The sequence below is a fragment of the Arachis stenosperma genome, chromosome 10 (genome assembly GCF_014773155.1).
Source record: "Arachis stenosperma cultivar V10309 chromosome 10, arast.V10309.gnm1.PFL2, whole genome shotgun sequence".
Classification (NCBI taxonomy): Eukaryota; Viridiplantae; Streptophyta; class Magnoliopsida; order Fabales; family Fabaceae; genus Arachis; species Arachis stenosperma.
The window spans coordinates 125,104,752-125,166,914 of record NC_080386.1 but is presented as its reverse complement, the minus strand read 5'-3'; the positions used below and the strand labels follow the sequence as shown (position 1 = coordinate 125,166,914).

At 33.3% G+C, this 62,163-nt stretch overlaps 3 protein-coding genes across 4 annotated transcripts; all 3 read right to left on the bottom strand.

The window, feature by feature from the left end:
• Positions 1 to 11,664: 11,664 nt before the first annotated feature.
• Positions 11,665 to 17,602, bottom strand: LOC130954867 (protease Do-like 8, chloroplastic). Its single transcript, XM_057881650.1, has 14 exons — positions 17,520 to 17,602; positions 17,205 to 17,405; positions 16,882 to 17,009; positions 16,298 to 16,380; positions 16,092 to 16,190; positions 15,811 to 15,877; positions 15,374 to 15,449; positions 15,228 to 15,294; positions 14,413 to 14,630; positions 14,180 to 14,247; positions 13,851 to 13,930; positions 13,650 to 13,736; positions 13,463 to 13,570; positions 11,665 to 11,969 (listed from the first exon to the last, which is right to left on the bottom strand). The coding sequence occupies exons 2-14, from the start codon at positions 17,390 to 17,392 to the stop codon at positions 11,841 to 11,843; spliced, it is 1,398 nt and encodes a 465-aa protein (XP_057737633.1). The 5' UTR covers positions 17,393 to 17,405; positions 17,520 to 17,602; the 3' UTR covers positions 11,665 to 11,840.
• A 3,379-nt stretch (positions 17,603 to 20,981) lies between these two features.
• On the bottom strand, positions 20,982 to 29,400 carry LOC130955563 (uncharacterized). 2 transcript variants are annotated; one of them, XM_057882452.1, is made up of 5 exons: positions 28,199 to 28,377; positions 25,972 to 28,085; positions 25,436 to 25,695; positions 24,294 to 24,884; positions 20,982 to 23,702 (listed from the first exon to the last, which is right to left on the bottom strand). In XM_057882452.1, the coding sequence occupies exons 1-5, from the start codon at positions 28,278 to 28,280 to the stop codon at positions 21,278 to 21,280; spliced, it is 5,472 nt and encodes a 1,823-aa protein (XP_057738435.1). In that variant the 5' UTR covers positions 28,281 to 28,377; the 3' UTR covers positions 20,982 to 21,277. The 2 variants fall into 2 exon arrangements, with proteins under 2 accessions (XP_057738435.1, XP_057738434.1); XM_057882451.1 differs by having other exon boundaries at positions 25,972 to 29,400.
• Positions 29,401 to 48,158: 18,758 nt separating this feature from the next.
• Positions 48,159 to 52,158, bottom strand: LOC130955475 (cullin-3B-like). The gene is made up of 3 exons (XM_057882326.1): positions 51,915 to 52,158; positions 51,608 to 51,800; positions 48,159 to 50,357 (listed from the first exon to the last, which is right to left on the bottom strand). Exons 2-3 carry the CDS (start codon positions 51,766 to 51,768, stop codon positions 48,320 to 48,322), a joined length of 2,199 nt encoding a protein of 732 aa, XP_057738309.1. The 5' UTR covers positions 51,769 to 51,800; positions 51,915 to 52,158; the 3' UTR covers positions 48,159 to 48,319.
• Positions 52,159 to 62,163: the final 10,005 nt, after the last annotated feature.

Here is a 62,163-nt window from a genome sequence, read left to right as displayed (position 1 = left end):
TTAGAAAATTTTAAATTAAATTGATAATGATTAAATATTATTAAAATAATTAATTATAAAATTATTAATTTGAATTTTAATTTATATTTATTAATTAATAATTTTGTTGTTTGTAAATTTGTTTTTGGCTGAAAGAAAAAAAATTAACAAGCCCAATGTGAAGTTAAAATTTAGGTTTGGTACAAAAGTGTTTTAATTATTATGGTTGAATCAATGCTTGGTTAGTTGGGCCAGTATATTGTTGAAACAAGCTTATTTAAAATCCTTGTTATAAAGACTAAAGTTTGGTCCGAAACCAATTTTGGGAGAAAGCAAAGTTTTATGCTTCTACGGATACTACTCCCTCTTTTGATGGATTTCAAAATTTAATTAACTTGCATTAATAGCATTGGAAACATGAAAGAGAAAGTAGAATTGATTTGATTGCCTTTAATGAGCTACACGCTACTAGGCATGGGGAGTGTAAATTTAATTCATTTCTATTCACTTTCTTAATTCATTTGAAATCTTTTTTGCATTCTCTCTCTTCTCTTTCTTCTCTGTTCGGTTGTCACTTCATAGAAAAAATGGAAGCAAAAACAAGTTATCAGAAGGAAGAAGAAGAAGCTAGTTGCAAGGAAGAGGCCAAAGTGATGATGGCGTTAGGAAAAATGAGATTCATAGTAGAGTGTGGCTGAGATCTTTGCCACTTAAGGTAAGAAGTGGTGAGAAAGTCTCAAGCACTCCATACCCAAAAATAGAAGAAGATCCAATTCGGTCAGAGGAAGAAGATCCCTTGGAAGCATGGCTCGTCTCTATTTTTGATCAACCACCACAGGAGGTAGCTACTGTAGCTACGTGGAGGAAGAGGTAGAAGATCAGAGCATGATGAGCTGTCAAGCACCAAGAAATCATCAAGGGTCAGGAATCCTTCTTGGAGAGCAAGTCAAGATAGAAGGCCCGGATTGATGAAGATTGGTGAGAAGGGATGACATAGAGGTAATTGCATGTTGGTTTAGCGTTCAGTTTCCTCTCCTCTCTCTCTCTCTCTCTCTGGCCGAACCAGTTTTGGTTTGAAGAAGAAAAAGATTAGATCGGTTCAACAGTTTCAACCTTGGAGGCTTCCCCTTCTATAAATAAGGGAGAATAGCCAGGGCTTGAAGCAAGGAGAAAAGAGTGAAAGCACAGAGTTCTCATAGCTACCCAAGCTAATAGAAGTTCTTCTCCTTTAATGTTCTTCATTTTGTATTTTTCTGTTTAGTTTTGTTTGTCTTGAGTCTCATGGAAAAAGGCAAACAGTGAGGTTTGTAAGAAAAAGTCATAGAGCAGAAAAAGACAGAGTATACAAAATTAAAAAAAAAATCATAGATGTCCTAGAGGTCCTTTGTACATCTGTGTTGTGTTTCATGATTCTGTGGGAATCCCCTTGCAAGTTAGGTTAGCACTTAGCAGTTGAAAACTTGGTAGGTGACTAAGTCAGGTTCAGGATTGGGGATAGAATCTGGACTTGTCCCGGATAGGAAGGGTAGTTCCTAAGGAGAATTGGTGTATGTAATCATGATGATTATAGTGAAGTTCCATCATTGTTGTGATGGAGACTGGATGTAGGCTGCATTGCACTTAGCAATTGAACCAAGATACATCTTGATGTGATTCTTTCTCTCTTCTACTCCATTTCTGATTCTACTGCGTAGGAGACAAAAATGAAAAATATCTCTGGCTGGTTACGAGACAAAATAAAAAGTCTCTTGACTATGCACGAGACAAAAACAAGAAATATCTCCTCAAGTGTTCTAAAAGACAATAAGTGTTACTAAGCAAAAAAAGGGGCTAAAATTCAACCCTCCCTCCTTCTCTTAGCCATTGATAAGCATCAATTGGTATCAGAGCTTGGTCTCAAAGAGATCAAGCTTCGCAACTTGGAGAAAAGATCCAGATGGCAGAGAACAGTGGCTCAAACCTGGTGTCCTACAATCTGATAAAAGGACAATCAAGAAACAGACCTCCTCTTTTCAATGGGAAGAACTACACCTATTGGAAGGAGAGAATGAAGATTTTTGTGCAAGCAGTAGATTATAGACTCTAGAAGATCATCCTGGAGGGTCCTCAATTTTCAACCACCACAAGTGCTGAAGGAGTAGTCTCTCTTAAAGCAGAAGCCAATTGGACCGAAGAAGAATGAAAGAAGGTAGAGCTCAATGCCAAGGCTATCAACTTGCTCAACTGTGCAATTAGCTTCGAGGAATACCGACGGGTATCACAATGTACAACGGCAAAAAAAATCTGTAACAAACTTCAAGTCACTCATGAAGGAACCACCATAGTGAAGAAGAACATGATAGATATGCTGAACAGAGAATATGAAATGTTCTCAATGAAGGAAGGAGAATCAATAGATGAAATATTTGAAAGATTCAACATCATCATTGTTGGCTTGGATGTTATGGGGATCAAGTATCCTGAATTTGTGCTTGTGAGAAGAGTTTTGAGAAGTCTCACAAAAGAGTGAGAAACCAAGACATTATATAGAGGAATGATAGGTTCACTCATGTATCTTACCTCCTCTAGACCGGACATTGTTCAAAGTGTGGGTGTATGTTCAATGTTTCAATCACACCCAAAAGAGTCCTACCTTTCAGCCGTCAAAAGAATTATTAGATATATTAAGGAAACATGTGATTATGGCTTATGGTATCCAAAATCTGATGACTTTTGTGCAGTAGGTTTCTGTGATGCAGATTATGCGAGAGATCGGGTGAATAGAAGGAGCACATCCGGATTGTGTTGCTTCCTTGGAAGCTCACTAAATATGTGGTCAAGCAAGAAACAAGCCACAGTAGCTCTATCTACAGTCGAAGCTGAATATATATCTGCCTCTACTTGTTGTTCACAATTAATTTGGTTGAAAACTCAGTTGGAGGATTATAAATTGAAAATCAATAATATTCCTTTGTTTTGTGATAATATGATTGCAATAAACATATCTAAAAATCCTGTGTTGCACTCTAGAACTAAACACATTGAAATTAGGTATCATTTTATTAGAGAACATGTGCAAAAGGGTACTATTGACATTCAATTTGTGAAATCCAAAGAACAACTTGCTGATATTTTCACTAAACCTCTGTGTGAGGATAGATTCTGTTCATTAAGGAACAGCTTGGGAATGATAGATTTAAATTCTGTAGAAAAATTGTGATTTTTTTTCTAATTCTGTTTGTTTTTGTCTCGTAGAAAACCAGGAGACAAAATTGAGGACGTGATGAACTGGCATTGATACAGGGGGAGACTCATTTTGATACTAACGATCATGGGTCCAACCAAATCTTCTTTGACCTTATCCTTGACTCTAGCCCATTTTGAAGTCCCTCAATTTTTTAATCATACTTTTTGGGAAGTTGTCATATCATATCTTGTAGGAGGGAGTTGTTGTCAAATCATAATCTTTTCTTTCCACCTTTTTCCTTGATTCTAGGAGCTAACCTCTCAGTTTTAATTTTAAAAATCATTCCTTATTGATAACCGCGCCACTTAATGGTCTATTACTCACTTAACCCTCTCTCCAATCAGCATTAAATGCTCTTATAACCTCCCACCTCTCCCCAGTCTCTTCGACCACTCTTTCATCTTCCTTCTTCCTTCTCCATTTTCATAACATGAAAAAAAAAGTTGCACCAAAAAGAAGTAGCCAAACTCCTCTCCTAAAAAATCCTCCATTTTCTTCTACCCCTCAAACACATACTCACATTCACATACACTCTACGTCCTCCTCATCCCCATCCTCCTACTCAACCGAAACCATGAGGAAAAAGGTTATTCAACAAAGGTTTTCAACTCGCAAGAAATCTGGAAAGAAAAAGGAACCAGTGATCGAAGAAGAAGATGAGTCACAATCCTCTCTAACTCATTCACCACCAAGGAAAGCAACTCCACATGCTTCTGGCCGCAGCTCTCAGCGTGCAAAAGGTTACGTGCTTCGTAACACCAGGGAACCACCGAATTTAGAATCACTTGATTTCAAAAATAAGTACAACAAAGGCCACTCACACTTTGATCCAGGAAGATTTAACTCATGTGCTTCATATGAGTTTCATAATGAAGTCCTGTAGAAGCATCACTTATGTGCATCCCACATAGTGAACTTGGAATCCCTTGCTGCAAAAGGCATCAACTTTGTCACTCTCTTTGAAAATCTGAAATGGACCCCTTTGTTCAGCATTCAGAAACCTGTGTATCCAGCTCTGGTTCGCGAGTTCTATGCGAACATGAGGTTTCTTGATGGTGCAATCCACTCATATGTCAAGCGGGTTCACTTGTCACTCTTTGGGATATGTTGATGAAGGAGCAACTGCCTATATGACGGGAAAGTGGAATTCGCAGGTTGGGATCTCATACCAGATTACTTTGAATCAGACTTGCGAGAATTTCTCTGCTTTGGATGGCACGATTCTAACTAACAAGACTCTTGGTCCTGTAAGAGCGCTTCTTCACAGAATCATCAATCACATTGTGATGCCTCAGAGTGGTTCATACCATAGAGTAACTATCTGTGATACTTTAGTACTTTTTGCAATCCTTACTTCTTCTCCCATCTCTTTTGCATATTTAATGGTGCGACACATGTGGGAGTGTGTTCGCAGTGACAAAAAGGCTAATCTTCCTTATAAAATCTTTCTTACATGCATCTTGGAATATTTCAATGTTGATTTAACTAATGAGAATGTAGAAAATAAGGTTTCCAGTATCAAAGGAGGAGGAGTCACTGGATCCGTAAAAAGTACCAAAGAAAAACGCTCCATACCCTCTGAACCATCAGAAAGTGATCTTGAGAGTCGTCCTAACGAGCCAGCAAAGGTTGCCGAATCCATCAAAGATGTTCTCACTGAATTCTCCAATATGTCAAAATTGATGATACAATCCTACAAAGCTGCTCAAAAGCAAGCATATGAGAATGAAAAAGTCTGGACCAAATACAAAGAAAGAGTGAATCTAATGCTTTAGAGTCTTGAAAAAGAAATGGGGCCTGCAGATGAGGATGATGAATCTCACGGCTCTGAGTTTAACCTTTTTGATGATTGATCTATTTGTCACTTGTTGAACTCTGGTTCTGTTTTATTATTTTGGTATTGTGTATGCTCTTGGATACTCTGGACCATTGTGTTTTGATAAAAAAAAATAATATTTTGTTTGTTTGTATACCATTGTCATTTGTTTTGCAGGTTTCCTATTGATGACAAAAGAAAGAGAAAAAGTTGGAAAATTAAAAAAAAACGGGGGTTAAAATTATTTTGATTCATGATCACCCTTGTGCATAAGTTCTATGTTCCAATGGTCATGCTTTATTATTTATGATCTGATATGTTAAACTGTTTACTGCATTAGAACTTAGTTATGTTTTGATAATTTCCTTGTACTCTGATATGTTGAATGAATGCTAGATAATTCTGTTTGATTGAAATTTTTTTGCTATAATCTGATAATTTTTGCTCTAATATGATTGCTTGAAAATTTTGTCTATTTGATCAAATGATTTGGCAGCAAAATTTTTGAAAATTATCTTATAAGTTTTTGGTTGAAATGTACTTTGAACTCAGGATTGTATGTTTATTTTGAGTAGAAAATCATTTATATGATAACAAATTAGTTTTGTTTATCACTTTACTTCTGCTAATAAATCAAGTTGTTCAACATTTCAAAAATTTCATATGTTGAATACATGGTGGCTTTAGGATTGATAAGAATGTTACAGATAAAAATTTCCTTAATAGAATGGTACATATTAAGGGGAGCTATGTAACAGTTGAAAAAGGGGAGGAATCCTAATCTTCAAAGGGAGTACTTTTAATCCTTACGCTTTCCATTTCAATTTTTAATAATGTTTGTCATCAAGAGAGAGATTGATGAGTTTGAAAAATTCCAAATTAAATTGATGATGATCAAACATTATTAAAATAATTAATTACAAAATTATTAATTTGAATTTTAATTCATATTTGCTAATTAATAATTTTGTTGCTTGCAGATTTTGTTTTGGGTCGAAAGAAAAAAATTAACAAGCCCAATGTAAAGTTAAAATTCAGCTTTGGTACAAAAGTGTTTTAATTATTATGGCTGAATCAATGCTTGGTTAGTTCGGCCAGTGGCGGAACCAGAAATTTCATAAGAGGGGGGCCAATTAAATATAAAATATAACAAAAAATTAACAAAATATGATCTGTAGCATATATATCAAAAGAGTAATTATATTATATAAAAGTCAATGTTCAACTACATACTTTAAGATTTTGATATTTTTAAACTTGCTCGACGATGCTTCATGGAACTAAAATCATCAATTATCATCTCTGAAGTGAACAAGTTGTGTCACATGTTGTTCAATAATATTTTGAACATTACTCAAAGAATCTGAAGCTGAATTTTGTTCATCATATATTCTCTCTTTTCTCTTGAAAAATGAGTGAATTGTTTTCATCTTTGACATTTTTAACTTAATTTGAACTATCTAATAAAAAAAATAAAAATAATTGCATATATGTTATTTTCTTAAAAAAAATATTAAACATATTGAGCAATAACAAATAACTTTAGAAACACAAATATATAATAACCAAAAATAAAGTTATTGATTTACCTTATTATTTTTTTGTTCCAAGTCTCACCCAAAAATAATTCTATTGAGTTTTGCCCTCACTTCAATCTTTGAAAACTGTCTATTATAAAAAAAAAATTAATTAATTATTTTAAATAAATAATGTAAATAATACTTGACATTATTATTAATTTAAAAAAATGAAATATACCTCTTTGAATCTTTGTTGTGCATTCAATGGTTAATATTTTGCTGTTTACTTCTCTTCAATGGTTTTTCTTCATATATCTTGTTTTGGTATGGAAAGAAAATTAGAATGAGAAGAGTAGAAGACCAAAAGTCTGGGAGCCACTAAAAGAGAGAGAAAAGTGGCGCTGATGCCTCTGATGGTTTGAAAAAAATGTTTGAAAAATGTACTAGTGTTACTTTAATTAATAATATGGGCTTAGACTAGTATAATAGAACCATTTTTATTAATTATTAGAATGGGCTATTTATTAACAAGAGCAACAATAATTCAAATATCCAATACATAGTGTAGTTTTTAGTTATTTTAATTTATAAAATTTTGTAACTTATATTTTTTTCTAATATTATATATAAAAAAATTTAATATTATTAATTATTACTATTTACTATTTTTTTAAAAAAATTTTGGGGGGGACCATGGCCACCTTAGGCCCCTGGATCCGCCATTGAGTTCGGCAGTATATTGTTGAAACAAGCCCATTTAAAATTCTTGCTACAAAGACCAAAGTTTGGTCCGAAACCAATTTTGGAAGAAAGCAAAGTTTCATGCTTCCACGGATACTACCCCATCTTTTGATGGATTTCAAAATTTAATTAACTTGCATTAATAGCATTGGAAGCATGAAAGAGAAAGTAGAATTGATTTGATTGCCTTTAATGAGCTACACGCTACTAGGCATAGAGAGTGTAAACTTAATTCATTTTTATTCACTTTCTTAATTCATTTGAAATTTTTTTTGCTTTCTCTCTCTTCTCTTTCTTCTCTGTTCGACTGCTACTTCACAGAAAAAATGAAAGCAAAAACAAGTTATCAAAAGAAAGAAGAAGAAGCTAGTTGCAAGGAAGAGGCCATAGTGATGATGGCGTTAGGAAAAATGAAATCCACAGTAGGGTGTGGCTGAGATCTTTGCCACTTAAGGTAAGAAGTGGTGAGGAAGTCTCAAGCACTCCATAACCAAAAATGGAAGAAGATCCAATTTGGTAAGAGGAAGAAGATCCCTTGAAAGCATGGCTCGTCTCTCCTTTTGATCAACCACCACAAGAGGTAGCTACTGTAGCTACGTGGAGGAAGAGGCAAAAGATTAGAACAGGAGGAGCTGTCAAGCATCAAGAAATCATCAAGGGTCAAGAATCCTTCTTATAGAGCAAGTCAAGATGGAAGGCCCGGATTGATGAAGATTGGTGAGAAGGGATGACACAGAGGTAATTGCATGTTGGTTTAGCGTTCAGTTTCCTCTTCTCTCTCTCTGGTCGAACCGGTTTTGGTTTGAAGAAAAAGAAAATTAGCTCGGTTCAACAGTTTCAACCTTGGAAGCTTCCCTTTCTATAAATAAGGGAGAATATCCAGGGCTTGAAACAAGGAGAAAAGAGTGAAAGCATAGAGTTCTCATAGCTACCCAAGCTAACAGAAGTTCTTCTCCTTCAATATTTTTTATTTTGTATTTTTTTGTTTAGTGTTGTCTGTCTTGAGTCTTATGAAAAAAGGCAAACAATGAGGTTTGTAAGAAAAAGCCATAGAGCGAAAAAAGGCAGAGTATACAAAATTAAAAGAAAAAGTCATAGATGTCCTAGAGGTCATTTGTACATCTGTGTTGTGTTTCATAATTATGTGGGAATCCCCTTCTAAGTTGGGTTAGCACTTAGCAGTTGAAAGCTTGGTAGGTGACCAAGTCAAGTTCAGGATTGGGGATAGATTCTCGACTTGTCCTAGATAGGAAGGGTAGTTCCTATGAAGAATTGGTGTATGTAATCATGATGATTATAGTGAAATTCCATCATTATTGTGATGGAGACTGAATATAGGCTGCATTGCACTTAACAGCTGAACTAGGATACATCTTGGTGTGATTCTTTCTCTTTTCTACTCCATTGCTGATTCTACTGCGTAGGAGACAAAACTGAAAAATATCTCGTGGCTAGTTACGAGACAAAAAGAAAAATTTTTTTGACTAAGCACAAGACAAAAACAAGAAATATCTCCTCAAGTGTTTTAAAAGACAGCAAATGTTACTAAGCGAAAAAATGGGCTAAAATTCAACTCCTCTTCTCTTAGCTACTGATAAGCATCAATTTATTATATAATATCTATATAAAAAAAACATTATTGTAACATTTATCTCATTTAATTTAATCATTTTAAAGTTAATAATTTTAAAATTAATTAACATCATTGTATTTGAAAATTAACATGCATAATATTTTTCTCAATTTGGTGTAGTCTCTGGTGGCTATGTCCATCTGGTGGCTAGGATGACTACGGGCGTGAGATATATGATATTTTGAGTGTTGATCGTGATTATGATCTGTCTATGTTGCGATAAATTCATTAATCAAACTGGATAAAGTTTATGCTTTTATTAAACATTGACAAAGAAAGAAAAAAATATACTAATGAAACATTAATTTGAACAAAATTAAAATTTGAGAAAATTTCACTCTTCTCCTATGAGATGTTAAAATGATACTCCCATTTCTTTTATTTTATAAATAAATGTATATTCTTCTCCCTTCTAACTTTTAAAAAACCTCCTCTTTAATCTATTTTAAATTTTAAGAAAATTTCACTCCCCTCCCCTGCGAGATGCTAAAATGACATTCTCCTCCCCTCTATTTTATAAATGTACATTCTCCTCTCTTCTAACTTTTAAAAAGCCTCCTCTTTAATCCATTTTAAACTTTTTGTGTTAACTAATGTTAACTTTATCCATTTTTTTTAAAAATTATTTTTTAAAAATATACCCATTAACAAAAATTTTATTTTTTATCATTAAATTTTGCTTACCAAAATATCTTTTAATAAATTATTTTTTATTGATTAAATTATATCTTAAAAATTAATAATTATATTATTTTTTCTAAAATAACCTTCAATAATTTTTTAATTATTAAATTATAATTTTACCGAAATTTTCATTAACAAATTTTTTTATATTTTACTATTAATGTTTTAATATCTATATATATATATATATATATATATTATTTTAACGTTAAATAAAAAATTTTAGTAAGATTATTTTTCAATATCAATATATATTAATTGTTATATATATTAATAGTAGTAAATTTTTTTTATTTAATGTTAAAATAATATATATTGATATCAAAAAATTAATAGTAAATATAAAAATAATTATTAACAAAAATTTTAGTAAAATCACAATTTAATAATTAAAAAAATTATTGAAGGGTAGGTATCTTAGAAAAAAGTAATTTAATTATTATTTTTTTGAAAATATTTTGGTAAAAATACAATTTAATCAATAAAAGAATAATTTATTAAAAGATATTTTAGTAAGAAAAATTTAATGATAAAAAATAAAATTTTTGTTAATGGTGTTTTTTTTTAAAATAATTTTTTTTCTTAAAAAAATAGATAAAGTTAACATTAATTAACACAAAAAGTTTAAAATAGACTAAAGAAAAAATTTTTTAAAAGTTAGAAGAAAAGAAAATGTACGTTTATAAAATAGAGGGAAGAGAAGTGTCATCTTAACATCTCCCAAAGAAAGAGAGTAAAATTTTTTCTTAAATTTTTTGTGTTAACTAATATTAATTTTATCCATTTTAAAAAAAAAATAAATTTCTTTCTTCATTGTTCATTGTTTATTGTGTTGCTGGATTTTGGGAACGGAACCTTTATATTAGACGATCTGATTATATCTTATCATCTATAATAACCACAATACTAAATAACACCATGTGTCATCTCTTCATTGATTGATCAATTTCTAACCACCAATAAGTATAAAAAACATAGTCACCACAGACGTGACCTCTCAATTTTACCGTTTCTGATTTGACTAAATTGATATTATAGGGGAAAAGTATTATTAGTTTAGCTTTAAAAAAATGACATATATTATTAGTATAAAACTTCTTTATAATCATTTGGACACACTTGAATTGAAATTGTAATATATATATTTTCAATTTTAACTCTATTTCTCTTTTAGATTTGGAATTTGACTTGCTTTAGAATTTTAAATTATTGGATTTAATTTTGACTCAACACATACAAATTAAATCAATTTTAAAACCATTTAATTTTATATTATCATCCATTGTTTTGCCACAACAATTATTATAGGCGAATTTTTCGTTCACTAATTAATTAAATTTCCTTGCATTCGAAAAAAAATATCAGTTATTATTATTATTATTATTATTATTATTATTATTATTATTATTATTATTATTATTATTATTATATTGTTTCACAAGTTTTTCTAACAAAAATAGTAACCACAAAAATAATCAAACGTAGCAAAATAATAAAATTTTTTCGTAAACACTAAAATGTAAATACATATAGATTGATTAGTGCCTAAACTACATAGTGTATATGTAGCATAATTGAAAAATTAATTGGGTTGAATATATAAAACTTTTCTACTTTGTCATGATCGAACTATCGTCAGTCTAATTCTGTTTACATTTTAGTGGCTAGAAATTTTGGTAATTAGTATGAGGTTACAAGTTCGCACCTCACTATCACCATTGTGAAATTGAGTATTAATAAAAATGAGAACAATTACGTAGAGACTTGAATTAGGATCATGTTTGCATAAACCATAATTTCACGTTCACATTTCACATTGATTTTTTTTTCCCTTTCGTTTTCTTTTGTGGGAACAAACAATGATTCATATTCAAAAGATAAATTAGTCGTCAAATTAAATTATCAACTTCAACGATACTGTGGAAAGTGCGTGATGTAAATTTGTATATTACTCACCCTTCTTTTCTCTTTTTTTTTTCCTCTTTTTTTAAGCCATCTACTCCCAAAAAAAAAACACTCACCAATTTCTATTTACTATTATGTAATTCATGATATATAGCATCTTTCTAAATTTTGTCATGTAAACTCAAAATATAGAGCATTTTTGTTTTCAAAATTAGGCAAATTACAAAAAACTCATGCACAACTAACTATTTTTAATAATGTTTAGTACTGAATTAAAAGAAAAAAAAAAGTAAAGTTAATTAACTGGTGATGCAGCATGAATATAAAATTAATCTTTTAAGATCTTTGTTCCTCAAGTTCCAGAGACAACTCCAACTTTTGACTGTCCCTTTGAATGAGCAAGGTTACCTTATCTCCTACATTGTACTCATCCAATGCTTTCAGTAACTCTCCTTTGTTCTTCACCTGCCAAGGATTCACCAAAGTTACCAAATTCATGAGTCCCTTTTCTATGAAGGAATTTAGGTAGTGTTTGGTTACTAGGGATGGCAATGGAACAGGACGAGACGGGTATTTAAGTACCCATACCCGTCCTGAACACCCACACATTGCCCCATTTCCCGCCCCGTTACCCATGGGTATCTTAAGTTTTGGCCCATACCCAAACCCACAGGTATATACCTGCCCTGTCCTGTCCCGTCCGGCCTCGAACCTAATTGATTTATAGTTTTTCTTCTTAGAAAAATCTATAATATGAAGAAGATAAACAAATTGAACAAAACTAATAAATAAAGTTCCAAACATGATTAATTACTTCAAAACATAACTAAGTTCAAAGATAATCCTAAATTATTCACAACACATAGTATATAGAAATAACCAGGTCTTACAAATGAATAACACACATATATACACGGGGCAGAGCGGGGTGGATGATGGGGCAGGACGGCCATTACCCATACCGCCAATACCCAAACAAAAATAACCTGGTCTTACCCAAACCCATGCCATACCCAGTCAACCGTTGAAAATATGAACCAGGGGGAGGGCGAGTCGGTCCAAATTGTCATCCCAATTGGTTATTGACTTCAAGGCAAACAAAGTTACTTATTGGAGACAAAAACATGCTTATAGAAAAGGATAGAAACAACAAACTAAAATTGTTGATCAAGGAAAAATTTTTAAGATAAAACTTCAATTTCCAAACTACGTAGACTACGTTTTCATTCTGTTTTTTAGATAGAAAGAAAAAGATTAAGGGTGCGTTTGGTTTGGTTTGCATTCTTTTAGATAAAACAAACTGTTTTATCTTTTTCCTTCACAAAATTCTGAAAACAAAAAACACTACAAATGAAAAACAGATAATGAAAAATTGAAAATGCAAACCAAACACATATTTCTATTTTCACTTTTAAGAAGAACAAAAACACAAGAATTTTCTGTTTTGGGATGGAAAACTTGTTTATCTCTCTATCTCCACAACCAAATGACTTTGTGTCAATTGTCTTTGTATCTTTATTTAAGAGCCAAAATTACTGAGTTAGAAATACAAAAACAAGGCCAGATATTTTTCACTTTGGGAAAATATGGAAAATACAATAATATTTTGTCTCTACGACAAAAATATTGTGACCTTGTCGCTGCCTTCACAACTGAACGAGTTTTTGTGTCTAACTGTCTCTATTTTTCTAACTCAGAGGTTGCGTTTAGATTCTATCCTTGCGACAGAAATACAAAAGCAGAAGGATATTTTCTATTCCTACTTGCATGAAGTACAGAAAACACAAGAATTTATCAATTTACTGTCTGTGGAGATAAATTTTGTCTCTGACCCTATCTCTACAACCAAACGAGTTTTATATTTATTGTCTTTGTATAAAACAAGATGGATAAATATAAAATGAAAAGTTCGGCATTCAAAAGAGGATGATTTTAACAATCTGCAAAAGACGGCTCACCGGCTTATTGTCAACTGCAACAATGATGTCTCCAAGGACTATATTACCAGCAAATCCCCTTGTTGTCGGGTTTAGCCCGGCTTTTTCGGCGACACTATTTTTAGGAACCTGGAAATGTAAGTTCTACACCGTTAAAGCATGATTCAGAAGCAAATATGTATAAGAAAAACAACATATCATGGATTACCTGAAGAATAAGAGCGCCATTCCGGACATTAAGTTGATTTGCAATCAAGTCTGGTGCTATATCAACATTCAAACCAGCTCTGACAACCTTAGAAAGAGATAATAATAATCAACATCAAGAAGCAAGAAATATTTTCATAACGAAGGTAAAGATTTGCCAAGATTGTTTGTGTGCTTGTCTATGTTTCTGCAAACTACTTACTTTTCCAAATTTAATCAGTTGTGGAACAATTCGAAGAACGGTTGAAGATGGGATTGCAAATCCAACACCAGCTGATGTTCCTGCAACACCAACAAAAAAGGCTATAAAAAAAGCATTTAGAGAAGTGCAGAAACTGGAACTTAAGCAGCCACTTTTTTATGCAAAGGAATTAATAGACCAGCAATGTGATAGGAGAAAAGAAATTGAATGTTTTAGTCAACTGAACCAAAACACACATCCTTCTTATGTAGGTCAGTCTATTTTGTTCTTATTTTCATGGTAACAAAGAATGGAGGAAAAATGAAAAGAAAAAGACAATGACAACTTGCCCGTCTGAGTAAATATTGCCGTATTAATCCCAATTAAGCGTCCTTTTGAATCCAGAAGTGGACCCCCACTGCAACAGACACAGAAAAGGCAAGAAAATCAGGGTGTTATGTGGCAGCAACTAGGGAACGGAAAGCATACACTTTTGCTGGGTGAAATGAACCGGAAGGGACAGACTATGGAATCAGAAAATGATGCATTCCTAATTCAGATGTGGAAAGGATCCAAGTGTAACCTGTTCCCGGGATTTATGGCCGCATCGGTCTGAATACCACCACCAATTGTTACACCAGTTTGGCTGAAGATGTCTCGGTTAAGTCCACTAATAACCCCAACCGTGAGGGTGTGATCAAAACCAAATGGGTTTCCAATTGCCAAACATTGCTGCCCGACTTTCAGAGACGATGACTGCCCCGCCTTGATAGGCCTTAAAAGATCCACAGGGGCTTCTACCTGTATTTGTAAGGTTATGATTTATGAATCTACAGGTGATATATGCATGAAAATAATAGACATTTAGATGATGATATTATAGTATTCGAAAGTAAAGTATGATTACAATCATAAGGTTTAGGGAGTTGGATTGCTTCAAGAGGAACACAAGGGATTAATTACTAATAACCCCAGGTTGAGGGTTGTCTTATTTAATTTAGCTGAACATCAATCTTACATCACACCAACAAAATCGAAGTATATACAGACAAAATCTTCAATAGTATTTACTTTATCAACAAAAAAAGCAACTGTTATAAACTAATAACTTTTACTGAACACACAAGGAACATGAAAGAACTTGGGGAAAAAAAATGAGAGACAATTTTAAAGTTAAATTATGAGTTAGCAATTAAAAAGTAATACATTACAGTAGTGATAAAAACAAACAAATATAGGATCCGATATAACCCCAGCAACCATAACAGTAGCAAAACATAATCCAACATGGAAGCAAAATATTCTGATGGATAAGATATAGCATCCAACAAACCATAACTTTAACGGAAAACTGTATTGATTGGGAAATAAATACAGAAAGTGAAAAAGAAAGCATGCCTTCAAGACAGCAAGATCCTTCAACCGATCAGCTCCAACAAGTTTACCCTCAAAATTCTTTTGTACCCTTAAAGAAGTGTAAAAAACCATAATTATTTAGTTGGCAGAAAGAAGTACATGAAAAGAAATAAAGTCTCCATCCTCACCCTTCGGATGCTAGAATATTAACTCGTGCAACAACCTGACCAGAGCTTGGGTTTCTTGAAAGGGCATTACCAATTACTGAATATGATAAAATAACAGAAGAATCAGAAATCCATTCCAAACATGAAATGTGTCCCAGTGTGTGCATGCAGTATGTGTCTGGAGCATAGTCAACCAGCAGAACAAGGAGAAAAGAGAAAAATCATACAATACCCAAAAGCCGAAAATTTTCAATGAATCCATGCTATTGTGCTGAAAATTCATGTTCAAGTTAAGAAGAGCATTTAGTTGTGCTTAAACAAGAAAAAACTTTGATCCATGTAAAAGAAACTTTATGTTCATTCATATCTCACTAAACTCTTAGAGAAGAGAACTAATGCTGAATGCATATATATTACTAACGCTTAACATATATGATATTTTCTTCAGTAATTCTCACCATGATAATTTGTCACAATGTGGCCTTCCTCGTCCCACACAACTCCAGAACCATTTCCTTCAGGAATCTGGACGTATGAATAACAAAGAAATAAATAAATAAAGATTTTTTTTTAAAATAAAAAGGGATGAAGTACATGATTCAACTCCCATAAACATGTAGGCCAATAGAAAAGCTTATAATTCGTATAATCTAAAGATAATATAATGATGAATAAATGAGACAGTCCTTGATATCCTTAAATTTTGACATCAAATATTAGTACTAAAGTATGAAATTACCTCAACCGCGCCAGTTATATTAAGTTGAGGACGCAATGTCACATCAAAGATGTTAACAACGGAGTACGTGTTGCTTTCAAATAGTTGGACAATTCGATCCTGCCAATCACAACAAATTGGATTAAGTTACCTAGAATACCACTATTAAAGGGTAAAAAGCATGCACAATCACAATAGACAAAGGGCAGCTACAGCCGAAAGCTGACCTCAACCGGAAAGAGCGGGCCAGAAGAAACCACAGGAGGAGTCACTTGTTCAAGTGTCACTGATGGGTCTCCCAAAGCTAGGGCTGTACATTTACAATTTATGTCTAATGAGAAATTTTGTGGTAAATATCAAATACTAGTGAAGACTTCTACTAAAGAATTTAGCATATGAAAAAAATAGAACAAAGCTGATGTCTTATGAATTTGAGACAGTTGTTCCAGTATCTCTCATAGTCAGGGATGAAAGAAAGCAAGGAAAGAACGAAAAGAGAGGATGTGATTTGACTACTAAAAACTTCGTATATTGACAATGCCTTTCGAATGTGTATTCATGAGTTGAAGGGTAATTATTGATGGCATATTACAGATATTATTTTAATACTATTGTTTATTCATGGCTCCATGTAACAATCTAAGAATAAAAAAATTGAAATAAACTTCTATGATAAAAAGAAAATGATAAGCTTCTATGCATTGAACAAGCCATTTCAAATCCAAGTTCAAAAAGTTATAAAAGTTTCCAAATTCCCTTTCCAACATTCAATCAAACAGGTGGAATGCAAAAAAAGCAGAACCGTGCGAACCTGACAAATACCTTGAAGAATGGAAACATGAATACATTGTCAAACTCGCCATCAACACGCGCCGCGTCGGCGACAAATGAATTTTCCTCAGCATTCCATCAAAATCCTGAGCTTCATCTTCACCAATCCTGCATAAACACAAAAAAAAAAAATTACAATCTCACCCATATAAGAAAACCAACAAACCAACAACAAAAATGCAATCTAATAGCCAATAACAATGACAAAGATTCAAACTTTGAAACCAATGTAACAAGAAGAAACCACACACAAACACACCCAGTTGCAAATTTGTAATTTTGAAACCTTGCGCAGTAAGGTACCTTGAAATGGAGATAGGTTGGGACTGAACGGCGTCGTTTAGGAAGTGTTGTTGTTGGGAGTGAGAAGAACACACAGAGGACATTCCATCAAAGAAAAGCTCACGGCGACTGAGAACAGTGGTTCTTGTTTGTGATGTTGGCACCGCCATTCCCACACACCAAGAATTGCATGCCGAAACTATTTTCATGATGTTTCAAAATCTGAACAAAAAGAGAAGATTTTTGTGAGGGAAGTGAAGGAGATAAGGGATTATGAAGAGAAATGAGAGTGGGAGTGAAGTGAGTGAAGTAAAAGAGAAGAAAGTGTCAACTAACTTTCTACTGAGATGACAAATGCCTCATCGTTTAACTTCCGACATAGTCTTCAATTTACTGCTTTGCCAATTCCAGATTTTTTTGTGGCCCACCCATCCATCACACACAATCTTCAATTTACTACTCTTCAGTGTCCCATTCTTGAGATGAGATAGATACACGTAGGCATTTTATTTACGAATTACAAATTAAAAAGGATTGAATAACCTGGTCCTGATAATTTCTTCCAAATCTCCAAACAAAAAAAAATATCCTTTTTTATCTTTGATATTTAACTTCATAAAATTGGTTAATTTTTGTGTTAATAATCTCTCATTAAAATATATTTACATAAAATATTAATCATTAATATATTCTTTATTTATTTTTTATAAATAAAAATAATTTAAAAATCACTAATATTTCTTAGTTTTATACGATAAATTTAGTTGATGTATTTAAAAAAGGTAATATAAAAATAAATACTAAACAATCTCAATAATTTATCTATTCTTAATATATAAAAATAGATGCATAAGTTTATTTACATTACTTTTAAGATATATTTTTCTTCTTACTAATGTCATGTCAGCAACATCGCTTACTTGTCAAAATTTTAGAATTAACTACTCAAATTTTGTCAAATCAACTATTATTTTCAAATCAGTAAAAAAATAAAATATACAAAAAATATACAAGTAATAGAAATATATTCAAATTAGGCTGCAAAATTACCAATGACAATAATTAAAAATTAATAGTATCTAACTAAATTTGTAACCTATAAGAATCAATATCCCTATATTTATTATATTTTACCGTTATAAATATTACAATAAATTTATAACCCCAATAATTAATTTATTAATTTTTATAAATAATTCATTAAATGTAATAAACATCCATGTTACAAATATCATAATAATCTATTAATCATAATAAATTTAACGTTACAAATATTCAAATTCCATACTATTTGAACTACTTATATAAGTCTCTTATCACTATTTCTTAAAATAACATCAAATTTAGCACAAAAAATTTATTTTCACACTACACATCTCAAACTTACTCAATCATCATTCTTTGAGCAATATTACCGAACAAACAGACAATTAGTTTATCAAAGTTCGCGTGGTTCGTCTATGGAAAACATTAACACCCACAAATGAAGAAGAGTTTCTTTACTTAGAAATGATCATATTAGATGAAAAGGTACAAAACAAACATATTTATTGTATTTTTAAATTGAACATTTCCCAACACTATTTTGAATTTGCAATACTTGAGAAATTGTCTGACACAGTGTGTCAAAGAAAAATATTAACAGATAATTTTACTTTATACTATTTCAATTATTCTTATTAAAAATAACTTATTTAATAAAAAATTTCTATACATTTTTGTTTTTTTTTTATTATAGATGACATTGGAAAACTGCATGCGCATCAAGAGATTAAGAAAAAAGAAAATCATATAAATTCAATACACATCATCAGAAGAAGAACATACAAAGATGGAACAAACAACACAATAGAAAGTGTATACAACTCAATAATTCATAAAGAACATGCCTTTACAAGAATCTACAACAGAAAAAGGATGACTAGCGCCACATAAGGATACTAAATTCATCGACCAAAACAAATACAAAAATCAAACCACCAAATAAAAATGTCACTTTGTACAACTCTAACATTCAAATCTTTTGTACTACAAATTATTTTAAACAAAATACCTTTTTAAATTTAACTTTAGTTTACATATTTAATTTAACTCTACAAAACATAGTCATTTTTAATATTTATTATATACTATCATTAATTTACCGCCTGCGCATCGCGCAAGTCTCATTCTAGTTATCCTTAAAAGACAACAAAACTCCCAACAAAAAAGAATTTGTTAAACTTAGTTGATTTTAATGGATAAATCAACAGTTTAACATGTCATATAGACTTATTCCATTAATACCGATAAAAAATATTAACAGAAGGACTAATCAGTCTCATAAAAATATTGAGAGTCTCGTTGTCTTTCGAAATGATTGTCAGAGATAGTTTAGTTTTTTTTCATTAAAAATTATTAGCGTGTGTTTTTTTAGAGTGAAAACACATACACCCGTGTCTAAGTGAAGATAATAGTTGAGAGTTACTAAATAATAATTTAGGAGGAGTGTTAGAAGGCCAGTAACTTTTGTGATTTATAGCCATCAAGTAGCCATCAATGATGTTTTTAATGGTGTGAGATTTCATCCAATGGTGTGGAATTACTCATTTTTCTTTTGTTGATTACATGCTGATAAGAATTTAATAAAGTTGGTGCTCCTAAACTTTTCCATAATTTAGATATATATGTTATTAACGAATTATAATTCAAATTGCATCATCTCTTTATTTTTATTTAGAGATCTCGAATTTGAACCTCAATCTTAATTTTAGAAAAAAAATAGATAAATATATTAAATTATCTAATAATTTTTATTTAATAATTTCACATAAAAATAGTAGCACATGAGTTTCTATCTTTTTTAAATATAAAATATACGTTAACAATATATAAAATAATATATTAGATCTTTTATATTTTTTTCTATTTTAAAATAAGTGTGGTTTTTACTTTTTAAATTTATTAAAAAATTAATACATCGAGACAAATCCTTTACTCAAATATATTAATTTTTCAATAAATCAAAAAAATAAAAATAACACTTATTTTAAAACGAAAGGAATAACATCATAATTTTTAATTTAAATGATTAGTGATTAAGAAAATGAGATAATTTATTAGAAAAACCAAATCAACTTTGTAACTCATGAGAAGTTATGAGAAAAATTACGTGCTTTCAAAATAGTTATTAAGTAATAAAGTAAATTATATAAGAGATTAAATGTGTGTTTCAAATCAAACACTTTGGTATTTAACAAATGCGTGTATAGTTTGAGTGTTTTCTATTTTTATTTATAAATTCGTAAAATTCAAATAACGTTGTACATACAAATTTTTTTTGTAAACTTAATCCAACTAACTTGGTATAACATCATCAAAAATTATTTTCATTCTTCTCACCCGAATTTTATTATTTAATTTGATTGAACTTGATTCAAAAAAAATTATACATGTAGCATTTTTCTTTTAAATTTTGGGTGAGCTACCTTATTTTTGAATTATTTGAACCAGTAAAAAATTATTATCATTTTTTATAAGAGGTATTTATAGGCAACTTCTTTTTTCATTTTTAAATGTCATAATGAAAAACGAAGTATTAAAATTTTTAGTTGTCATGCTGCCATGTAATAATCCGTAATCTATATATCTAACTAATTAAACAATTATAAATTACCACTTAGCAATAATATGTAATCTATATCGTGTTTCCCAGAGTAACTATCGATCTTGTTGAAGAGTTATTTTATCAATAAATTTGTCTCTAGTTTAGAATATCAAAATGATAATATTAACCTATAAAAACTAACCCTAAAAGGAATGACAGTCCTCCCATGAAGCTGTCAAGAAGAATTACATTGAGTGGACATAAATTTGTCAATCATGAATCCATAAACCACAATACACACTGATTGTTACTAGCAGAGATTTTGATCAGCACCAAATCAGTACCTGAGAAAACAAAAGTGTGACTAGCCTACATTAAAATTGAGCTTCTCAAAAAACAAATAATCCCTTATCAATTATCATAAATAATACAAACTACTGAAAACTTCCTTGAGCCTTTCACAAACGGCTCAACTGTGAAATTTTAAATTACAACTAGATACAAAGTCCTAACCAAGAAGAAAATAAGCATTATAACTCTCCCAGTTAGAATCATATCCCATCTCAGGGAATAAGCTATCAGCAACATCAGTGATCATTTTCTCATGTGAATGTAGGACTAACATATATAAGTTAGAAATTAAAGGGTTTCTAAGGAATGGATTAATGGCTCTTCCAAGCATGTCCACATCAGATAACAGCTTTTTGGCATCATTATTTCCAGACACGAGGAAAATGCAGTTTGAGAGGGCATAGAAACCAAGTAAATTTGCATACAAGGGCAAAAATGCATCTTTATGGTTACCCAAGCCTCCTAACCAAACATTACTTTCCTCTTTCCCAAGATGTTCTTCAGCATACCACACCAGTTGATGGAAGAATCTCATCCTCCATCCATGTAAATAACTCCTGAATTCATCTTTGTGGGCCCAGGACTTCAAAGTAGGTAGGCTTTCCATGTTGGAGCAACAAATTTGGCTGATCAACAGCTTCTCTTCATAATGATTATCAATCTCCTTGTCGAAAACCTGCCTCACAAGATCTCCTTTAGGTGCTGCTACATAGCTTGCAGCATGTAATACCCATTGACAAAGGTAATCAAAGTAATCAATCCAGTGACCAAAGATGGAAGATAGGTGGTCAAAACAGAATCTTATGACCCTATCTACTTGGGTTGGAACTGATCCAGAGGGATAGCTCCTGCTTAATCCTTTTGAAGTGAAACACTTTTGAACATCTAAAGAAACTCTCAATCTAACAGAGTCATCTTCATCCTCCAGAAGCTTGATGCATGTGAACCATGCATCCAGTACTTGATGAGCATACAAATTTGCGGCTTCATTTTTCACAAAACCAGGAGATGAAGTGCCCGAGGGAACATGGTTATTGACAACATGCGAGCCAACAAGTGCAGCCTGCTCAAGCAAACCAGACGCTATCAAGGATTCAGCAGTTGCCTTGCGCATACTTGCTGGTTCAGATGATGAACTACATAGTTTAATCATGTTACAAAAGTAAACAATGGATTCAAACAACCAGACAAGCATTTCCTCATTATTTACAAGTTTCTCCATTCCTTCATTAAATAGAACAGAACTTGCAAATAGCATGGTAATTCTCTTGGTACATACTCCCAAACAGCAAACAAGGATTTCTCGAGTCTTCGCATGTCTTATTTGCTTGTACATAGAAACTAAATCATTCCAAAATTGAAAGAGAGTCTCAAAGTCCATTTCACCAATATAAGTTGTGCCGGTGCATTTGCCACCTCTTGCCTTTTCAAACTGCAGCAAATTCCATGTTACAAGGATCCTCAAGATGTAATATTTACATTTATGGTGTTTCTCTAATGTCAAGATCTTCACCAATGTTCCATGAAGGTTTGCTTCAGCCCAAAGCTGAAAATCCCTGATGTCCTTACTAGAAAGATCATAGACATTACCTCCAGAATCAGCTGCTTTTAGGAAATTCAGCAGCCATTTCAGTGTTGCAAGTCGGACTTCATATGCCAAGTCCGACAAGCAGTGAATCAACCTATCCAAAAGACTGGCAGAAACGTTCTCTGAGTCATGTTTATGCAACATTTTTGAACTGGGAAGAGAATGTTTCAGTGACGAATGGATTACTTCTTGCTCATCATTGGATGCTTGGAACAAACAGCTAAAATAGGAAATGGCTGCTTGTTCACGAAGTTCAGCAACTGTTGGGTCATAATATGGCAATCCATTGGCCTCTAAATCTAAGCATTCCGCAGATAATTCTAAAAGCAGGTTGCGAATGGGATAAAAATGTTTTGTTATTTGGCATGTTCTTGCGATGCTAAGCATTTGATCCAGAACCTTTAAGAATGTTTCATTAAGGATCGGGCAAGGGCAATGATTAGGTCTTGCAATAAATGACTTAGGTATAAGTACTCGGATCAATTCACCAATTATATGATCTTTCTTTGAGTTATCAGCAAGATTTTTACAGTTTATATCCAACAGAGAACTCAACTGCAAGAGAATTCCATGAATAGAGTTGAAAGAAATCTTATAGGAACCATTATTTGTACATGGTTCCTTTGCAGAAGTAGCAGATTCGTCTGGGTTCTCTATGCAGGGCAACACAGAAGCAATATTTAGAAGCACTGATCCCAATTTCTCATTTGACACCAGACTTGTTAGAGCTCTAGATGCAAGTACACGAACACGTAAGTTGCTTTGGGTTGAACATCTCCTAATCCAAGGCATGAACAGAAAAGGATCTAGATTATCTCCTGTTTCACCAGCTATTGATGAAGGCTTGAGCCTCGATAAAAGAATCAGAATAGGACACAAGCTTGGATGCAGATTGTTTCCCTGGTTCGATACCGAGTCTCCTGAAGATGCAGGGCCCAGAAACTCTGTTGCAACTTCCAGTTCATTGAACATAAATGAATGCAGTGATGGGTACCTTGGACCAAAAACAAGTTAAAAGTCAATAATTGTCAACTTTTACTGTTTGATAAAAGTAAACTATTCATACAATATCTGAAAATACATACTACTATACTAGTAATTAATGGAGCTACAACTATTGAATGTAAACCTGAACTTGAGAAAACGAACCCATAGGCCCGTGAACCCATGTTTTCATCAAAATATTTCCAGAACTAGTGTCAACATTATATTTATTGTCAAAAAAAAAATAAAAAATAAATGGCATTCCCTCTGTTTGTCTACCTTTTATTTCATAATACCAGATTCCTTTCACATAATAACACCAAGAAGTTGGTCCCAACTGCAGTAGTTGCCATATTTGTTGCTTTATGCTTTATCTAACATATTTTGCAAAATAGATATTTGAAAAGTAACAAATACACCATAAAGTTCTTGCGGACTAAATAATGAAAATTATTAACTCAAAAAGTAAAAGTCCCAAAAATCTGGGGAAAAAGTAGTGAAGAGCAATAAACCAATTTTCCTCCTGTAAAAACATTAACATGAAATGGATCGAGTTGTACAGAGGAAATAGAGTGATCAGATCCATAAGTCAAAGTCATACCTATGAAAAAACTCAAGCCCAGTTATTGCACGTCGAGCTGATTCTCGTTTATGAACATTGAGAAATCCAATCATGCGGCGAACCAAAGCGGTAAAAGCCAGGCAAGCACTATTTCTAATCTCCCAGTATTGTGAAGAGAAAGACCGAATAGACAAAATCAAAGCCTCAGCAGCAAAACCAGATGTATCAGTAGCCAAGTTAGTATCATTGAATGCAGCTCTTAGAGCATTAAATGCATGTACTGTAGGAATGACACCCTCATCTCTGATCTTTGATGACACCTGGCTCACATTTCTTTCAGCAGAGTGTGCAGATTCATTTTTGTTCATTGAACCATTTGACTTGCAAGGGTCACCACTTAAGCAATCAGTTTCTATCTGATTCAGCATAGACCCACTAGCTACATCAATAAGCCACCTTAATGCTCGTGGGAGAAGCTTCTTTGGAGTTCCTTCTGGCTCGGAAAGAAATAGAGCAATAAATGCAGCAGGTATTCCAGCACTTCTTCTTAGCAAATCATCCACCGTTTGTCCTTTGGCTACAGTTCTTTGCATAAGTTGTTCCATCCAGGACTCTGTCAATCTACAAAGTCTGAAAAGAAGAGATACATTTAAGAAGTAGCAAAGATATACTATCTATGAAAACATGATTTGGTCATAGTGATATAACCATCCTCAATTAAGACAAGCAAATGTAATCTATTCATGATACAGAATAAGGAACATGACAAAGCCAATAATCTTAATTTCTTGTACAAGGGTAAGACCTCTAACAAGATTGTAAACAACAATTTCACAACTGATCATCATACACAGTTTCTACATGTTAACCTACGATGTTATAAGTGAATAAAATAGAAATATGATTTGAAAACCTAACTGCATCAATATTTATCAATAGAGTAAGGTAATAAAGAATCACCATAAAGCCACCAACTTGAGGCATTTATTGTAACATGTTAGTTTTAATATTTTATCTTGATAGGCCAAGCATGCTAATGATTACTAAGGTTCTAACAAATTCATTCTAATATGTTGAGTTCTCGGTGTTCACTTGACATGAACGATAAGTAAGGAATATGGACCAAAAGAATGCAACATCATAAAGTATTTAATGGAATAAATAGAACAATAAGAGTATACCTTGGGTCATTAGAGCAAAGTAAGCGATTGCAAAGAGCTGTGAACCCAGCCCTTGTCTTGTCAATTGCACCATTGTGCTTCATTTTCAATAGGACTTCTAAAAAGTGATTCCCAATTTTTTCAAGTTGTTCCAAATCAAGCACAGAATCAGATGAAAAACCAGCAGCATTAACAGAAGGTTTGTCAGACTCGGATAACTCTGAAGAAGCACTACTTGGCAATGGTACCTTTCTTATGACAGTCCCCAAAAGAAGGCTCACCTGAGGAAGAAAACATAGTGAAACAACAATTGGGATCCAAAAAGAGAAATTTAAAGTTATGCATCATAGAATATACAATCCTCACTCAATTCTTGTCTGAAAAGAAACAGTATTAACAAGTAAATTTTGTGTTGTTGGTATCTTCCCAGAATACTTATTAATAAATAATTAGCAATAAAATTAGAAATATATTCATGTTGTGTTAGCTTTTTCAAGAACTCATAACTATTATAATAAAAGGAAAACAAAATTTCCCTTAAAGTTCATGTTATGTACCTCTTTCATAGCCAACCAGCAACCAACCATAACAATCTGTTCTGAAGATCTGGCAGCATGGGAGGGCTTTGAATTATTATCATTTTCAGATGAAGGCATGTGTTCATGCTCGTCATCTGGTATCTCTACCAAAAGATTATCATCATCACCCATATCATCCATGTCTTCAGGAAGATACCAAGCATCTGCAGACACCACCCATAGTGACAACGAAGTTATCCGCATTATAAGCTCCAACAGCCTTTCCAACAAATTTCTCATCTCTGCTATGCTAGACAATGCCACATCAGAATTCCATTCCAATTCCTCAAAAGTATAACGTAAAGCTAGTAATACACCATGAACAAAGCTGTTCTTGCATGCTTTAGAAAGATCTTGTTCTCCGTCTCTCACAACAGCATCCAACCAATCAACCATTGATTTCATATAAAGTATCACAGGGTTCCTGAATGTACCAGACTGATTAACCTCATTTACCAATTCAGATTTTGAACTTAAATGGATGACATTAAATGAATCTTCAATTGAACAACCTAGCTCCAGTACATACTTCCTAAATATAAGCCGTAAAGTTAGAGCTCCAGCATCACTTTCCCTTACACGTGGACTGCAAACTAATTTCATAGCCCAGTCAATTACCTGCTTCAGCATGGCTTCACATGAAATTCCAGGAAGTGGGTTTGGAAAATCAAGTAATATGCGAAATGAACTCTCACGCAGCCTGTCCCAACTATCAACAATTGAGCCAACTAACAATAGAGTTGAATCAGATGAAGTCACTCCCTTACAGTAAGGATAGAGATGATTTCCTGAGGAAGAACTGTTAAAGTTCTCACTAGCTGATGGCTTCATAGACCAAGTATTTATCATAGTCAAGATGAGATCCATTGCCATCATTTTTCTCTTGTAAGGGGCAGAAGGATAGCATGAAAAAAATAAGAAACCACTCAACCACCTCATAAAGTGAAAGAGATCATCTGCTCTTTTAATTGTCAATTCCTTGTTCCCATTTGAAGAAAGAACTTTGTTACAATGATTATGCTCAAGGGGGATCCAGTTTCCTTGCTTTAGTTGTCTCTCCAGGGCTGTTCGAACCCTAGAGAAGAACTTACGAAACAAGCTGTTCCATTTCATCTGAAAAGCAGTGGAGCAACACCTCATATTCAAAGGTACACCTTCCTTCATTAGAGTTAGCTCTAAATGAGAAAGAAGACTTGCTGTCTTCGGGTTTAAGAAAAGAGTCTCAGCAGCATCTACACGTAGTGACTCATCAACATGTGTCAAAGCATTTACTAGCCACTGAACAAGGATCTTAACATGTATACCCTTTATGCAAACAAAAGCATGTTTTTCTACTCCCATCTGTTCCTTTTCGTCAGGATTCTCACACCAATCAATATCTCCTTCAACCAAAGCAAGAGACCTAGATACCTTGAGCAATGAAACTAGAATTGCAATTCTCTGTTCAAGATTCAATTCTATATTTCCACAAACATGCTCGGGATATTGCAGTCCACTTTCATCCCCACTTGGCCCAACTGAGATGAATGAAAGCATAGGAAATATACTATCCACATCCACTTCTAGTAAAACTGGAAGTGCATAAGTATTTAGATTGGAGCGAAGTTTTGAGAATCCAGAAGCTAGTCCATAAAGAATTGGGCGAAGGCAAAGACCTCTATAGGTAGCATACCCACCTTCAATGCCATCAGTCTCCCAACATTCATCACGCAAATATTCAAGGAAACACTTGAGAAATGATGTGGCAGCACAGCAGACATCATCATCTACATATGCCTGTACGGTATCAAATAGCAGGTCAGGGCTCATATTCAACATTTTCTTTGCTCCCAACCTCTTGGTTAGCAATGCTAAGGGAACATATCTTCCCTTACATCGTGACCCCAGGGAAAGAAGATCTAATCCAATCTTCTGTAAGAACTTGTTAATTTTCTCACTACCCTCTGACTTACAAAGAGATGACTGAATGTCTAAGAATAGATCAAAAATGAGATGAACTTGTTTCACTGTTTGACTTAAAGGATCTTCTAAGTTGTTCCAAATAATTCTAAGTATTCGCATGCCCATTTCCTCAGGAATAGGATCATAGTCTCCTGAAAGATCAGTAAGATTTGACAATATTGATGTTTTTATTTGTTGCAAACATATTTGCATCACAGTCAAGGCATGAAAATTGAAATGGCTATCAACAGGATTCTCGCAATACCTGCAGAGCTCAGGCAAAATCCCATCATACAATATAGTCTTGATAGTTCTTTCCTCATCATTCTGAACCTCACAGCCACCATCCAGGGACACAAAATGAGTGTTAAGCAAGTCCCTAGAAACCGCGGTAAGAATCCCTCTTATGAGACAAAGCCTACTTAGCACAACAAGACTACACATTCCATTGTAGAAATCACCCTTACAAGGGATCTTTCCAGTGGCATTGCTAAACCCACTGCCGCAATCAACCCTGGAATTCAACACCTTTAAGTTAAAAACACCATGAATCAACACCAATCCAAGCTCCTGCGAGCTCAAGCACACCTGGAGGGCAGCACAGAGTGCCACCCCAGCAGCCACAAAGCAGTCCCGTGAGAATGCCGACGACCTCAAAACACTCAAAAGAACACTAACAACTCCCTCCATAACACCCTTACGATCACAATTCCCATCACCAGCACCATCACTGATTTCCCTAAACTTATGAGGAAACTTCTGCAGCAAGTAATACAAACAAGACAAACCCTCCTGACACTGCTCCATGACAATAGGGGAAGGCCTAGCCCACCCATCACTAGTCTCACAAAGCACACTCTCCAAGCCACACACCACATCCCAACCCACCAACACAGCACACTCCTTCACCACATCAACCAAGTACCCCAACTTGGGCATCCCCAGCACCGACAGCACCGCCCTTGAGGCCGCAAACCGACTCCCCTTGTTGCCGCCACCTGCAGCATAATCCTCGCAGAGCTTCTTGAAGCATCCAGCAATAAAAGGGCACCAAGTTTTCTCCTTGGCTAGCACAGAGACAAGAGTCCGGTGTAAAGGCGCGGAATTTTCTAGAAAGAGGAGCTCCAAGTAGAGTGTGGAAGCTTCTAGAAGAGCAGGGTAGTGGTGGTGGTGATCATCTTGAGGAAGGGATTGGAGGAGTTGGGAGAAAGAGGAAGCGAGGTGTTTGGAGTGGGAGAGTTGGGAGAAGGTGGAGGAGAGGGTGGTGAGTTGGAGGAGGGTGGAGTGGAAGTTGGAGAAGAGGGGGTTGGGGAGGACGGAGGAGAGTGCGGAGAGGAAAGAGGAGGGGAAGGTGACGGCGCTGTAGGTGTAGCGGTGGCGGTGCTGAAGAGCACGCCACTTCGCCGATGACATGTTCGATGAAATGCCTCAATGAACAAGAGAATTATAGGGACAAAAAGGTAATTATGTAAAGAGGGTTTTGTTTTGTGGGTGGTGGCGCCGCAGAGAGAGGGATTAGGGATACGAGAGAGACTCAGAGAGACTCCAATTGGCGCCTTCACTTGTTTAATTGTTTTCTACTTTTTTTTTTCTCTTTAGTTTTTGTTTTCTTTTTTTTCTAATAATAAAAAAAGATTCTGAAAATTTTCGTAATAGATTTATAAATTCTTAAAATAAAACCAAAAATCCTGGAAAAAAAATCTCAAAACTTATAAATTCGTTATAATTTTTTTTTAAAATGTTCTTGGTATTTTTGTTCGAAATATGTAAATCTATTGAAAATTTTCAAGTTTATTTATGATAATTAAATTGTATCAATTTTACGTTCAATATTTTAGAAACTAATTTGCAGTCAATATTTAATATAAAAAAATAAAACTCTTAAAAATAATAATATTCAAATTTTAATTAAAAATACTTCAAATTTAAATTTAACAAAAGTTCGTTTTTAATAAATTTTATATTAAATTTATTTGATAATTTACTATAATATTAACTGAAATTAATTGTCACTCTATAGCATTGCTGTCTAAGATATTATCAAATGCGTATACTATGACCAATATTTGACAACATTTAAAACAATTAGATGTAAAATCGATATTTATAAAGTTTGGGATAAAGTTGATAAAATTTAAACATTAGGAGTAAAAATGAAAAAGCTTTTAAAAGTTATAGATATAAGATTATTCAGATAGATAGTACCCGTATTTTAAGTAAAGTATATCTATATCTGTGTGTAGAGTATGTCTAATGTAACCTTAATAATTATGTGTTTATTGAATGAGCCATATTTATATAGATCATTAGATTTTATTAGATAAAAGTTAAAGGTTATTATAAAAAAAAGAATTGATAAACTCTAATAAATATAAAATATCCTAGTACATAAATAAATACTTTAAATAACAATACTTTAATATATAATATTTTAAATGATAACATAATTTTTTATTCTTAAATAATTAAATATAAAATATATAAATACAAAATATATAAGTATTTTTTATTTATTAGAACTAATTATTATGTAAAATTTTTTTATAATATTAAAAAATTATATTAAAATAATATTTTAAATTATAAAATAAAAATATAAAATAATTAAAACTTTATTTTATATTACTTGATAAATAATTAGATTATTATATTCAAAATTTATTAACTAACTACTTTAATAAAAGATATTATTATATAATATAATTTTTTATAAAAATATTTTAAAAATATAATTTATTTAAAATATTACATATAATACATGAAAATATTAATTATTTTATTTTTTCAATTAAAAAAACAAAATAAATAATAAAATTTTAAATACATACCTAAACAAAAAAAGTTAATATTTTCATGTATTATATATAATTTTTTAAATAAATTTAATTTTTACAAACATTTTGATAAAAAATTATATTATATAATAATATATTTAATAAAATAATTAGTTAATAAATTTTAAATATAATAATTTAATTATTTGTCAAATAACATAAAATAAATTTTAATAATTTTATATTTTTATATTGTAATTTAAAATATTATTTTAATATAATTTTTTAATATTATAAAAAAATTTGCATAATAATTAATTTTAATGAATAAAAAAACTTATATTTTTGTATTTATTTATTTTATATTTTTTAAAACAAAAAATTTTCACTTTTATATAATAAAATATGTGATAATTTTCTTAAAAAAAAATATATATATATATATATATATATTATCTACTAATTTTTTATATATTAAATAATTATAATCGTATAATAACATTGAAATTAGAAAAAATATTAAATATGTTAGGGTAAAATAATTTAAAATATCATTTTAATATAATTTTTTAATATTATAAAAAAATTTTGCATAATAATTAATTTTAATAAATAAAAAATATTCATATATTTTGTATTTATATATTTTATATTTAATTATTTAAAAATAAAAGATTTTGTTGCCGTTTAAAGTATTGTCATTTAAAGCATTTATTTATGTATTAGGATATTCTATATTTATTAGAGTCCATCAATGCTCTTCTTTTATATTAGTCTTTGATTTTCATCTAATAAAATCTAATAGTCTATATAAGTGTGACTCATTCAATAAACACATAATTGTTGAGCTTATTTTAAACATACCCTCTGTGTGTATATATTTTTTATAGGTTAGCATTTTATTGTTGATTTTTTTAATTTTATTTTAAATTTTAAAAAATAATTATGTAATATTCTATTTTTCTAAAATAAATCATTATTCTCATTTTTATTAATTTTTATTCTTTATTACTAAATATTCAAAAATTATTTTAGATATGAAAAAAAGAAAGGTTTTTTGTTTGAATATGGATGTTTGGGAGTGTTTTATAAAGTTGTGGAGGCGTCAAAAAAGCAGTCCAACACGCAAGTAACATGTTGACGTGTCAGCCATGCAGCAACACGTAGGTAACGTGCTGCCTGCTGTCTCCATCCAAGAGGCAACTTTGGTGTACATAAAAACGAAGGAGGAGTGGGGCTGGGCTCCATATCATCTTCGTTCCCTTCACTATCACCATACACCATACATTCTCAACTCATCAAGTCAAGGTGCATTGATCAGTGGCCCCAAAGACGCGAATGTCACGTGTCAACAATTAAGCAGCACGCAGGCTGCATGTAATCCTCGTTTTGCCACGTATCATCCATCTGTGCAGCACACAAGCTGCGTGTTGAGCTCACTGCGCCACGTGTCATCCATGCAGTAGCACGCAACATGCGTGTTGCCCCGGGTCTCCTAGCAAGTGGCAGGCCCCGCACTGGGAACAGCAGTCATTTACGGAGAGGGTTGAGGGTTGGTGGCGCGGGAGAGTGGTGGGGCTAGGGCTGATTTCATTATTTACTATTGAGAGTGGCAAAGGAGTGGTGGAGTTTGGGATTTTTCAATATTTTAAGTTAGTTTTAAGGTTGAGAGTGAAATTAGTATATTTATAATAATTCGCTATGTATTGTCGGAAGAAGAGACAACAACACTACAACAAATAAGGATTTTCGCAACGATAAAAAATCGTTGCCGTAGATTGAAAAACCGTTCCTAAAATTTTAGGCAACGCTTTGGCAACAGTTTTTTACCTATGGTATATGCGGTCGTTGCCAATAATCAAAGGCAACGATTTTTTACCTAAAATTATTGGCATAGACAATGGTTTTAAAAGAAAAATTTAAACAACGGTTTCGAACCGTTACTCGATAAGCAACGGTTTTAAAATGTTCTCTTTCATGATCCAACAGTTTCAAGGGTTTTAAACTGTTGTAGTTTTATTATTCGCAAAGCCAACGGTTTTAAAACGTTATCGTTGGTGTCATTTTTTGGCAACGATTTTAATACCATTGCCATTTTATAGTCTTCTAATACAATGGTTTTAAAGCGTTACCATTGATGTCGTTTTTTGCCAATGGTTTTAATTTCAATTTTTTTAATTATTTAGTGTTAATAAATCATCTAAACTATTTGAATAAAGTCACTAAAGAAAAATAATTAAACATTTCCATCAAATTTGACTTATAAAAATTATTGTAAGATCCACAATCACATATTATTTGCTAGTAAGAATAAAATATGTGTACATTTCCTTAAGTTTCTAAAAGAAACAAGACTAATATTCTCACTTGAACATATTCCCAAATAGCTTCTTTATCTTTAATCCCGGTCCCTTCCAGTTTGTGAAAATTAATGGACAAGCATCTGAATTCTTTGCCACTGTGTCCAATTTGCTCAAGTTGTTTACAGCTTCATCTCTAGGATCAATTCCCTCTCGTTCAATATCTAGAGTAATTTCTTCTCTATCTTCCAACTATCTTGCATGAATCTTCAACCATTGTGTAGGTCCTCATGTTTTCTTCACTGTTGTCTCTATACAAAGAGACTAATTAAAATTACCATAATATATTCAAAGAGACTAAAACATTAATATTTTTAGCATTATATACCATCCCTCTTATCGATTTATATATATTTAATTGAAAAAAAACAGCTTCATCTATTTAGCCAGATAAATAAAATTCCATAATTTTACTATTGCTAATGATTTATTCTAACTGTGTAGAGAGAGAATTATTTATAGAAAAATCATAGCAATTACAACACAATGACATAGAGAGAGTTATTTATAGCCTAGTGCACCAAGTAAAAGTCACAGACTCTCACAACTGCTATAAGAAAACTAACTATTTAACACTTGAGTCTTGATTTTTTTGTTCGGATTTTGCTATTTAACTTGAGTCTTGATTTTATTGAAAGCCTAGTTCAAATTAATCAATTCAAATAAATTAATCGTGCTTATTAATGAAAATAACAAAAAGCTATGTCTTCACATACAACCATTTTCATAATCATGCTCACCGAACACTCTTTTTAAAACCCCGCCCTGCCACCCCCACCAATTAATAGATCCAATAAATTATTTATTAAAATATATCCCTATTATACAAAGAAGTCACCATATATAAATTTTTTCACAGCAGTAAATTTAAAGAAAAATGATATCATAAAATATTTTTAAGGAAACCAAAAATTTACTTTTCACAATATTGTCTATGACCTCAGCCTCAGTTGGATTAATATAATTCTCTTCTATATTATTTCCTTCATTCTCATTCAATTGTTCTTTACTTGTAGTGTAACTCAATTGTAGAAGATTTAAATTTTGGATTCATTGTGATTCAATATAATTAAAAAAAAGTTCAAATAGTAAAGACTATGATAGAGAATATAAACAAATAAATAAATACGTTAAAATTTATAATATAAATGCTAGAAGAAGCTACGAAAGTATTAGTTTTTGAAGAAGATAAAAAGTATATACCAAGTCAATTTATGACTATTAAAGTCAAGACTTATTACGTACTCATCTTTTCATATATTCCTGAGTGTGGTATCTATATCCTTCTCACAGTAAATAATTCAAAAGAAAAAAGATACCGTTTGATTTTTCTGCAATACTCATCAAGAACTAGGAGTTAGTTATAGCATTTTTCAAGGTATCTCTTGCACACTGCTACCTCTGATATCAAGGTAAGGCAAGCTTATCAAATCACATGTGAATCTGGTAGTGTCTGCAATGGAGTGTTAGAAAGGTTAAGAAAACACAAATAACTCAGTTTTTCAATACTCATATCCTATTCTGACCAAAATCAGAATATCACTATACCAAATCAATATTAAAATCAAAATAAAATCAAAATAGCATTTCCAGAGAACTAATTTCCAAATCAAAATCAAATAGCATTATATTAAATCAATATAACATTAATATTAAAATCAAAACAAAACCAAAACAACATTTTCAGTGACCTAATTACCAAATCAAAATCATAACAGTATTATAACAAATTAATATTAAAATTAAAACAAAATCAAAGCAACATTGACAAAAAACCAGTTATATACTAAATCAATATTAAAATCAAAATAAAATCACAACAGCATTTTCAAATAATAATTTAGTGAACAAAAACAACAGCAAAAGATTACCAAATCCCACATTCCCATACTTTATTCTGTTCCCTGATCGCAACACCATAATCAATTAATCTCGTCTCATCTCATAATCCAAACTCTAATCACTATTCAAATGACTGAAACAAACACAAAAATAGAAACTCACACACCGCTTTCCTTTCTTCTTCTTAACTCCAATAAAAATGGCCAACAGCCAAACACGCCTTAACTAAACAAAAGAAAATCAGAAAAATTCTAGTTCAAATAGTCAAAATCTTATTATTTTTAAATTTTTAAAATTTTAAATTATAAATAAAAAATATTCAATAATGTTAAAGTTAGGTAAAAATCTTAATTTATTTTAAATTTAATTTATCAAAACTTATTTTAATTATCTTTAATAAAATAATTTATGAAATCAAAGTCTCTAATAAATAAATAAATTAAAATTAGTATATAATAAGAATTTTTCAAAAATTAGTTCATAATATTTGTTATTTATTTATAACAATAATTTTTTAGTATTCTACTAATTTAATATTTACAGAGAACTATTTTTATATGTATCTTTTAATTTATATAATTATTTAAATATTAAAAAACTGTTGCTTAATAAAAAAAGTTATTGTAATAGTTATAAAACTGTTCATTCAAATAGTCAAAGAGAACGGTTTTATTTTGTTGCTATAACTTAATGAAAAATTAAATTTCAATAGCAACAGTATAAAAACTGTTGTCTAAAATCATCTAAGAGAACGATTTTAAAGTGTAGCAACTTTGGCAACAATTTTTAAGCGTATTTTTTGTATAATTATTTAAACAATATTAAAAAACCGTTGCTTAAAAATAAATTCTAGTGACGGTTATAAAATCGTTCTTTAAAATAGTCAAAGAGAACACTTTTATTTTGTTACTATAAAATAATGAAAACTGAACTTCAACAGTAACACTGTAAAAAACCGTTGCCTAAAACTATCTAAGAGAACGATTTTAAGGCGTTGCAGATTTTGACATTGCTAAAATCCATATTTATTGTAGTGCAACCATGTTCCTTCTCACATAAATAAGGTATGACAGTATGACAGTATGATGCTTTGGTATCATTAGTTTTCCTTATTCTCAGTTTTTTATCCTTCGAATATATACCATATCATTTCTATTGAATTGTATTTTTTTTCTCATATTGAATTGTATATGATATTGTGACTTTATCTCCAATTTTTTTTTTTTTAAAAAAAAGAGAAAATTACTAATTTAGTTTTTAAATAACAGTTTGTTGAGATTAGAAAACAATTTAATTATTAATAATAACAAACATATATTTTTGGTTAAATTGAAAAATCTAAAAGTTTATTTGATGTATATCTTTTTGTTGAAGGTCTAAGCTTGTGTATGAAGTCTAATTGCTAACAAATTCATCAACTTGGTTTAATTTTGATAGAAATTTCTTAGAACTGCTGCTAAAGTTTTACCCGAAAATGGCAAAGCAAATCAAAGGGAGAATGGTTCACTTTTTAATAGAACCAAAACCATTTACCAAAAAAGCATTGGAGGAAAAAGTGAAATTAACGAGGCAAAGTCAAACCAAAAGCTTCTTGTGGTTTAGAAGCAAAATAAGTACTGCAACAATGTTATTTTTGTACAAGTTAAATGTCTTGTTGAAGGTCCATTTTTTCACCTATCACCGTTCGAAAAAGAAAAAGAAAATGGTGGTTACTTTTTTTTTGTTACAAATTAAAGGTCAAAAATGAAATTTGAGGTCAAAGCATAATATTAAGGGTGTTGATTTGACAAACACATTGAAGGTTTCATAACCATGACTTTGCTACTGATCATCTCACCTTTGCACCACTCTACTTTGATTTTCAACCCTGATTTTTTGTTTTAATTTTTTGGGAGAAGAAGAAGAACTCAGTTGGTTCAATGCTTAATGAGTTAACTTTTTTCATAAGAGGTATTACCTCATACAAAACGGAGTAATCAATCAAGGATTGAGGCAAGGAGAGAGAACTTAAAATTCTGAGATAACCTAACACACTCTCTACTCAAAATTAGAAGTTTTGGAAGTAATGCACCTACACTAAAGGGAGCATTCTGCTAAGATGGAAGGCAATATTTGAGAGTTTTAAAATCGGATTATGCTTATAGTTTTTAAGTTGTTTTACTTCTTTATTTCATCAATGAAAAAAGGCATAAATGTGAGGATTTAGAAAAAGTCACTGAGAAAAAAAAAAGAGAGTTAGCTTCGAAAAAAAGTAAAAAATTATGTCAATCTCTTTTGTAATTATTTTCTGTTTTGTTTCCTTGAACCTGAAAGGTATCCTTTGCTAAGTTGAGTGAGCACTTAGTGTTGATAGTCTAGAGAGTAAATCTAGTCAAATCAAGCTTGGTTAGAAATTTGGTTTGTCCCTGATTAGATTAGAAAGAATCCTTGAGAATTGGTGAATAAAATCTTTGAAAAGATAGTGAAAATTCTACCATAATTGTAGTGTAGACTAGATATAAGCCACATTATATAAGATGGTTGAAATAGGATACATGATTGTATACTTCTCTCTTCTTTATTCTGTTTTCGTTCGTTTCGTTATGAGACAAAATTAAATTGTCTTTTACATAATTCATACAACTGATACAACAGAATCTATCTTTGGTGGTAAAATTTAAAAAAAGTAAAAAAGAATCATAAACTTAACCTTCCTTTTTTAGATCACTAAAAACCTTAAGAGTTCTTTAAACATTTTGTTTGTTATTAATTAATATTAATTTTAATTTTTTATAAAAGGGTACCGAATAAAATATGGATATCTTAAAATATGTTCAATGAACTTCGAAATTTTATCATATTTTAAATAAAAAATTCATATGTATACATTCTTCCTATTTGAAGAATTGATATATTTAATATTATGTAAATCATGACAAAAAAAACGTAGAACGGTCTCATTGAATACTCAACTCAAACTCCTTCCAAGACACTAATAGCTCGACATGCAGAGAGTGTGATCTCATCGCCGTCTTTGCTATAATGTCCGTTACGGTGTTTGCATATCTCAAGATCAAGCAAAAATCAACATGCCACTTCCAAGTCATGATATCGATGACTTTAAGTACCAAAGGATCTACACAACCAGCAGTGTCATGAGAATTGGTAAGAAGATTGTAAGCCTCCAGACAAATCTGTTTCACAAATCACATCTCTTTAACCCCCAAGTCCCAGACTAACAGAAATCCTCTCCAAATAGCAAACAACTGTCTTTGAAGAATATTACAGTTCTCAATTGTTCCCAAGCAGCCACCTTGCCAGTTTCTCTTCCAGTCCCTGCTAACACAGGCAAAACCAATTCGATCACTAGAACCAGGATAACTAGCATCATAATTGACCTTAAAAGTACCCAACAAAGGAGAACCCAAGAGCAACTAATCATAGAAGGAATAGAAATTCGTTGCAATTCAAAAAATTCTGAAACTCTTTCTCCAAGGCAAACAACATACAAGCCACTTTAAAAGGTGTCCAAGGCTCCTGATGATTAAAAATATCATTATTTCTAGCTCTCCAAATCCACCAAAGACCAGAAAAGAATATAAAAAGATGCTCTTTGCTGTGGAACAAGAACCAATTCTTCAAATCGAAAGGATGACAAGAAATCTCCAGATACTGCCAAACAAACTTGACTTTTGGGCAATCTCGAATACAATGAGAAACTGTTTCTTGGCAAATCAAGCAACTAGGGCAACTATTTGAAGGAGTCAAGCCTCTCCTAAAACAAAAAACAGCAGTGGACAATGCCTCTCGAAGACAAAGCCAAGCCAAGAATTTGATCTTTTTCGGAACAAGTTGACACTAAAGGCAAAACCAATTCCTTCTTTTCTCCCGTCCAATCACCTTTTTGCAGAGCCAAAAGTAGCCATTGTGAGCATCATAAACCTTAGACACCCCCCAAACCAAGTCCAGCCTACCACTGAACCCGCTTGCACATCCAATTTGTAAGAGAGGATATTGTCATGCAAAACCCGGTGAAGAAGAGAATAAACCTTCTCAAGCTACCACGTTCCAGCTGACCAAAGATCTAAAATCTGAAGATTCGAAAAAGAAATGTGAACATAATCCATCTCATTGCAAAGCTACCCATCTTTCCTCCATTTAGAATACCAAAAATTCTTATTCAATTTCCCAATGCACAATTCAAAACTATCCTTCAGAATATCCTAAGTTTTACACAAACTCCTCCAAACATAAGATCCTTTAGACGCCGAGTGGCTGAACTCGTCACCCAAAGAACAACGGTATTTATCTACCAGTAGCTGAACTCAAAGCTTGTGAGGGTGATGAAATAGTTACCAAACTAGCTTACCAAGAAGAGAAATATTAGCACAAAATAGATCTCTAGTTCCCAGACCACCAAACTTTTTTGGGGTGACTAACACCTTCCAGCTAACAAGATTCAGCCCTCGACCATTGGCATGGCCTTTCTAGAGAAAAGTCCTCATCATGGATACTATAGAGTTTGTTATTCCTTTGGAAAATAAAGAGACTTGCATGCGGTAGGTAGGAATAGGAGCCACAACCGAATTGATCAAACAGAGCCTACCCGCCCTGTTGAGTAAATGACGTTTCCAACTGGCTAGCCTTTCCTGGATGTTATCCAAAATCTCATTGAAAGATGCTCGGGTCACTCTAGCATGACTAAGAGTAATCCCAAGATATTTGCCTAAGTTTTGGACAAATCTGATGAATGACACTCCCGTAAAGATTTCTTTTCTTGTTGTAGAAACATTACGGGAACATAAGCTTTAGATTTCTCCAAATTAATCTTCATCCCAAAAGCTTTACAGAAACTCTCCAATCATTCCATCACATTTTGAACTTGAAGCTTCTCTGCTTTACAGAAGAGAAGCAAATTATTGGTAAACATGAGATGTGATTTTCTCAGACCCCCTCTAGAAATAGCAACCAGCTTCCACCGGCCCATATCAACTTGATGGCTAATCAAGCAGGACAATCTCTCCATACACAACACGAAAAGGTATCGTGACATAGGATCACCTTGTCAAAGCCCCCGACGAGGAATAAAACTATCCAATCTATCACTATTTCAGAGAATAGACAATGAGGATGAAGTGACACAGCTCATGATTAATTTGACTGTAGGGATAGGAAAACCAAATTTCACGAGTGTCTGATTCAGAAACCTCCAATCGACTCTGTCATCAACTTTCTCCAAGTCAATCTTAAACGCCAGAGTACGTTTCTTTGACTTAGTCTTTTTCATGAAAAAGAGAACTTCCTATGCTATAATGATATTGTCAAGAGTTCCCCTTCTTGGGATAAACCCCCCTTGGAGAGGACCAACAATATCTGAGAGATGAGGCCGAAGTCTATTGACCAGGACTTTAGTGATGACCTTGTAGATCACATTACAGAGACTAATATGTGTAAAATTCTTCATTGATACCGGCGAATCCACCTTGGAAATTAGAACCAGAAGAGTCTCCATCATCCTCGAATCAATAGTACCCCCAGAAAAAAGCTTCCCTAACCATATTCCAAACATCAGACCCAATAATCTCCCAGTATTCCTTGAAGAAGTAAGCTTGAAATCCATCCCAACCCGGAGCCTTAAAGGAATTCATGCTAAAAACAGATGCCTTAACTTCTTCCATAATCACAAGCGCAGTAAGATTACAGCAGGCTTCCTCATTCAAAGAAGGAAATGGAACTTCATTCAGACACCCTAAATCAACATTCTCCAACTGACAGAATAAGTTCTTGAAAAAAGATTCAGCTTCCCAGCTAAGAATTTATGGGTCTGTCTCCCATACACCATCCTTGAGAAAAAGACCATGAATCTTATTTATCTTCTTTTGCACAAGAGTCTGAACATGGAAGAAGTTGGTATTTTTGTCCCCAAATTTCACCCACTGTTCTCTGGATTTTTGAAACCAAAGGAGTTCCTCTTGCACAAGAGTGTTATTATAATTCTCAATCAACTGTTGCTCTCTTTGATCCATGTAAGAATCTTTCCTCTCTTCCAAATGCTTCTGAAGATAATTAATTTGTCACTCCAGTTCGTATTTCCTAATAAAAATATTACCAAACACTTTAGAATTAAGTCAAGAGAGTTCTTCTGCACCTCCGAGAGCTTGCTTTGCACCCCTTTAAAGTTAGACCACCAAGACTGTTTCACAATATCTATGTAACTAGGATGAGTTGCCCACGCTGCCATAACACGAAATGGCCTGTTCTTTTTCGGTTGCGGGCACCCTTTACAGCGCACCAAGATAGGACAATGATCAGACTGCAGTCTATTCAAAATTTTTGCATAGGCCTCAGGAAAAAGAGATAGCCATCCAGTATTAATACAAACTCAGTCAAGTTTTTTCGCTACCTCAATACTGTTTTTTACCCTCCTGTACCAAGAAAAATATCTCCTTACAGTCTTCAAGTCAAACAGAGCACTATTCCCTAGATAACTAGCAAACCGCATGTCGACTCGAGAAATGGCAACCCTTAGCTTCATGAGAGAATAGGACTTCATTAAAATCATCGAGGGCAATCCAAGGCCCTTGAAAAGTCGCTGAATGAGCTACCAGATAATCCCAAAGCAAACTTCTGGTATTATGTTGAGGGCTACCATAAATAGCACTATACCTCTAAACCACACTCTCAAACTGAACTTTGATCGTGACACACTGATCGCAAGCATCAACCAATTTACAGCAAGTACCTTGCAGAGAAGAAAGGAACCATATACCACCCTTATGTCTTATTGCCTCTTCTATACCAATAGGATAGTACCCAAGTCTTTTCCAGAACAATTTCAAATGTTGGAAGGGAACATGAGTCTTAACCACAATTAAAAAATAGGTTTAAATTTTCAAACAAGTTCTTTACAATTCACCCGGGCTAACTTACCCTAATATTCCAAACGAAAATATTTAAACTATCCATAAAAAAGACAAGAGTATTAAAATTGGTGAAAATTAACTTGCACCACCAACCTCACTAGAAGACTTAACTTCCTTTTGATTCATTGATAAAACACGGTTCTCCCGAGATACACTCGCAGTATCAATCAGCGTCGCAGCTCCCTCAGGACCGCCATGTGCCCTTTCCTTATGGAACATTGTTGCAATGTCATCCTTCCGACCCTCATTAACAGAAACCGGCGGCGACAGTGCCACTCCCATACCGAACGAAATCTCGGGTTGACCCTCAAGCACCGGCGCTTCCCCGTCGCACCTCTAATCGGCGAGGTTTGTAAGGATGCCGGCCGCGGACATTTACTTATGGCTGGTCCTCGTGTCATCGGCGTCTGAAGATGGTGCACGCTGCAGTGCATCCCTCCCGACCCGGTCTCCATGCGCTCTGGATCCACGTGAAGACTGAAGATTGGGCCTTGTTTAACCACCTGAACCTGTGTTGGAATGTTTTGTCTCTTGAGCCTTCAATGTTGGTTTTTGACCCACCTTTGCTTTTCCTTTCTTTTGGACTTGCTCCCAGCCCGCATTTCCCTCTCTACTTTCCTTAATGAAATTAGCGTCGGTCCCATGCAGTGAACCACCCTCGGTCTCATGCAAAGAGTCACACTCAGGTTTATCATGCAGATTATTGCAACCATCTTCGCCTACAATATCGGCCACATCACCAGCTTCCATTTTGATTACTTTTTGAATTTGAATTTTTGGATCCAACGAAGCGCCGCCCTTCTCCTTCCCCTACCTAGACTCATTTGATAAACCGCTATTTTACGGTTTATTTTGTACTGGATTGAGTAGATTTTATCCATTATTCTCACACTTATTCATAGAATTTGCATGTTTTACATTTTTCTTCCTAATTTTGTGCTATGATTGAAAACATGCTTCTTTGGCCTTAAATATGCTAATTTTAATCCTCACTTATTATCATTCGATGCCGTGATATGTTTGTTAAGTGTTTTCAGGGTTTATAGGGGAGGAATGGCTTAGAGGATAAAAAGAAAGCATGCAAAAGTGGAAAGAACACAAGAAATTGAAGAAATTGCTAAGCTGTCAATCCTGACCTCTTCGTACTAAATCGATCATAACTTGAGCTACAGAGGTCCGAATGAGGTGGTTCCAGTTGCGTTGGAAAGCTAACATCCGAGGCTTCAAAATGATATGCAATTTGCCATAGTTGCCTTGCAGTTAGGTGACGCGTACGCGTGACCAGGAATTGTTCAGCGATGCGTACCCGTGACAGAGCGTCATGTGCTGCAACTTACAGAAAACGTTGGGGGCGATTTCTGAGCTGCTTTGAACCCAATTTTAGGTTCGAAAATACTGATTAGAGGCTGTAGAGTGGAGTTGGAAGGAGAAATCAATCATTCATACTTTCATTCACGTTAGTTAGGTTTAGAAGTAGTTTTCTAGAGAGAGAGGCTCTCTCCTCTCTCTAGGTTTTAGGGTTTCTACTCAAATTTCTTCTTAGATTTAGATTTAATTTCTGTTTTTATTTACAATTCCTTGCAATTTATTGTTCTAGCACCTTTGTTCTTCAATTCTACTTGTTATTTCCTTCACTTTGTTATCCTTATGTTTATGCACTCTTGATGCTTTGGATCTTTGTTAATGCAATTTATATATTCATATTGTTATTGCTTTCTTCAGTTGTCATTGTTAATTTATTTCAATTGGGTGTTTAGATTTAATATTCCTTGTTACTTTTCTATGCCTTTATTTTGTGCCTTCTAAATGTTTGATAAACTGCTTGGTTAGGTTTTAAATGAGATATTTTATGTTCTTAACTTGGATTGATCAATTAGAGACTCTTGAGTTATCAAAATTCTTTTGTTGATTGGTGATTGAAAATTGCTAGTTGGCTTAGGTTTCACTAAATCTAGTCTTTGATTAGGACTTGTAAACTTAAGTTGATTTTGCTCAAGAGATGGAGATCATCAAAGAGGAGTCCAAGAGAGTGAAGCATACATTGGCAGGGCCGCCATTGGAGACACCTCTCCCGAGGCCATCACCATCCGTCCTTTCATTCAAGTGGGTAAATCTCTTCCCCTTAAGCTTTAATTTCTCGCTTGCATACAGTTTGCTTGAGACGGATGGACAACTTAGAGCTCTTTGTGGTTTTAAGAGTAAAAGGGGGATGGTTAGTGGTTGGCAATACAATCCTAGGTTCGTTATGGTTGGATGTTCAAGGTCTAAGTGCAATGGTTGGTATAGTTCTCAATTGATTGGGTCTAGGAAATTGTTGGGATGCCTCAGTGAGAATTCGGATTGCTTGCAACCCAGTTGGAATAATGATGATCAACTTAAAGACGAGTGTAGAAATAAGATTTGGGATCCCGACATACAAGAGGATTAACTTTGGGAGCTCAAGACTTGTGAAGAACTTCATCAAGGCTTGGTGAATTTACTTGGAAATGTTGGAGCTCATTGGAAGTCCAAGCATTGGTGGAAGTTTCAAGATGAGTTCAAACACAAGCCACTATGACAAGGAGCTTACCAAATGTCCAACTTAAGGACTTTAACTAAAAGTGCTAGTTGGGAGACACCCCACCATGGTAAACTCTTCCTATTTTCTCTTTTATTTATGTTGGTAATAAATTGAATTTTTATTTTTAGTTAGGATTATTTGGTTTGAGTTGTGGTTTTACTGGTTTAATAATGTTTGCCATTAATTTGATAGCTTGTTGATATATACATATAAAAAAAATGCATCTCACGTATGCGCGTGGCCGACGTGCACGCGTCAATAGTGTTGCTCTTTCCCGAGAGTTGTGCTGGAACCATGCGGGTGGGGTGCCAGAGGCACAGCCCAACCCACGCGTACGCGTCATTTGCGTTTCTGGCCTTCCACGCGTGGGCGTAGGCGACGCATACGCGTTGTTTCTTCATGCCATCTTGGGTACAACGAACAGAGAGTTGCGCTGCCACTGTGCGAGGAGCACAATTTACACCCACGCGTATGCGTCACCTCCTTATTCTGCAACCCACGTGTACGCGTGGGCGACACTTACGCGTCGCTTCCTGTTTTTCATTCTTCTTCTTTCTTATTCTTTCTTCTTCCTTTCTTATTTTCTTCTTCTTCATTTCTCCTCCCTTCTCATCCTTATTCTCTTTCATTTTCTTTTACTTATTGCATTTGCATACTTTAATTCATTGCATTTTAATTTTGTGCATGTTTTTATTTTCTTTTCTAAGTTACTATTTTTTCATTGGCGTTGCATTTTCTTAATCACCTATTGAATTTTTCTTCCATTGTTTTGGCGCTTAATGACTTATTTTTTATTGTTGGGTGATATTATTTATAGGTCAATGCTAATCTTTTATGACATTTATATTCCTTGCGCATTGCTATAACCTTATATTGTCTTTCATGACCCACTCTCTCTCCCTCATTGCTACAATTCTTGCACTATTGATATGACATTCGCCTATATTACTTTCTCACTTGTATGTTGTAGTTACCATGTAGTTGAGAACCTCATTATTATTTGGCATTAGCCCACCCATATTTTATTTGTTTACATATCTTTGTTTGTGGGTTACTTTTCTTCCTTTTTCTCTTCTTTTAGGATGGCCATCAAGAAGGGAAATGGAATACTTCTAAATGGGGCGAACAACAAGTCACTCTGCACAAGCTTTTGAAAGAACTCCGCAGTTGTAGCAGCCCATCCACTTGCACATCTTTGCATATACCAAGGACGGTGCAATCTTTAAGTGTGGGGAGGTCGATACCGACTTCCGTTGGTATCTACTTCTGGTTTCAACACCAATGTTTAGTTTTCTTTGCGAATTAATTGTTGCATTGCATGATAGATTGCATGTGTAAATTAGTTGCTTGCATTTATGTCTTACTTAGTTGAAGTAATATTTTCTCTTTCAAGAAACTTTTTAGAGCATTTCACTAATTTGAATTAAAACTTTTGTTAAACTTGTTTGAAGATATTTAATTTAGAACATGGTTTTAGAGCTCGAACACACAAAACCAGTGAGATTTTGAACCTATTCGATTGGTTGCATTTTATCAACCAATATTCTGTTTTAGTGTGTGTTGTTCTCTCTAAAATTGTGATATTTGTCTTGCTTGATTCTATATTTCCATTGTTTGATGTATGCATGCACGTATGTGATTAAGGCCTTTATTTCACTGAGCTTACATACCCATATGGCCTTACCCTTTCATTATCCTTTGCAAACCAATGATTGAGCCTATTTCACCCTTTTTGTTCTTTACTTTAGCACATCATTAACTTTAAGCAGAAAACAATAATGTCTTTAATTTAAATCCTTGATTAGCTTAGACTAGTGAGAGTGCTCATGAATTAAATGTGAGAAAATTGGGTTTGGGAACATTTGATTTGAGAATTGGGTGTTGTATATTATTGCATCATTCCTTTTCTCTTCCATGGGAACCCTTTCCAAGCATTGGGACTTATCATGTTCATATCTTGCGCAAGCTTCACAAAGTAAAGTTAAACTTTCATACTCCACATTGTAAGCGACACCCTCAACAATAATATTTTTTATCACCGGCAATCCCAGATTTACCTGAACATAGGTACGGGCATATCTTTCCCTCTCTGTCAATTTGGTGGCCAAATCAATTTTTACTGGGACTCTTATCGCAGCTGCAATACGTAGTATTGCCTGCTTTTGATAGCACCAGATTGGGAGACCAGAGACCCATATTTAGACTAGCGTAGAGCCGAAAAATTGTTCATTAGGACGGAAATCAACATCCATGATTTTACCGCAACGTAGTGCGTAGTGGCCCTTGATCAACCAAGGACCACCACACATGACCTTCTCACGATCCTTAGCATCATCGAATTTCATCAGAAAATATCCAAAACCCACATCTAACAGGTTAAAACCTCCTTTGATGCGCCATACTACTCTCAGTTTATGAGAAAGAGCTGTGTAACTATATTTCCGATCCAAGACCTTGATCACTAAGGCTTCTCTACAAGGTTCGGCCAAACATATCTTCGTCTTTTTCGTAAAGCTTACACACAGTGGCTAAGAATCACCCTACTTGCCAACCACCGTTGCAATACCATCTCCTGGTAGAGATCCGACGAGTGCAAAGACCTTCGACTTTGCTGCACAATAACCTTATTTCGAAAAGAGACCTTAGGGACCTTCTGAATCATCCCGAAAATGACCCTCCTTGACATCGGATGCACACCCACCCACACTCTCCCCCTTAATTCTTTCGACGGCTTTGCCGTCATTCTCTCCGTATTTCACCCTCAAACCTTTGCTTCCGCTCTCTCCTTCGTTCATTCTTTTTTTTTTTCCGCCCAACTGATCCGTAATTTTTTTCCTAAAAATAATTTAAATCATGACAAATTACCGAAACTTCTTATGTACTATACTGGGAACAAAATTGCAAAAAATGATTATGATTTGTCCATTTATGCATAAATGGCGGTAATTTGCTAGTGATGCACCCGTTAGTCCAAGTGGACCAGATTTTACCCCATTTCATAAACGTGGCTACTGGCTCGATGAAATTGAAAAATCTGTTGCATCACAAAAGCATTATTTTCATTTTCATGAAAATTGAGCTTGGAAGAAATAACTTGAACGATTGTATACAAATAACTAAAGTGCTCCTTAAAGTTAAAAATAACCCTAATTCCCCATTAATTATCCATCCTACAATAATTTCTTCTAATTAAATTATTGAAAAAAAACTTTAAATGCCCCATACAATTACTTCGAAAAACAATGAAACTCTCAATAAAAAAAAAAATCCTTTTCGATCTTTGATCTTTATATTTATGAGACTAATTAGTCCCTCTATTAATATTTTTTAAAGACTAATCAGTCTCATGAAAATAAGAATCAGGAGTTAAAAAAAACATTTTTTTGTTTGAAAACCTCGTAGTCTTTCGAAGAAATTATCAAGAATCGAACTCGATATTATCAAGAATCGGACTCGATAATCACTCTAAATTATTTTTGTACAAGTTACCAAAAATACCCGCCCTCTCTCCCCTACACCCTCAAAACCACCTTCTATCATTAGACATAAATCCATCCATTTGGGAGAACAAGTATCTACTGCGGAGCTACCTTCTGGAGAACATGGCAATCCATACATGTATCAGCTTCTTGAAATATGCACAAGATTTTATAATTTCTTGTAAAAGCTTCCTCCAAGTAGGATTTGATTAAACAAATCCAATCCAAAATTATCGATGAGTATAATATTATTGAGAAACGTAAGATGCTAAAAAAAATACTCTAAATTGTGAAGCCTCCACAAAGGGTTAATCGAACAGGCGATTTTCTTTTTTTTTTTTTGAATATTCAAGGGATAGCCACTTCTTGCGGCAAATTGTGAAGGGCATTCAAGCTTATATGACAGACAAAATGTCACATAGGTTGCACGCCAAAATGAATTTGGCAGTGGAAGACAGTAACACATTGTTCAAGCAAGGTAGCGGTACAGTTTTCTGTCCACTCTGTCCCTCTCCAAAAACTCACGCTCTATAAGGGATTCAATCCGTTTTTTAATAACAACTGGATTAGGCAAAAATCTTGACTGCAGCTGCTTTGTGACCTCGGCGACGATGTTGTTGTGATCTAGGGTCCTCCTGGATTTCATTATCCTCACAATTGCCGCCTCAATCTGCGGTTTTCTGTCTTCTTCCACCCTTTGCCGAGTTTCAAGATTTTCAGGTTCGGACTCCCTCTGGGCGACAACAGTACCTATCTTTACCTTGAAGAACTTGCTTGTGAATTTGTCATTGAAGAAGAATGTATCATCCTCGGCTATGTCCTTGCTCATGGGCTCTTTTCGAAGAACATTCTTTCCTTTGACACAGGCCAGAGACTGAAGGCACCTCTTCAGGTCCAGTAAGGGTATCCCCGTTGCTTGCTCAATCTCCTTACAAGTCAAGCGATCAGCATTGTTAAAAAGCATCAGTACGCACATCTGGTATGTGGAAACATTCAGCTCGTGCTTCTGGCCCTTACCAAATGTTGCCTTTAAATCAGCAGTCCCCATATTTGTTTGCCAAGACAGTCTTCTACCATTGTGCGTGCCAAGATAATAAGCCCGAAACTTCTCACATACGCCCAAGAGTTCTGATGGAAGATTACACTGAGGGCTAGGTTGAGTTGGCCATGAACCTGTCGTAAGAACGTGTACAACTAGAGAAGGGCTATCTCCCACATCAGATTGGGATGCATAGAAACCTTGCATTGTATCGTAGGAAGTCTTCATGTCGGTAAACATACCCTCCAACTTAGAAGTGAACTGATATCCACACTCTGTTTTGAGCTTGACAATCAAACTCCTCTCTGCATCATCAGATATGGTCTTTCCAGAAAGAAGCCTTTTTGCCAAGTGTTGCTTGTAATACTTTTCAAATACATCCTTTTCTTGAAGGTACCGGAATAGCATCATTACTTTGTCCAATACAATCTCCACATCCTCCTCACCAACTCCTTTCAACCCTCTGCGGAGTTTGTCATCCACAAACAAGGAAATAAACTCTGGAGACCGAGCATTCAAATTGATGAAATGTTCAAAAGAGGAATTCAAGGCATTCTGGAATGTCTTGTCGTTGGTAAATGACATGTTAATAATCTTATCATACTTATCCTTCAAATCCAAGAGACGCTGTACAAAGTCCACAGGATCTCTCAACCGTTCAGGATCCATGACTAGCTGCTTACCTGTATCCCGTACAAACGCAGTCATCACGTCTTTAACAACTGTAAGCCCAGTAGGCACTCTACGAAATAGACTATACATTCTTCCCAAGTCCTCATATTTGTCATCCACAAGCATATTAACTAGGCCTGAGTTCTCCATATGTACTAGCGTGTGCATATGACTGTCAATCATCTCCTTCTCCACCACATTGGTTATCTTTATCTCACTTCTAGGATCTAGGTAGTGCGAAACTCTTTCAATTTCTTCATTTAAGCGTCTCTCAGCCTTCTTCAGATAATCCCCACAATCACATGTTTCAATGAACTTCTGGGATTCAAGACAGTAAAAATTTGCTGAAACACTAAGAAAATGCTTCTCAAAGTCCTCTTGGTAAACAGACAAACCCAAATCCATTAGCATTTTTATTATGTTTCTCATCAAGCCTCTGTTTATTACTTCACCATTCCTCTCTCTGAGCACAAGCTCAAGAAGTGTATCTCTAAGCCTAGCTTGAGTTTTGCTGGAGTGGATCACAACATCTCTCCACAGATTCAACCCAAGTTCATGAACAGGAGTTTTATGGCTGCTTGGTATGAAGGTTCTGTCCATGTACATCAATATGTCTCGGATCATTTGCAAAGCCTTGTTATGATCGATCCACTTCCGGTTAAGCTCTTCCAAGAAAATTTCTCCTTGGGCAGATTCAATTGACTGAGAAATTTCTTTAAGATGAGAAGTCATGGTCGTCACAAGTCCTGAGTAAAGTTTCTCCCCAAATTTGTGTAAAACCATATTGTATGCATTCCTGAAAGGACAGATCACAATGAACAAAAATTTCAGAAATGAAGAGCAGCCCAGTGCAAAACACCCCACATTACGCAGGGGTCAAGGCAAGCCACACTCAAAGGGTGTAATGTAGGCAACCTAACTTGATGTAATAAACCTCCAAAAGAATGTTGGCTGAAAAATCTATAATAGTTTTGAACTCATAAAATAAACTTAGGAAGTCAGTTAATTCAGAGAAAATTAAACCAACAGGCTATAGCATAATTTTAGTTAAGAACAAGTCCTGACTTTTGTTCTACAATAAATACCAACAAATTTAATGGGAGATTGAAGCATAATTTCAAGTATAGAGTGGCAAATGGCATGATCTGAGCTAATGATGATCAGCATATCCAAGGGGAAATGTCATCATAGTCTTAAGGACATGGTGAACCCTACATATAATATATCAACCAATGGTGACATGAATATACTTATAAGTTAAAAATATGCTGTGAATGGTTGATATGTTGCCATATGTAGTGTTCAATAAACGCAAGGAAATATATCAACATTATTTATTTCTTGCCATCCAGTGGGAGTTAGCCAATGGCAGTAGACTCACCGAACAAAAGGCATATTAAGCTAGGACACAAATAGCAATAAAGATTCTTTTTCAACATGATACTATTGAGATATGGAGATTGAAATGCCCAAACTAATTCAAATAATCTAATTTAAGTCATACACAGGTAGACAACTGAAAAGGATACAAAAGACAGACTTCATGATTATTAAGTACAAGTTGTGAAGTCCTTGCCAAGGTTTGGGAGTTTTATAGATGATTAAATCTTCCAGTCCTTTTATGTGTACACACATTTCCTCGAACACCAAGCCACCTCACTATTCTTGCACCATGGCATGAACTGATGAATCCTAAATAGTGTGTTCCACAACCCCATCCAGTGGCAGAGGGGAGTGACTGAGTGAGTTGACTGAGTGTCAAGGAAAAATCACTACAATTATCATTTTTCTAATATAATTAGTCACCAATTCTTAATATATTCAAACAACCAGTTTACCACAATTCTTAACCAAAAATAACTAAATAAATAATAAAACAAAGAACCTATGCTGCTAAAGCTAAACTACACAACAGAATCACACTATTGAATTATCCATACTAACACAATTATATATCTAAAATGAAATTCTAAACGAGTAAGAAGCAATTTAAAGAACAATAAGAACAAGTGAAAAACAGAGTTGAATTGAACAAAATAAATCAACCTATAGAGCTCTTCGAAGCTAAGGCCACTAGCATTATGGTTATATATTTCGTGGATTGCATGTTCCAGAACCTTCCAGGTCTTCTCAGCGTACTTAGGATCCACCACCACGCGGTGCTTGAACGCTTCTATCTGAAAAGTCCTCTTCTTCTGCGAGCTCATCGTCGCAAATCGACGTCGTTTTTGTCCACCACCTGCGATTTCCCACACCAAATAAAAATTCCGAAAAAACGAACAAAAGCTATAACCTAAGAAAACGCTTCAATCCAAAACCAAGAGCAACAAAAGAAATGGAATCAGAAAGGAACCTGAATCAGAGATCGGGGAAGGTGAGAGAAACCCTAGGAGGTGAAGGGAAAGGGAATTGAAGTGGTGATTGCAGTAGCTAGGGTTTTGGATTTTGAGGAAAAGGGAATTTTGAAGAATGAAAAAAGTGAAGATTAAATTGGATTTTTAGATTATAAGAAGAAAAGAAGAAGAGGAAGAAGAAATGGTGGTGTTACTGGCTGAGCATGGAGTGGGTGACTAGGGAGGACTATAATTTTTGAAAAATAATAATTTCAGAAAAATAATACTACAATTATATTTAATTAGCTATGCCACTTTAGATGGTAGCTGAGTTATTGTTATTTTACTTATTTATGGATTTTATGGATTTGATATTTGTATATTATTGGGATAATTTTTTTTTTGTTATGGATTTGATATGTATAGGCTCCATTTGGTTTGTGTATATCCTAAGACATAGACATTAAGACATAGATACTTGAGACATAAACATAAAATATTTGTGTGTATGTATAATGTTTGAATATAATGAATATGACATTAGTATAGTGTCTAATGTTATATTTGGTTAATAAAATACAAGAACACTACATAATTAAAATTACTATTTATCCTCTTAATTTAAATTAAAAATTCAATAATTAAAAAAAAAAGACCAGCAGAATTCCAAATTAATTCCAGAGTTTCTTCTTCTTCTGTGCGGTGCCTTTCTTCTTCTTAATTGTTAGTCTTAATTGTTGCGAGTGTGTTTGATAGGTTCAGTTTAGCAGAGAGAAAGAGGAAGGCATGGCTCATCGATGAAAAGCCCGTGTGTTAAATTAGCGTCGAAGAAGAAGCCAATGCCAAGAAGTAGGGGTGGGCATGGTTTGGATTTTTGTAAATCTAAACTGGATCCATTTCAGAACCAGTTTTATAGTTCATAAAACCAAACCAGAATTGGATTGAAGAGAGAAACCGGTTTTAAACCGGTTTGAAAAAATAAAAACCGATTTTAAACCGATTTTATAATTTAAATCCGGTTTTACTTATAAACCGGTTTTAAATCCAGTTTTACATATAAAACCGGTTTTAAATTCAGTTTTTTTTTTTAAAATCCATATCTAAAATCTGGTTTTTTTTAATTCAAATCTAAAATTTGGTTTTTTTTTTTTATAAAATTCAGCTTTAAAACCAGATTTTTTAAAATCCAGTTTTAAAACCAGTTTCTTCAACCAAAAATCCAATTTTAAAACTAGTTTTTAAAAATCCAATTTTCAAACCAGATATTTTAACAAAAAATCCACTTTTGAAACTAGTTTTTAGAAATTTAATTTTCAAACCATAATTTTTTTAAAAGTAAAATTAATACTAAAGTCATTTTAAAGTGTGTAGGTTCATTACAAGTTTACAACTAGAATTTGGTTCTATATAAATCTAATGACAATAACTAATCTATATAACATTTAATCATTCTCAAGACATCAAAAGAATACCACAAAAAAACTATATATATATATATATATATATATATATATGTGTGTGTGTGTGTGTAATTTAATTCATTATTAATATATATTTTATATTCTAATATTATATTCTATCTTGATGACTAATTTTAGTATATACTTAAAATAGTTATTTATTTAATATATTATATTAAATCAATGGCATGAGATTTTGCATTTAGATATGTACCGCACCAATTATGCGACATGATGCTTATATTTGTAGGAAATTTTAACGTGAAAGAAATAATCAAGAGATTGTGGTCAACGAGATTGCTCGTAAATCCAATTTGGGAGATTTTAAATCATGTCTTTATCAACATCGCTTGATAATATCTTCAGTACTGGTATCAAGTAATATATTTGTATGGTTATAGATATAAGAGAATGAATACAAAATAATTAAGCTATAAAACTCTAATGAAAACAGGTACAATAATATAAAGTCATGATTAAATATATTCATTGAGAAATATTTTACGTACTAATCTTTTTGTCAATTAAATTCAATCAAATTAGTTTTTTAAGATTTGGATCTTAATTTGGATCTGGATCTGGATCCGGATTTAAAACCATTTAAATGGATTGGATCAAAAACTAAATTATAAAATAAATATAATTTGGTTTGGATTTTTTTTTGTTTAAAACTGGTTTTTTTTTTTAAATGGTTTGGTTTGGATTTGGATTAAAATCCAAAATTTGGATTTTTTTGCCCACCCCTACCAAGAAGCGTCTTCTCCGCGTTTGGCAGGTATCTACCATACCCATTCATAATATTTTCAGCTTAAACTATATTTTTAAGAGTTAGAATTTGGTCATTTAGGATTTAAGGTTTACTGCATTTTGGGAATACGGTGCTTGATATGTGTAGCTGCTGCAAACCAAGTTCATAATTTTAATAGTTTACATAGTGTAGTTATATCCCCAATTTCATAACTTCAACGGTTTAACTAAGTATTGATGAATGAAATTGAAAATTACATGTGTTATAGAAGTGTGGATTAAGAATTAAAATAGTAGTAATTGAAAAGATGAAAATAAGCCATGCTCTTCCATCGATTTGGTATTAAGAAGACCATATATATTCATATCAATGTTTCTTGGTTACTTTGTTCAGAGCATATGATGATTTCTTAGTGCCATAGAAGTGAATTAGTTACAAAAGTAATAATTTGACATTGGTTCTCATAGTTGATTCATTATAATTGTATGTTCTTGAAATTTGTTCTATGTTATTTTAGCCATTTAACATATATGCATTCAATGCTTTTGATGATTTGTTTGTGTGTGGATAATGAATATGCTTACTTTGGATCTATTTTAACGACTTTTGTTATTATGTATGTTTCAATCTGGATTTTTTTTGTATTTTTTTCAATATTTTTAAGCAAATGAAACCTTTTTGGAGTATGCACTTACCAAATGTGATGGTAAAAATTAGAAATCAAAGACTAATATAACTTCAATAATCTTTTTAAAAGTGAATTCATAATCTTTGCAGTAAAGATTCAAGAGGAAGGGACGAAGTTGTATACTTTGCTAAAAAAAATTTGTATTTTTTCAGAGGAGGAAGCTTATAAGATGAGGTTCTTTGTGGACCAACCTCCCTTTTTGGATCTTTATTGGTAATACTTCAGTTTCTTCTTGTGCTTACATTGTTAGAAAATTTACTTATGAGTAGTACTAGCGGAAAGAGCTGAAGTTATGGATTTCAAAGGAATACAGTGTGTTGTAAAATCAAAGCATATTGTGCTTCCACTAAAGTTTTGTTATTGAAATTCTTTTTGCAGGGAATATTTGTGCCTGCTATCAAAGGATCAGGCAATTATGAACAGCAGCAAAAATGGTAGCGTTTGGTTTATAAGATGCAAATAATTAGTTGCTATGCACAAACAGAACTTGGTCATGGATTAAATGTTCAATGGCTTGAGACAACAGTGTCATCTCCTATGGGTATATGCTCCGGTAAAAGAGTTACATCTTCTTCGGGATCAACATCCATGTTCATACGAATAAAATTTTGTAACAAACAACACGCAATAATAATGTGGCTTTGAATTCTAATTGGATATAATGAGGGGCTTCGTAGAATTGTCCATCTCTTCTTAAGCAGCTCAAAGCACCGCTCAATCGCATTTCTAGCCGACGAATGCTTCTTGTTAAATAACTCTAGACGATTTTGTGGTGCACGGTGACCTTAAGCCCACTCATTAACATGATACTGGACATTTCTATAAGGAGATAAAAATCCTCTACCATTGGTATAGCCAGCGTCCACTAAATAATAAGACCCTAAAATGGAAGGATGGAAAAACTATAAGGGGTATATTGTAATTCTTTAATAGATAGCTAATGCACTTATCAAAAGATTAATTTAAACATACCGACAGGCATTTTTAAGCCATTACTTCGAGTAATTGCATTTCTAAGTACCCTTGAATCAGATGCTGATCCTTCCCAACTGCTAAGAACATAGACGAAATTCATGTTCCGATTGCAAACTCCTAAGACATTGGTGGTTATTCTAGATTTCCTTGTCTGATACCTAGATTTATCACTCTTGGGGACTGTGACATCTATGCAAGTGCCATCTAATGTTCCTAGACAACCCTATCAAATGGACAAAACAAAATAGTTATTACATACAAGTAAACTTGACCAATAAAAATTTAAACTTTATGCAACACCTTACCTTAAACCATTTCTATCTGGGATCTATACAATTCTCTGGTACAGGGTCTGCCTTTGTAAATAACACACTTTGGACACGTAAAACCGAACCTAACACCTTATGAAAATACCTACTAACAGTTTTACCAGACCTATAAAATCTAACTTATACGCTGCGATTTTTGATATGATGAGCTAATATGATCAAGAAAGTTGCTACTTGCTCACCTATGCCAACATGACCATCTTCGTCTAACCCACCTTAAACTTGTAACAATTCACATAAATTAGCAAATGCATTCAAACTCATTCTTAACTCCCATATGCAATTTCTATGTCCACCCGCCCCAATGATGTTATCTAATGCATCTCGCCTTAATGACAATGTGTTCACTCTTCACCCAATCAAAGAATGACCCCACCTTCTATTCCTAATATACATATATAAAGTAACTAAAAAAACAGCATCAACGTGTCAAATTTCATTCCCATGATCCAGTAATATCCAACAAATAGCTTAATTTGTTCAGAATGATCCATCATCACTTCCTAAAAAACAATAAAAAATAAATGCATAAAAATAAAATAAATTCTAATATCTAGTATGACAACACTCAAAAATAAACTTTTTTATCATTTCAATTAAACTACAAATAGAAAAAATTGTATCAGAACAAGGCTGACTTAGACTCAACCTTCGGGATAGCTGCTTTAGAACCAATCTAACCTTATTTTGACTTCTAGGGTTTGCTGGTTCCAAAACCTATCTCCCCTTTTTTTTTTGAGGAAGTAAGGAAGTGGATAAACCAACTAACTCTGTAGGAGTTGGAGCCAGCTAATCCCTCTATCAGTTTAACCCCGTGAGCAAGGAAACTAGCTAAACAAGTAATTCCAGGTCAGGAAGGGACACTCATTACATAATCATATACTCATATTATCAAGCTAAAATTTTTTTGATACATAAATGGAGAACTCTTAATTTAGTCCAGTTGCTAATTTTTCGTGCACTATAAATTGGAAATAAAATTCAAAATAAAAATATACTAATAAATTTCAAAACTAAGCAATCAATCAGCTGGCTCAGATTCCATGAACAAAACAACAAATAAATTATTGGAATCTAAATATAAGTCATCAAGTGAAGATACACAAAGCTCCATTATCATAGCAAGTTTAGAATTGGGGATAAGTACAAGAAGCTCTCAAATGGACTCAAAACCATAATTTTCTATCATCAAACTGATTCAAATTGAAACATAATACTATCACATTATCTTTCTATTTGTTACCATCACTTATAATCTATTTTATTGACCAAATCAGAGAAAACAAGATAACCCAACATAATACTCTAACTGAACCCTAAACATAATACTCCAACTGAACCCCATTAAAAATACATACCCAAAATAGAAGATTACCCAACACATATGTGCTCAAAAAGAAAAAAGGATATCTAATACAGCAACATACAAATACAATATACAAATAAACAAGAAGATTACAATTATATCAAACCTTGAGTTGAGTTTTCTAGCACAGATGAAGGAGAAAGATTGTGATAGAACAATAAAAAGCTTCAGAACATCGAACAGCACACACAAGTGAAGAAGACACAAAGCTGCAGAAAGCGAGAAAACAGAGGAGAAGAGATTAGAACTAGTTAGGGTTTGTGAAAAGGAGAAGGAGATTGTCATAAAATAATAAAAAAACTTCACAAAATCAACCAACTCATACACACAATGAAGAACACATGAAATTTCAAAAAACAGAAGACAAGAGCTGAGAATTGATTAGGGTTTGTAAACAGAGAATGAGATATTTGAAATTTCAAAAAATTGATGAGGATAAAATGGTCCAAAAAAAAATTTTCAAATCTGTGTCCATGGCTTCAATTTCGTGTCTCATCATTTTACTGAGACAGTGAAAACATGTATATTGTGTATGTTTATAGGTATGCGTGTCTCTCCAATTTTTGTCTCACAAACCAAACACGAGACATGTTCCACCATATCTATGTCTTGTCCAGACACACACACTAACCAAATGCAGGCTAACTTCAGTTTTGCACAGCCTAGTAGGCACCCAACCCGAACCCAAGTCAAAGCTCAAGCCCCAATTTGTGTTTAAGAAGGATTGGAACCCTAGGTCCCCCCTCTCTCTCTCCCCTTCTACATCTGAAGCATTTCTCTTCTTCTCAATTCCGAAATCAAAGTATAAGTACTAGTGATGGTGGTTGATATGGCAACTCTCTATGTCTCTCATTCTCTTCTTTCAACCCTCTCTTCTCCTTTTGCCATTGCTAAAGTAGCGTAGGTGTAGCTTGGTTGCACTAGTGCCTTCTCATTATCACTCAAGCACCATGGGTGATTTGGTCATGCTGCTGCAGCTCTCCTCTTCTCTCTTGGATTGCTGGATGTCGTTGACTGCTTCACTATTAGTCTCCTCCTCCTCATTTCCTTTGTTGTGTTTGTGTTAGCTTTGTTGTGTTTAATTTAAACAAGTTCTATTAATTTTTTTCAATTTTCTTTGCTTAGTTATTAATCTAGTTTGCTAGCATATATTATAGCCATTAGCATATAACATACATATGTTCTGTAATTTTTTTTAATTTGCTCTAGTTTGTTTTGTTCTAAATTAATAAAACAAAATTTTTTTGTTGTAGGTTTAGGGTTCTCTAATCTAATATGTTAGGATATATATATAGAATGTCATCTAACAATTTGGGTGTTTTATTTGTTATTTGGATTCAATTTAATGCTATTGTATGAACTTGAGTTGTGAAGAGTTGTGACTTGTTATGATTTATATGAATTGTGTGTGATTTCACTGATTTGGTTTATTTAAGACTTACTTATAAAACTTAGGGTTAAGTACTTTTTTGGTTCCTAAGGTCTGAGACCAAAATCAAAATCGTCTCTAACCTTTTTTTGTTATTAAAATCATCTTCAACGTTACAAAACGTTATAAAATTGTCATTTTCTACTTTAATTTTATTTTTTTACCAAATTATCCTTAATAATTAATATAAATAATAAAAATAATATTTAAAAAAACAAGTTTGATTATCTCTGTAGCTTTTTTTTCCTCTTCTTTTTTTCCTCTCTTTTCCACACCACACGCTTCTTCATCTTCTAATTGGAAATCTTCTCTTCATTGTTTAACAAAAATTTTATTTCTTGGAAGTGTTTTTAAGCTTCCATTTCAGCAATTCCATTCTCAAGTTTGCCTTTTTTGGCGAATACAACAGAAACAGATATTTGCCTATTAGGTGTTTGCTAAAATGCCACAATATCAACCATCTAAAGAAACTTCAAAGCTTGATGCTTTTTTGGGGTCTAGATAATAAGGCCCTTTGAAAGTTGCTAAGAAATTGGAGCTGAAAGTGATGATTGAGGAAATAGAATCTTCAACAAGCATTGATGATGTTCCTGCAGTGTTCATTTGTCTAATTTCACTTGAGCCAATGCAAGAGTCAGTGACACTTTCAACTGGCCAAATCTATGAAAGATCCAACATCGTCAAATAGTTCTCACTTGGCCACAAAACTTGCCCCATAACAATGCAAGAACTTTGGGGAAGGGGATGGGGAGATAAAAAAAGGAAGAGATACGGGAGTGGGGGTGCAGGTGGAGGGGGCAAAGGTTTGTTTTTATTTTTTAATATTCTTTTTATTATTTATATTAATTATTAAAGGTAATTTGATAAAAAAATAAAATTAAAGTAGAAAATGACAATTTTATAATGTTTTGTAATGTTGAAGATGATTTTAATAACAAAAAAAGGTCGGAAACAATTTTGATTTTGTCCTCAGACCTTATGGACGAAAAAAGTATTTAACCCTAAAACTTATGTGTTATGTTTACGTTTTGCCTTACAATTTTACGAATTACAATTTTACATCGGCCTTCTGAATCAACATAAAAACTACGAGTTCAGTACCTTTTGCAACAATCTACTAAAATAACAAAATTTGAAAAAAAAGTCAACGAACTATAGCTCAAATAACATAATCTCTTTATACTCACTTAAATATCGTGAGTTCGAATATCATTCTAAACTTTAGAAAAAAAATTAAAAAAAAAAGAGAAAAATAAAAAAACTTGCAAAAAAAAAACAGACAAAAGAATGTGACGCAACTACAAAAGAAAGAGAAATAATTGAAAGAAGGGAAACAACAAAGAGTGAGAGCTCGAAAGAAAAGAGGAAACAATTTGAATAGTAAAAGAGGGATCCGAGAAGGAAGAGTGGCAAATAATGAAAGGGGGGAGGAGCAATTAAGATGTTAAAATTAGGTGAGAATAAAAAAAGCGTTGTCACATACGAAGATAAATATCATAAGGAGGAAGAGCATAGTATTGAATTAGAGATGACGGAGGAAGCATTGATGAAAGAAATGGACAATAAATGAAGAGGAAGGCAGGAAAAGAAAGAAAAGGAATAGAGAGAGGAGAATTATAGTTATGATAAAACTGATGGTTAAAAAATAATTAAAGATAAAAATATCAAAATTTGTATCTTATAGGTCTTAATGTTTTAACATTAAAAAAGATCCCTTAAAAGTGAAAACATATATTTTGTGTATATTTATATGTTACCGTATTTATAAAAAAATATGTATCTTAACAAATAAATAATAGACATGTACTACTATTTTTATGTCTCTAATAAAAATAGTCACTAACCAAAGTCTACCCTCTTTTCAATCATAGTTAAATTTGCATGCATAAATGCCACTAGAACATACTATGTGGCTGAAGTCCTAATAAGTGATCATTATATTAGACGCATATATTAAAAAGTACAATTTTAGTCTTTAAGGTATAAGTCAAAAAAATTTTTCGTTTTTAACCTATCTGCATAGAAAAATATCATTAAGGTTTAACTTAATTTTAAAATCGTCCTTCGAACCAAAATACACTTTTCCTTCTTCACCAAAATACCTGATTCTTCTTCTCAATCACAGCAATACCTAGTACCCAGTTTTTCATCTCTATCACAATAATATCTCTTCTTCTTTTTCTTCCTCTTCAACTATAATTTCAACAAAATTTTAACAACAGCAATATAATTTTAACAGCAATAATAAAATTTCAACTAACGGGTATCAAAAAATCAAAATAGAGAAGTAACAGCAACATAACTTCAACGGCAGTAACAAAATTTCAACTAAAAGATATCAAAAAATCAAAACAGAAAAATAGAAGAATGGAATAGAATCAAAAGCAAAACAAAAACAAAAAACAATGGAATCAATACCTAGGATAGAATCAGAGTCAACAACAACAGTGTGATTAATAAAATAAGATTTGGAATAGAAGCAGAATAATCAACTTAATTTGAAACAGAATTGGAACTCAGCAGTGAGGAGCAACTGCAAGCGACAAGGAACAATGGCGACATGCGAGGAGCAGCGAGGAAGAGGAATAGCAGCGAGGACGCGAAGCAGCGGAGGAGGTTCGGCGACGACATTGGGTTTAACAGACGGCAACGGTGGTAACTGGCGCGATGGCGGTGACACTCCTCCTCTACCTTCAGCTCACGCATCCCTGTCTCTCTCTTCACGGTCAGCAACAGTGGCAGATCTAGCGATGACGGAGCAGCTCAGAACGGCGATGACGATGCGACTCAACGGCGGCAACGAGCCCAGTACGACAACGGCGGCCTCCCTTCCTCCCTCACGTGATTCCCTTCTCCCCACCTTCCCTTCCCTTTTCTTCTTCCCTCCCCCTGCGTGATCCCTTTCTCCTTTAACCAATTTTTTTTTCTTTCTTTTTTTCTTTTTTTATTTATAATTTTTTTAATTAGAAATAATTTAGTAACAAAAATTAAATTTTTGGTAAAAATAATAATTTTAAAACTAAGCTAAACTAAGGACTATTTTGTATGCAAAAAAAATTGGAGACGAAAAAATTTTCAACCTATATTTTAGGAACAAAAATCGTACTTAACCCTAATTTTTAATATCTCGTAACGTTTTTTACGTTTGTGATTGACAAAATTGCACTCCAATAATTCCTCAGTTCTTTTTTATCTAGTGAATCACGCCCTCTATTAGCTTATTGTCATGGATTAGAATTCTTAATCCAACATTTAAACTTCTCCTAAGAACAAA

What these genes read in the sequence shown, in the direction of transcription:
- LOC130954867 (XM_057881650.1), bottom strand. Translation starts at nt 17,392, where the DNA reads ATGAAAATAGTTTCGGCATGCAATTCTTGGTGTGTGGGAATGGCGGTG. An exon ending in CATTGTGACAAATTATCATG is followed by an intron (nt 15,450 to 15,810) that starts GTGAGAATTACT and finishes TATCATATTCAG; the next exon opens with TAATTGGTAATGCCCTTTCA. An exon ending in GCCATAAATCCCGGGAACAG is followed by an intron (nt 14,248 to 14,412) that starts GTTACACTTGGA and finishes TGTCTGTTGCAG; the next exon opens with TGGGGGTCCACTTCTGGATT.
- LOC130955563 (XM_057882451.1), bottom strand. Translation starts at nt 29,346, where the DNA reads ATGTCATCGGCGAAGTGGCGTGCTCTTCAGCACCGCCACCGCTACACC. An exon ending in GCTGGTTGGCTATGAAAGAG is followed by an intron (nt 25,696 to 25,971) that starts GTACATAACATG and finishes TTTCTTCCTCAG; the next exon opens with GTGAGCCTTCTTTTGGGGAC. An exon ending in CTTTGCTCTAATGACCCAAG is followed by an intron (nt 24,885 to 25,435) that starts GTATACTCTTAT and finishes TCTTCTTTTCAG; the next exon opens with ACTTTGTAGATTGACAGAGT.
- LOC130955475 (XM_057882326.1), bottom strand. Translation starts at nt 51,768, where the DNA reads ATGAGCTCGCAGAAGAAGAGGACTTTTCAGATAGAAGCGTTCAAGCAC. An exon ending in AGCTTCGAAGAGCTCTATAG is followed by an intron (nt 50,358 to 51,607) that starts GTTGATTTATTT and finishes CTGTCCTTTCAG; the next exon opens with GAATGCATACAATATGGTTT.